Source organism: Sciurus vulgaris, assembly GCF_902686455.1.
Source record: "Sciurus vulgaris genome assembly, chromosome: 6".
NCBI classification, from domain to species: domain Eukaryota; kingdom Metazoa; phylum Chordata; class Mammalia; order Rodentia; family Sciuridae; genus Sciurus; species Sciurus vulgaris.
Window position 1 is genome coordinate 8,751,768 of NC_136466.1, and position 68,610 is coordinate 8,820,377.

Sequence of the window (68,610 nt, forward strand, 5' to 3'; positions counted from 1 at the left end):
ACAAGGGGCATCTGCTGCACTCAGCTCCCCCTGAATAGCAGCCATGTACTGACATGGCCCATCTTGATAAGCTCCACAGGGTGGCGGACACCCCTCTTCCCTGGAGATGCAGGAACTGAGGTTCAGAGAGGGCAGAGGCAGAGGCAGGCCTGGGCCTGGGTTTGTCTGTCTCAGCTGGACACAAGTCTCGTCCACCATGTTAGACTTTCGCCAGATGCTGGAGGAGGCGGCTGCGGGAGGGAGTGGCCTTACAGGTTCCCCCCAGGTGAGGCCGTGCCGCTCAGAGAGGGGCAGGCCCCAGAGCCCAATCCCAGGCCTCCTGGGGGCCCTGGGGAGGCTGAGCCTGTGCTGCTGGCTCCCCGGCCCTTCGGGTCCCCAGCCTTTGCAGGCAGTGGGAGGGCAGAGTGGAGTCTGGGCTCTGAGTCCGGGGAGCAAGCTTTGGCCCTGGGTGGGCCCGAGCGGGCAGAGCAGGAGGCTGAGTGTGGGCCCTGGGCACCGGGGTGATGCACTTCTTAACAGGCTGCTGGAAGCTTCTCCTGGGTGCTCATCCCAGCCACAGCCAGGTTCCGCTCCCACAGAGGGACGCCTGGGACACCTGTTCTTCCGTGTCCCCACGTGGGACAGAGCCAGCTTTCCAGGCCGGGAGCTGGGCAGGGTGGCCCAGCCCAGGGCACAGCCCGGCTCTTCTAGGCCCTCTGGGGGCTGGACCTGCCCCACGTCCCTCTGCCTTCTGTCCTCCCTCCCCCTTCCACTCCCCCTCTGCTGACAGGCCCTCAGCTCACCAGCAGAGTGGTGGACGGGCCACTACCCTCCCAGCTCCCTCCCCTCCCCTGTGACAAGGGACGCAGCAACACCCACTGAGGGGTTGCCCTGGGGCCAGTGAAATCACCGTGTGACATTTGCCCTGGAAACCAGTGGGTCCAGCCCTGGGGGACAGTCACAGACAGGAGGGGTCCTTCCGGGTGTTGTGGCCCCAAAGAGCAGGACGTAACTGCTGGGCTGTCTGTCTTGGCCTTTGCTCCCACAAAGGACAGCAGGACCTGCCTCCAATAGCCACCTCGAGGACGCGAGGGGACCGTGTCCTTTACAAGCCGTGAGCACTCACTGAGCCGTCCTCCTTTTATCCTGTGGAGGGCAGTTTGTCCTGCAGGACCCCAGGGACCAGGCAGCGAACTCCCCAGAGGTGGGCAAGAGGGTCAGGGTGCTGGCCTCGTGCACCCAGCGTTGGAGGAGAGAGGACCGGCCAGGCGGCCGGCCAGGCAGTGCTGAGCACGTCCGCGCCAGGAGAGAGAAGGCTGCCCAGTCCACCACTGGACGAGCCAGAGCCCTCCTGCCCCGGACGGGACCTGTCCTGGCAGCCAACTGCACGTTCCGGGGCCATCAGACTGGCTCTGAGGGCAAGGCCACCTCCTACCTGCGTGGCATGTAGCAGAGACTGGTTCAGGGTTTCGATCCCCGAGGTCAGAGAAGGCAGCCCTGGCCTTTCCTGGACTTCCTGCTTTGGTGTGGAGGGAGGTGTCCCTGAAGCTCCTCTTGACGCAGGAGCCTTCAGAGGTGAAAGGCCTAGATTCAGTCCATCCTAGTGTGCATGGACTGTCTGGGTGGCCACTACGGGCAGGTGGGGTGTGGCTGGAGAAGGGTCACTGGGGTCGTTCCCTGGAAGGGGGGTTCTTCCCTGTGCCCCCTGTCCCCCTGCTTCCCGACCCTGCCATGAGCTGAGCACCTCCCTTCCACTGGGCCCTTCCGCCATGATGTGTGGCCTCAGGTGGGGCCAGAGCAATGGGACTGGCCGTCCACACACTGAGACCTCTGAAACGGTAAGCCCCAAATAAAGTCTTCCTCCTCTAGGCTGTTCTTGTCAAGGATTTCGATCACACAACACCCAAGATGACTAGAACACTTTTTCAAAGGGTTACTAAGTTGGCATGGTGTAAGTTCAGAGCCGCTGGGGCTATTTCAGTCACCACAAAGGGACAGCCTGCCTAGAGCAATGTCAACCTAGAGGAAAGCAGAACCAAGAGACCAAGGTAGCTGCATGACGGCCTCCTGTGAACACCTGGATCCAGCCATTCCTGAAGCAACTCTTAGGGTGCATGTCAGTAAATTCTGTCCCCTCTTTTTTTCCCCTTTAAGTTGGGCTTTTCTTGAGTTGTTTCAGTTGCTAATTAATCTTAAGATTAATATGGTCATTTTTTTCCTTATTTAAAAAAAAAGTCCTGAGGATTAAATGGCATCTATTAAGAATGTTCCCTGACCTAGCAGAACAGGTGGCAGGTGGGGAGAGCTCCTTCAATGGGAGGAAGGAGCCTGACTTCTGGATGACCCTGTCCCCAGAGCGGGTCTTGGGGGAGGAGGGCAACATGCACCCCTGAGTGATTTGGCTTTGACTCTGGAGCAGCCGCCCCGGCCCCAGCTGCTCCACCTTGGGGGACCCTGGACAGTGAGCAGAGTGTTGTGAGGCTGCGGCCCGAGAGCGTGTGGACATTGTGGTTCCTGCTCAGCTCTCTCGTCCGTTGTTCCTAAAACTCGCTGTCACCAGGCTGGCTGTTCCAACGGCCGGGAGGCGAGGCCTGCGTGGCTCCTTCACGTTCCCCTCCCTGCCCACTCCTGATACGGCGGTGAGCCTCCACCCCACTAGCGCCTGAAGCCGCCCGCCCGCGCTCCCTGAGAACAGGCAGCCCCGCCTCCGCCCGCTAAGGCGATCTCGACTCGCCTGAGCCTGGGAACGCGGGCAGCTCTTCATTTTTTTGCAGAGGGGGAGGATTCTCCCCCTGAGGAACAAGCTGAAAAGTCACCCTTGCTCGTGAATGGACGTCATCTGGAAACACAGGGACGTCGCCCCACGTCACCACTCAGACAGCCCTGGCGGACACCTGCTTTTCTGCGGGGCTTTCTGACGCGCGGCCAGGTTTGGGCTGTTGGTTTTGCACGTCCGTGAGATCAGGCATGCGGGGCAGTCTTGATGTCCATCCTCCCCACACTTGAAGGTAAACACCAGCCTCATAAACTCCACCTTGCCGTCACCAGGTGCCGGACACCGCCTGGCACGTGGCCGGAGTGACCCTAACCATGCTTACGCCCACCCAAGGCCAGGAACTGCCATGATCCGGGGCAGATGAGCACAGGGGCTCAGGCTGGCTGCTCCCCAGCGGGTGACGCTGTCTCCTGCCTCCCTGCCAGATGTCCCTTGCTTTCCTCTGCCAGGTACGCACCTTCCTTGCTTCAGTGTTCCCTGGGAAAACTCGGAATTTGGACGGGGACAGCAATTGGATGTGGGCGAGCGAACATCCTGGGTCTGACCAACCCGAGCTGGTGTTTCTGTGGCATCAGGATTGGATTGGTTCAGGAAGGGACCATGATCCCCATTGGTCCCTGCAGCACTGACCAGGGGCAGGATGTGGGCTGGGCCTGCCATCTTGGGGACCTGTGGGAATGGCAGAGAGCTGGTCCTGATACAGCAGTTCAGATGCTTGATCCACCTGCACCTGAAGTGGGTTCTGCTACTAGACTTTGAAGTTACGTGAGTCTGTTATCCCCTTAATCCTTGCTGTTGGCTTTCGTCACTTGTGACCGAGAGTTTTGGTTGGTGGGGGTGGGGGTGGGAAACCATGCTTGTTGAACATGAGAGTTACTTAGTTTTTTACTATTACAAATAATGCTACAATGATCATCTTTACACACAGAATTTATCCTTGATTAAAATTATTTGCTTGCAATATTTTAGCACAAGTGATTTACTTGGCAAAGGCGTTAAAGGCTGGTGGTGATCTGGACCCCTCACCTCCACCCCAACACTACATGTGAGTGCTATTTTTAGAATTGAGTTCTGAAGACACTTCTTTTTTTCTTAAACAAGCCAAAGTTGTATTTGTTTCTCAAACAAGAAAATTGTTAATATAAAACATAAAAACACACAAAAATCAGAACACACAACACACAAAAACACAACAAAGACCAGTGCAAACCCTGCCCAACCCACTCCCCCAAGTCTTAAAACCTTTATTACAGTTCCTCAAAGATCAGACTGTATTGGAGAGGTCACAGTATTGGATCAGAGACACGTTCAGAAAGGTCTGTAGGCAGGTGGGGGGTGGGGGTGTGTATGCTTTATCACTCCAATATCAAAAATGATGCAAACGGGTCTCGGTGACCAGCCCCAGGTTTCTAGAATCCTACCACGTCTGCGAGTCCCCGTCCACTTTTAAAAGTGGCTTTAAAAAAGGATAAAAAGTGCACAGACACTTTCATAAGGCACAGACAGATTGTGGTACGAGCCATGTCATCAGGGACGTGGATGAGACCAGAGACAACTTCCAAAAAATGCCAAGAGGCCACATGTTCCTGAGCCGGTGTCCCCAGCGGGCTGGGACAGGGTCGAGCAGCAGGGGTTATTGCCTGTCCTTTGCCGCAGCCTGATACACCTCATTCTCATCTGGAACCACCCACCCTGGTTCTCCTGGGCCTTGGGACGACTTCAGGGGCCAGAAGGTAGCAGTGAGCCAGCTCCCCAGGTCTCCCCGGCAGGACCTGCGGGTGGCCACTGACTGGTGGGCCTCTGGGGCTCTGCCTAAGGCCACTGGCAGCAGCTCACTCACCACAGGTGCCCCAAATAACTAAGGAGGCAGCTCTGGTCCAGGAAGCGGGCTGCTGGGGGTTCCCTTAAGTGGACCTGAGACAACAGCATGGCCAGGAAAGCCCTAGGGTCCCCGATGCCCTGTCACTCTCAGCTCTACCTCTGGCGTCAGCGCAGGCATCTTCTCCGCTCTGTCCTCCCAGCACCCCACATCCCAGCACCCCATGTCCATGAGCACCCACCAGATGTGTCCAGTGGCTATGTGAGCATGTGCTGGGGAACCCGCGTCACCTCGTCCTGCACCCTTCAGTGAGCACCTACTGTGTGCAGCACAGGACCCGACACCGGAGCCACCACATGCAGGCTTGCCTCTGGCCTGCTCCTCCGCTGGGGCTCCTCCCAGGCTCTTGGGCCCGCTCTCAGCCCCGTGTCCAGGACAGCCTGTGCCGGGAGCGGGGCTGCAGCTGGAGCAGGAGCAGCTGCCCCCACGGGGCTGGAGCCCAGGAAGCCCCTGCGGGATGCCTGCGTGGGGCAGCCCGCTGTCCAGGGGCTCAAGCAAGAGGGGCCGGGTCACAGTAGAGGGCGTCTGCTGGGCCCCCGCTGCCCTGGCCGCTGCGACTCAGAGCACAGGTGGGCGGTGAGCCGGAGAACAGGGGTGGGGCCTGCTGGGGGGGTCACCAAGCCCAGGAGTCGGTGGGACAAGGCCAGGCCTGGGCCTCTCCACAGAGCTGCCCAGGGATGGAGTGGGCAGTGAGCACCGCAGCCTGAGGAGGAGGCCCATGTCCCTGCTGAGTGTGGGCGGCAGAGAGGCCCTGCAGATGAGGGTCCAGTGGACACCCCGGCCTGGAGGCCCAGCCCTGCTGCTCTATCAGGACCTCCATGCCCGCCTGCCGGCCGCGGCACCTCCCGGCCCCCAGGGGGCAGCTGCAGGCTCCAGCACCTTGCAGTTAAGATTGGCAGTGTTGCTCAGTGGTGCGCCTGTGGTCACCGGGACTCAGGTGTGACTCCGCAGGACACCGACGTGTCTCCCAGGGTGACCACAAGGAGGTGCCTCTGGCTCAGGGCCAAGGCACATGGTGGGTGTGAATAAGGACAGGGGCTCCCTCCCCCCCTTCCCCATAGTGCCGCAGGGCCATGCGCGTCCCTCTGAAGCACCAAGGCCACCCCAGCACACAGCCCGGAAGCGTCTGGCTTCAGACGTAAACACCCCTCTGCTGCCCGGGAACCAGGGAGGCTATTTATAGCGACGGCAGAGCAGGTTAGACAAGCTGCTCTCCCTTCCTCCCAGGTAACAGGTCACTAGGAGCACGCCTGGCCCATCCTGGGGCCCAGGCCCTCTGCCACTGGGTTCCTAGTGGCAGCTTTATGTGACCCCTGCTGGGACACCAGGGGACAGTGGGGAAGGGCAAGGGGCAGAAAGAGGAGCTGGTTTGTGGCCACTCAGACCACTGGGGTATGTGACCAAGTCTCAAATCTGGCAGGGGACGGGTTGCCTGGGGGCCACCGTCCCTGGTGACGAGTTTTCCCGCACAGGCCGTGCGAAGCTCCCATGCCAGCACAGGGGAAGCAGAAGGCCCTGCTGAGCCAACGCCAGGCCCTGGGGCCACCGGCACCTCAGATTCTTACCTTGGCTACGTGGGGCTCCAGAGTGGCTCAAAGATGCCGCTGCAAAATTTAAAAGGTGGCGTTTCCTGGACTCACTAAGGCAGTCGGCTACCAGGTTCTTGGCTGGGAGCGTCCCCTCGGACGACTCCTTTGTGAACGTGGAAGCTCCCTGGACGTTCTCCCTTGCCCTCTCTCTCGGCACGACAAGCACAGATCAGGAGTCGTGAGAAAGACAAGAGCCGCCCATGGCAAGGCGTCTCCAGCGCTCTCAATGCCGAGCTGGCCTTCCCTCAGCAGTGTCAGGTGCTGGACTTCCAACTAGGGACGCAGAGCCGAGGCCAGAGTGGAGCCAGCACAGGGGCAAGAAGGGGGAGTGGCCTGGGCCGGCCCTGAGCCCCAGTGAGGTCTGGTGTCTGCGAGGCAGGGCCAGGCCCCCCGGGAACGCCAGCAGGTCGGCCTGCGGGGGGTCCCAGTGCCCACGCTTTGGTCGATATCCCCATTATTAGTGGACTCACCCCTGAACGCCTAGTAGCCAGCAGGGGAGGACAAGCTGGGAATCAGGACAAGGACCGGCCATGAAGTCCTGGTTCCTCCTGCCCCTGCCCCTGGGGAGTGCCCATGGAGAGTGGCATTTCCAAGGCCAAGTCAGCGGCCAGCCTCTGAGCACTGACCCCAGGCAGACCCGCCCTGTCTCCCTGGAGAAGGAAGGCTGCCAGCGAGTCCAGTGCCACGCGCTGGCTCTGATGTGACCAGGGTGCAGGGGCAAGAGGAAGCCACGGCCCGGGGCGCCCCACCGCAGCACCCCTCCAGACGTGCCTCCGAGACAGAGCCCGAGGGAACACTGCCAGGCGCTCCTGACGCTGCCCGCCCACCTTCCCAGAGGAGCGGCTTCGGCTTCGGCTGTAAACAGCGAGTTATTTTTGCCTCCCCAGCAAATCTGCGTCTCTCCTCTACCGTCCTCGGAGTTCTGTGCAGTTCAGGCCTGGTACATTCAAAAGGGGCTGCGTCACATCCCCAGAAAGCGGAAGGTTTCAGCCGTGCTAAAATCTGAGCACCCGATTGCACATCCCTTAGCGTTAAATAAACTCCCAGGCAGGGCCTGCAGAGGACCCTGCCTGCTCCTGGCCTCCACCACGACCTCCCTCCCTCCCTCCCTCCCTCCCCCTTGCCCGCGCCCATCCATCCCCAGAAAGAAGCATTGCACAGTCAGAGCGCGCTGCTTCCAGGCTGAAAGCTCTGCCAGGCAGTTCCCGAGCTTGCTCTTGGGACGGCCTTTGCGGGCAAAGCACTTTTGAGCTGGAAGCAACACCCGCCTGTCCTGGCTGGGACCCCCGCGCCTCCGCGCCCTGCCCGCCACGGGAGAGTGCAGGCAAGAGCGGGCTGCTGCCCTCAGACTCCGCGGCCCTGGGGGCTGCCCAGCCCAGTGGGGCTGCCGGAAGGTGACGCGCTGGCCAGGGCTAGCGCTAGGGCCTGTAGATCTTGATGACGTCCTTGATGGGCCGCCGGCAGATGGGGCAGCAGGCCCGGGTCTGCCGCTTGAGCCGCAGGCCACAGCCGTGGCACAGGCACATGTGTCCACACGTGTAGATGACCGTGTCCACCTCGCCGTCGAAGCACACCGTGCACTCGCCGTTCCTGCTGCCCGCCAGCTCAGGCGGGGAGAGCCCTGGGGACACCGGGGGACTCAGCGGGGAGCTGGGGGCCGTCACTGCCGAAGAGGAGCACAGGACACCTGTCAGCCATGGGGCCGGCTCTCCAGGCAAGCCCGGGCAGCGCTTCCGGGCAGAGCCGCAGGGAACCCCCAGGAAGCCCCCTGGGCTTGCAGTCTGGATCTGGCCCCTGTTCCTCCCCTCCGGCCCACCAAGCGTCAAGAGGAAGGGCTGCCAGCATCGCCCTCCAGCCGCTGTATCTCCAGGGTCTGCCCCTCCCCAGGGAGCCCGGCGGGGGCAGGAGCGGGTGCAGAGAGGCAGCGCCTGCTCAGCCCGCGGCCCAGAAGCCAGGCAGCCCTGCTGGAGTCTGTGTCCTTACCCAGGGATGACTCTGACGAGGAGGACTGGTTGACACTGAAGGTCACGTCTGAATCACTGTCGTCCTGGGAGCCGCTGAAGGACCCCGAGGGAGTCGTGGTCGCAGGGCTGGACTGCAGGGTACCTGAGACCCAAAGAGCCGGCATGAGGGGTGGCGGGAGGTGACCCGCCCTGACAGTCTGTCTAAGGCAACGAGGGCTCTTCTCAGGGTCCTGCTGAGGACCCCGAGCACACGTGTGGGGACATCTGCCTCCAACCCACGGATTTCAGAAACAGCCCTGGGGTGTCCTTTGGGCACTACGACACCCTCACACACGTCCAGGTCAGGCCAGTAGGAGCTTCTGCTCCGTGATCCCAGTGGCCTCCAGGGCAGGGCTGGTAAATCAAGGCAGGCGCCTGGGGCCGAGCCTGGGACTCACTACAGCTGCTGGGTACAGGGTGTGTCCACTGGGAGGTGAGTCTGCACTGCTGGACCCACTGAGGCCAGGGCCGGACTGAGTGAAGCCAACGAGGGGTGGGGCAGGACCCTGATGACGCGCTTGCCACCCAGATCAGCTCTTCCCCCAGCCCCCTAAGTGCTCCCAGGCTTCCGAGGGGCGCGTGCCCCTCCCCTTCCGCTGAGGACGCCTGCAGGGGGTTTGCAGCCTGCAGTTAGGAGGGCCCTGACTTCCTCCCACACTCGCTGCAGATGAGGCAGCAGGCTACTCCCCGGGCTGCGGAGAGCTCCCTTCCCTCTAGTGACGAGGGAAGGGCAGAGAGTGCCGGGCCATGTTCTCCGTGGGGCAGGTTCCCGGCTGCCGGAGTCCCTTCCCTTCTACCCTCTCTGCCGGCCACTCAAGGCTCCTCTGATGCCCCGGAGGTCCTGGGGTGGGGCGAGGATTCCAAGCTGAGTTTTTGCAAAGTCTTAGCAGGAACCTGGGCAACTCATCTCAGACTGAAGTGATGTCTGATGCTCCTCAGAAAAAAATGACCCAACAATCACCCCAACAAATAGCCCGCCCCTCCCCCTCCCTCATCCAGGCGCCAGGGTTACTATTGCAACAGTTCAATGCGCTGCCCAGCCGGCACATGTCACACAGGCGCAGCTCCCTACACAGAAGGACTGAGGCTCAGCAGAGCTGGACATTCGTCCAACACCTTCATGGCTGACCTGCGAGGTGGCTCTGGGTCTACTGCTTAATTTCTCTGGGCTTCAACTCTCTGTCTTGGGGTAACGATACCAACTTCACAGGGTGGCCGGGAGAATAATGAAATGCCACTGTTTCTGCCGTGCCTTGGCCCTGACTGTGGAACCTGAGAGCCAAGCTGTCCCTAGGCAACCTTCCCTGACCACCACCTCACTCTGCCAAGCTGGAGATGCCCGGCCGCCGTCCTGGCGTGAGAGCCCCCTGCGTGGTGGGCCTCCTGTCTTCCTCGGGTGCCATTCTGCAACCCGGCCGGCTCGCTGGTTTGTGTCTGAGCATCGCACCAGGAAGCCAGGACCCGTTTGCAAACAAGATCCCTCCAGCCCCGGCTGCACTCTGTGGATGCCTCCTTCTTCCCTCTTCCGCGTCACTGAGACGAGCTCTTCCCTACACTTAATATGCTGTGTGGTTTTTAAAAACCCTGAAGTGATACATCCACAAGGACAGGGCGGTAAAACCCGTGCTGGCTCTTACCGACTGCATTCGGCCTGCCCAGCCCGGGACCGGTCACCGACTCAGGTCGGTGGTTTAGGACGCGTGGTCCAGGGACAAGTGGCGCCCCGGGGCCCTCGGTGCCCTCCCCAGCGCCACCCCCCTGGCGGGGCACTCACCGAGCAGGCGCAGCTGGCCGGCGGCGCCGCCGCGCACGGCGAAGAAGGCCCAGAGCGGCTGCGAGGTGTCCACGCACAGCAGGCGGCCGCGCGCGCGCCCGTTGACGCCCAGCAGCACGTCGCCGCCGGGCCGCAGCGTGAAGCTGAGCGCGTCGCCGCCGCTGGGCACCGGCCCGGCGCGCGCCACCACCCAGTACTCCTTGCGGTCCAGCAGCGCGTCGGGGTCGGCGGGCAGCTCGGCGGGCCGCAGCGCGCCGGGGTCGCACGAGGTGATGCCGAAGGCCAGCGCGCCGGGCGCCGCCAGCCCCGGGCGGCCCACCTCCACCAGCAGGCTCTCGCCCGGCCGCAGCGGGCGCTCCGAGAAGACCAGCGTGCGGCCGCCGTCGGGCCGCGGCGCGCAGGCCACCCTGCGGTCGGCCGAGAGGCTCACGTCGGGCCCGCGCGTCGCGTGGAAGCGCAGGTCGGCCTCCAGCAGCGCCGGTGAGGACGCGGGCCGCGGGCGGTCGCGGGGCCCGCACGGGATGGCGGCCGCGGCGTCGGCGGGCGGCGGGCGGCCCAGCGCCAGGTGGCCCAGCTTGGCCACCACCTGGCTGTTCTCCAGCTCGTTGTTGTCGAAGTTGGCCGCGTCGTGGCTGCTGGGCGGCAGGCAGGCGCTGAAGCGGGCCTGGCCCAGGCGCGCTGGCGACAGCGTGTCCGCGAAGGCGCTCTCTGCGGGGACAGAGGGGGTGGTGAGGCCGCCGGCCGCCCGCCGCCCCTTCCCTGGCTCCTGCGCCTGCCCTGGTTTCCCTGAGGAGCTGCCACCAGCGATGGTGTCCCTTCCCTGTCCCGTCCTGCCCTTTTTTCCTGCCTCCTTCCTTCTCTGCGTCTCCTCCTCCTCCTCTTCCTCCCTCTCTCCTCTCCGACCCTCCTCCTGTTCCCTCCTGTCCACCCTCTTTCCTCTCGCGAACCCTCCTCCTCTGCCCTTTTCTCTCTCTCCCTCTTCCTGTCCTTCCTTCCCCATCTCCTCTCCAGGGACCTTCATACACTTAGCATTCAGAGGACGTTTGAGCGTCCTGTGTTGTCTGCGTCCCCCACCAGAACACAAGCCCCAATGAAAAGAGCAATCCTCGAATTTGCCGCCTTAGCATGCGACATGGGACAGGCGCTAGTCTGAGCCCCGTTTGCTCATCATCTCATTTAGTCCTCACAGCAACACAGGCTCGCTGGGAAGGGCGCTGAGGCACAGGGGTTAGGGCCCGTGAGGAGGGCTGCAGCCGATCCCCTCCACCCGGCCTCCTGGCTCCTCCGGGCTCTGGGACACATGCTGCCTCTGCGTGAAGGTGGGCCTGGGCCAGGTCTCCCAGACGGAGGAGAGTAAGGGCTTCCCAGGAGATGGATGGACTCGTTCTATGGAAGTTTTTTAAAATGTCAGCTATAAAAATATTTTTGAAAAATTTTAATAGCATGAAAAAATGTTCTTGATACATTATAGTTAAATGAAAAAGCAAAATAAACTGTTTTCCACCAGTTCTCAGGGCTGCCCAGTGCCTGGCAAGAAGCTTGCATTATTAATAGTTTACTGAACTATTTACAGACACTGCCACACAGCATGACAAAGCAATCAGGGAGAGAAATGTCACGGAGTATATTCTGAAGATCTCTTAGTGATACTGCAACTATGATAAACAAAGTATTTTCTGATGCTTCTGAGACCAACCCCTTTAGCAGAGCTTTCGTTACGTGTTACCATGTTGCATCACTGAAAAAGAATTTCTTCCTCTCCAGTTTTCCAAATATACAATGAAATCATAACAATGAACATACTCTGACAGGTTCTGTGTGCCCCGGGCCCTGGGGGGAGTCTGACGTGTGTCCCAGATGCCTTCCACTTAAATGGGGTTCACACTTTCTCCCAGAAAATCAGGAGGTCTGCTAATAGGGCCTGAATCTGGCATGTCGGCAGTGGGCTGGCGGTGGCCCTGGCTTGCGGTGGTATGATCTCTGCTGCCCGTGGCCCCAGGGTGGCCCTTTCCCCACTGTGGGCTCCTGCCTGGGCTCGGGGGTGTACCTTGACTTAGAGGGTGCCTTCCCATGTTCGCCTGAGGGAAGAAGTGGGATTTCAATTTAGTTCTCCTAAAAAAAGTATATCTGTGTCTGTAGCTATGTCATTTTTATTTATGTACATAGGAAGCCAAGTTCTGGAAAGAAATGTAAGAAAATGTTAATCTAATGTTCTCTCAGGGGTGTGAGCTTTTGGAAGACCTTTCTTTAGATTTTTCTGCATTAGCCATTTTTTTCTACAGTAAACATGTCTATGGCAAATTTTTATCAGAAGAACACCCATATAGTCACTTTTAAAATTTTTGATGAAGTAGGAAAACACCTGTGATGTGACACTAAGTGAACCAGAGAGGATTCAAAGCGGAACACGGATCCGACTCTGATTTTGTGAGAAATGCACGCAGAAGATGCAGAGGGGAGACAGGAAGGAAATACATGGCACGAGGCCAGCCATCTCCGGGCAAGCTTCCCTTCTTTATGCTTTTCGGATTTTCTCAGCTATATGTCAATCTTCTAATCAAAAAAAGTACTAAAGAACAAGCAAGCACTCTCTCTGAAAAGCCGTTTTAGACAAGGGGCTGTTTCTGCGGCCTCCTGGGCCCTCCCCCAGGACCTCCTGCCCCCTTACACTGTCCTCTGCTCTTGGCACCTCTCTGCCTCTGCTCCCCACCCACGCCCCTCCTCCCTGCCCCCCGTGGCCTTAACAGGAGCCGGTGCCCCCAGAGCGGCCTCCCTCAGAGCACGGCCTGTGTCACGGGTAGCCTCGGGTTCAAGTCCTGCCCTTGGCCCTTCTCGCCTCTGTCACTGCACTTCAGCTCCTTAGCTTTGGATGGAGCAGCAGTGGTCACCTCTCTCTGACATCAAGGTGGTAAGACCACGCTTCTTAACAGAGCAAGGTGCTCAGGACATGGGTCCAACCGAACGCTGAAGCACTGGCCACGTGCCAGGTGCTGCTGGCCCCTGGGTGGACAGGGGTGAGCAAACAGGTGTGGCTCCTGGGTCCACGGAGGGCCCATGCAGCGGGAGAGGCAGACTCCAGTGAAGCCATCTTACATTCACAGAAAACTGTGATGAGTGTCACCAAAAGCCACTGTCCCATGTGGCTCTGAGAAGTGGGCACCGAGCGGTACAGTGAGTCACTCAAGGCCACACAGCCAGGGTGACAGGCTGGGTTCTCTGAGACTGCACAGGGGACTTGCTCGGAGTGGGACCTGGGAGGGGCTTCTCTGACAGCTGCCACCCAGAGCCCAGGAGGTGGAGGCTGGTCAAGAGTGGCCAAGCATTCCGGGCACAGGGAACAGCAGGCCTGAAGCACGAGGTCCCAGGAGCTTGGTGTTTGTGAGGCCAGGTCACAGCCTGTGACCGTGCCAAGGTGGGACCTGGTATATGGCGTCCCTCAGAAAAGGCTGCAGCCCCCCACGTCATCTCCATGCACGAAGCTCTGTGCCCGTGGGCACTGTCCCTGGTGGAGGTGGCCCCAGACATGCACAGGGCTGGTGGAGGCCTGGCGCATCCGATCTGCCTTTCCAAGGTGCCTATGGAGAACTTGCACCACAGGGGACATCTGGGGGCTCTCCAGCCTCTTACCGGCGACTTCCCAGGCCCTCTGCAGCTGGTGGACACGCACAGCCATTTTCTCTAGCGCCTACCAGATGCGCCCACCCATGCTGCTGATCCCCTCGGTCCCACCGCCACCCTCTGCCACTGTCAGATGGGCGCACTTCACGGGGGGGCATGAGGCTGTGAGAGGTGAAGAGTCACTCAGGTCTCACAGCCAGGGGTGACAGCAGGGGGACTCCACATGGCTGCGACCCTCGGTTCTCAGAGCTGCCCGGCAACTGGGCTCAGCCTCAGCCAAGCAGCCTTGTTGGGGTGGCCCCTGAAAGGAAGGGTCCCACAGGCACCCACTGAGCACTGCCCAGGGCCACCATGTCCAGCCAGGAACCGGGAGGCCCCCCGGAGCTGGGAAAGGCCTCCTCCAGGGCCTGGCCGTGGGCCTGGGATGGAGCCAGTTCTCCCTTTCTCTCTCAGCGACTGTGGCTGGAGGTGATGCAGAATTCACGTCCCACCTGTGAATTCTGAGAGACCACCTGTGGGTGAAGACGGGGAGAGGGCGGCAGATGAGCAGCCGGGGGGACCCGGCAGCGCCGTCCTGCCTCTCACCCTGGTCACCACCGGTGCAGTGAGGCGAGGACCCCAGGCAGAATAGACACGAGGCAAGGGCAGGAGGGGACTCCTGGGCGTTGGGATGGGCCCATCAAGTGGGTGATGGCTGCAGCTGGCACCGGGCAGCTGGAGGAGCAGCTGTGGGGTCCAGAGCTCCCTCTGGGCTGCCGGGACGGGCAGGGCAGGTGGAGGGCAGGCTTCGGCTCGGGCTGGGACGTGCACTTGGAAGCTGCCACGGGCAGCATGTGGTTTGTCCCCGAGGGTTCCCGTGTGGGATGCCTGGTCCCCAGTGTGGTGGTATTAAGAGGCGGTGGGGCTTTTGGGAGCGGGAGTCAGTGTGAGATCGTGGAGGGCGCTGCCCTTCATTCTGCAGTGAGTCAGCTCCCGAGGGAAGGGCAGCCCGATTCCAACGACCTCTGGGTTTTTCACCCAGATGGGGCGCCCCAGGGTCTGGCCCACAGTACAGCATTGTCTGCCACGGCCGGACCCTGGCAGGAGGACCCTGGGCAGGACACACAACTCCTGCAGGCAGGAACCACAGGAGGCCTAGGAATCCCCTCTGACTTCTGAGACTTAATTTTGGCTCAGGTTCTGGGGTGATTAAAGTGCACCCCATCCCATAGATGAGAGGCATTCCCAGAGCAGGGGTGCCAGGGAGTGCCCGGTTACGTCAGAGTCTCAGACAAACACATTCCCCCCACATGAGTGTGGTCCAAGGACTGCACGGAACATACTTGTACTAAAAATTTGTCATTGTTTATCTTAAATTCAAATTTAACTGGGTGTTTGGTATTTTTATTTGCTAAATTTGACAAAGGTCCATAGATGCTATTTTGGGGTCTTGGTTTCAGGCCTTATCTGGCAGGGTCTGAGAGAGGTGGGGGGGCGAAGGGTGCCAGGGCCTTTCTGGTCCCCAGTTTCACAGCGAGAATCTCTAAGGAACATGCCACCTTCTCGCTCCTTGTGACACAGAGGTGTGCACGGGGCTCCGGACACCAACTGCTCAGCGTGTCCATTTGATGCCCAGATACCACCCTGGGAAAGCCAAGTCCACCCAGGGAGTGGGTGATTTCTGAGGTTCTCAGGCTGGTTGGTCTTGCGCCTGAGGGTACCTGGCAGCAGGGGGTACTTGGTGCCCACCTAGCTTTCTTCCGATTTTGACCCTAACTTTGCCCTGATTACAAATCATTATTAACAAGAAAGAGAAAGGGCGGGGGGCAGGCAGGGAAATCCTGCAGGCATGGTCTCTTCACCCAGGTGTAACCAAGGCTAACCTGCTTTCCCCTGGGAAGGAAACAAACGTTTATGAGCCTCAATCACATGCCAGAAACTTCCCCTCAATCATCTCTTATAATCTTGGAGAGGAAAATGATTTTATTGCTCTTTCTGATTATAAAAGCCATATGAGCATTTTTTTTTAAGGTCAATGTTAGATAGAAGGAAGTGAAATTCTCCCATGAGCTCATGACCCAGAGAAGGAATTCCTTCTGCTCTCAATTCCCCCATATTTATTTGTGATCATGGTCCTGCAGCACCTGTGCCAGGCTCTTCCTATCAGTTAGGGCCCCTCAGGGACAACCTGCAGATAAGGAGCCCATGCTCATGCGTGCCATGCTGCAGACATGTGGACTCTGCCCCTCCCTTCCCTCCACGGGGCACAGGCCACTGCGGGGTTTGTGAAGGCCTACTGGGTAAGGAAGTGCTTCTGGGCGGTGGTGGCGGGTCTGGACTGCACCCAGGGCCCTGAGCATGCTAGGCACGCACTCTTCCACTGAGCCACATCCCCAGCCTTCGGAGACGCAAACAAATGGGGGGACAGAGCCTGTGCCTCCAGGTTCATTCAATCTCGTTGAGTCCTCAAAGGCTGCATCCAGTTCGTTTTTTGGAGATGCTAAGCCACACAAGGGGCTCGAGTTCCAGTGTGTTACCTGGAAACACAGGCTGTGGGCAGGGAGAGGGGTGCCGTGTGACTGCCTCCCTGGCCACAGGACCAAGGAGCTCCGACCCCCCGGGTGGTGTTAGCTGTGCATTTTCTGAGTTGAAATACCAAAGGCTTTCATGGCAAAGAGCAGCCAGGCACCTGGGGGGAATGACCAGGCAAGGCCCCAGCGTGTGGGGGAATTCACAATCAGATCTGCAGAGCCTGGAGTCTAGGCACATGCTCTTGGCCACTGGCAAATACATGGAGAGTCTCATTTCTTAGCTGTTAATTCTTTTCTTTTTGGGGATTGAACTTAAGGATGCTTAACCACTGAGCCAGAGCCCCAATCTTTTTGTATTTTATTTAGAGACAGGGTCTCACTGAGTCGCTTAGCGCCTCGCTAAGTTGCTGAGGCCAGACTTGAACTTGCCATCCTCCTGCCTCAGCCTCCCAAGCTGTCATCTCATATAATCCCACCAACAATCCCAGGAGGTGATGTCGTCATGAACCCATTTCAGAAGAAAAAAACTAAGGTCCAGAGAGCCTCTGTCACCTGGCCAAGGTCACAAAGCTCCCAGCGGGAGAGCCAGGACTAGAACAGAGGCCTCCGAGACTCCCCAGGCCCTGCCTGCTCTTAACCACTCAGAAGTCCCGTGGCCCTCTTCTCCTTCAAGATAGATGCTGAACAACCAGAAACCGCCCCAGCAGTCGGCTCTGCAAGCTGCGGATTCCGTACCGTGGATTACTTGGCCACCATGAACTCCTGAGGATGCAAGCAGCAACCGCAGGATGGATCTTAACGCTGCTGAGAGGAGCCCGTGCAGATTGCTGGCTCCCCAGCAGGAAGTCGAGTCACGGGCAAGACTGATCTATGGTCCAAGATGGGGACAGCGCTGCCCCAGGGGAAGGAGGGGCCGACTCAGGGCAGGTGGGACTTTCTGGGCTCAAGGACAGGTCTGTCCAAACCCAGCCACCTTTAGATGTGTGTACTGCATCACAGATAGGTTACACGCAGGGCCGTGTCCAGACCCCAGGATCCCTGCTCTCTCCGCTCCCCAGAGATCAAGGCTGTGAGGTTTCAGAGCAGTCTGTAGGGCCAAGGGCCCAGGTCTCCAAGGGAAAGACTGTAGGGCTGGGGAGGGGAACAGGGAGTGGCTGCTTAATGGTTATGGGTGCCCCTTTGGGGTAATCAAATGTCTTGGAATTAGAAACGATGCTTGCTAATTGAAGGTCACTCAATTGAACACATAAAAATGGTCGCTTTCCTACTCTGCGAGGGTGGGCCTGGGTCTGGGCCATCGACTGCTCACTGCCTGCCAGTGTGGTCCTAGAGCAATCGTCTCAGGGCGGAAGTGCGTCTGCTGGGTGACTGGATGAAAGATGGAGCGAGTGGACGGTCAGCAGGTGTGTGCGGAATGCGTGAAGAGCAGGAATGAATGCGCGGGAACGCGGGGGCCAGCAAGTGACCGAGGGCAAGAATGGATGAGAACAGTGGCTGGCTAGAGATGATGGACAGGTGAGCAAGCAAGTCAGGAGAGGAGGCAGGGAAGGGACCTGGCCCCCTGGTCCCGTGCCTGACTTGTCCCAGCCCTGGACACAGGGATTCGAGCTCTGCCCAAGCCTATTTCCTCACCGGTCAGTGGGATGGGGCTGGGGAGGGCGAAGGAGCTGAAGCCGGGCGCGCGCCACCTACCGAGCAGCTGCACCTCGTCGGTGATGCCGTAGACGTCGATGAGCGCCCACAGCGGGCCGCCCACGGCCACGCCGCAGTGGAACAGCACGGGCTCGCCGTCGTTGACGCTGTAGAAGACACGGCCGTGGCGGTCAGCCCAGTAGGCCAGCACGGTGTCGCGCAGCGCCAGGTTCTCGGGCAGCGCCTTGGCCCAGTAGCCGGGCCGCGTGACCAGGTCGGGGCAGGCGTACTTGGGGATGTCCTGGGCGCTCATGAGCGATGGGTCGTGCGCGGTGAAGCCGAAGCGCAGCGCGCCGCTCCAGCCCGGGCGCACGGCCACCAGGCGCAGCCGCACCTGCTCGTACAGCCGGATGGGCCGCTGCGTGAAGGTGACGCCGTTGCAGAAGCTGTTGCGCCGCGTGGCCCGGCGCGAGTGGCCGTCCAGCCGCACGTTCTTGCCCTTGGCCTGCGCGTGGAAGCGCGGCGCCTCACCCAGGACCGCGCGCCGCTCGGGGCCGGGGCCGCAGCACGGCCGAGTGGCCAGCATGCGCGCCGGGGGGCCGGGGTCTGCGGAGAGATGGGACGGGTGTTAGGCCACCGAGAGCCTTCCTCCGCCAGGCGGTTCCATTTTAAATGCTGTGTTAGGCGGTCCCTGACAAACTAGAGGGCTCCTGGCTGGACCCGAGGGCCACCACCCTCAATCTCGGCCACAGCTAAGTCAGTTCCACAAGAGGGGCAAACCTCCCTTCGAGTGTGTGTGCGTGCGTGTGTGTGTGTGTGAAGCACAACCACAGACTGCTGGCTCCAGGGAGCTGATCACGGCCGTCAGTCGTGGGGCAGAGTGGCTTCCCCACCACCCACCTCCTTCAGCTCTAGAAGCTTCTCCTGGGGCCTCCTCCGGGCTGTAGCCCAACTCCAAGGACAACAGGAGCCTGGACTCCTGGACAGGAGGGTATCTGGCTGCTTTTCTTTGTGATTTTTGTTCAGAAGGAAGTCAGCTGGCCACAGGGAGCTGTATTCTCTCGTGAATCCTGAGACAACCTTGCTCCCAGTGCTCTGGCACTTCCGGGGCGACAATGGCCACCCTGGTGCTGCTCTAGCTTGCTTCCCCATCAGTGAGAGGGGGCATTACTGCCTGCTGTGGTGGCCCCAGTCTGCAGTCCCAGCAGCTCAGGGGGCTAAGGAAGGAGGCTCACAAGTTCAAGGTCAGCCTCAGCAGCTTAGCCATGCCCTAAACAACTTAGTGAGACCCTGTCTCTAAATAAGATGTAAAAAGGGCTGGGGATGTGGCTCAGTTAGTGAGGCACCCCTGGGTACAATGCCTGGTACCAAAAAAGGGGGGCATTACTTAATTCACAGGGCTGCTGAAAGGCGGTGCGGATGAAGTCCCTCGATATTACTTGGTACAAAGTACGCGTGCACTAGCATGGATGGCCCGAGGGTGTACGGGGTTCCAAAGCAAATTCTTGCCAGGGTTCTGGGACTTTCCCTCCCTTACCCACAGAAAAAGAAGGCCTTCTTTGTGAGCAGGTGGCTTTTCTGGAATGCATGCCTTTGGGGTTTCCTTTCTAAGGAAATCCTGCTCTGAAGGACCCTGGGGAAACCCGGGTGGTCTCCTTTCAAAGGATCTGGCCACTGATCAGGAAAACAGGTGACCTGCACTGTGTGGGTGTCGTGGGGCCGTTCCTGGGCAGGCGCGGGCAGCGAGCGTGCTGTTCATCTCTGCTGCCCTCTCCCTGGAGCAGCGGAGACCACATTCAGGGCCAGGTTCTTACAGGTCACAGGGGGCGCGAAAAAGAATGGGAGAGTGGCAGCTGAGACAGGCGGCGGGGAGCACTGTTAGGGAGCCTCAGGGGCTGAGGGGGCGGGTTCAGTTAGCCCTGCACCAGCAGGAGCTTGGGAAGGGGGATGGCAGGCCTGCAGGCCACATCCCCTCCCAGCCCAGGGAGAAGGAAGCCCCAGCGCTGAGGCGGAACTGGGAGGCTGGGAGGCCCTCTCACACAAAGGCCACTGGCCCAGGGACGACGAGGTCCAGGGTCAAAGTCGGCGTCATTGAATAGACCCGGAGGGCTGGTGTGTGCTAGGCACCGCGGACGTCCCCACTCCAGTGGGACACCTTACGGAGAAGGATGCAGCCAGGGGAGGGACAGGGTGGGCATAACCCAGGGGCCCAGGAGAGCCTCCCTGCAGGTGGCGTATGACCAGGGGCCTAAGGGAGGCCAAGGAGCAGCCGCCAGGGCCTGGGGAGGAGCCCTCCAGGCAGGGGGAGGTGTGTGCCAAGGCCTCGAGGGGGCTGTGCTGGTGGCCAGGCAGGCGGCAGAGCGGAGGTGAGGCCAGAGCGGGCGCGCTGGGAGGAAGTGGGGCACCTGGCTGCACTGTTTTTCTTTGTTTTTTGGGGGGTACCAGGGATTGAACCCAGGGGCACTCAGCCACGAGGCCACATCCCAGTCCCTTTTATTTTATATAAAGACAGGGTCTCACTGAGTTGCTTAGGGCCTCACTGAACTCTCCATCCTCCTGCCTCGGCCTCCCAAGCTGCTGGCATCCCAGGCCCGGGCCGCTGGGCCTGGCAGTGTGTCCTTCTTCACCGCTGTACCCTCTAATGAGAGGAAGCACTGAAGGTCCAGAGCGGGGACCCGACGTGACTGCCTAGGCCACCAAGTGTAGAGTGGGTTCTTGGGCAGCAGGTGGGCAGGGAGGCCAGGGCTCCCACAGGCAAGTGGACCATTCTGAGGCAGGATGGCCGGCAGGGGGCGGCTGTTGGTTTGAAGGTAGCAGAGATGTGGAGGTCGCGATTCGTTCTCCCAGAGAAATTAAAAACAGTTCACTTGATCTAGATGCTTAAATTACAGTCAGTAAATAAAACAGTAAAGACGACCTTGTGCTGTCATGCCCTTGAGGGGCAAGCCGAGTGGGTAAGGAAGGGTCGGGGGTGGCAGGGCCGGGCAGGGGACAGCAGGGGAGGGCAGAGGGAGGCAGGGGGTAGCAGGGAGGGCAGGGGTGGGTCCCGGAGACCAGGAGCTTCATTTCCTCTGCCCAGCAAAGGCCTGGTGCCCTATGGGCACTGGGAAATGCCAGCTGCTGCCCGGTGGTGGTCAGGCCTGGCGTGACTGGGAGCCACTCCCCCAGCGAGCCCTGGTGGGTGGGGTCCTGGGCCAACCACAGGAGGGACTGCCCAGGCTCCTGGTCCACCGGGGTCAGGAAGAGCCCTTCTCTGGAGGGGCCTCCCTGCTGAAGGGAGGCTGGTTGGAGGCCACTTCTGCTCAGGAGGGAAAGGCCGGGGCTGGCCCAGCATCCCCCCAGCCTCGGCCTCACGGAGGGTCCCGTTTCCTGTCTGTGCCTGAGCCATGGGGGCACTAGATGCTCCGCCTGCCCAGTGCCGCCCCTCCTTTCCAGGCACAACGTCCAGCGAGGCGGGGATAACTTTGCAGAAAATGTAGTGTGACCTGGGTCTGGCCAGTCCGGTGACGGCAGACCTTCAGCCCAGGAGCCTCTGGCTTAGAGGCAGCGTGAGCTGCTTCTGACACCTGCAGCCAAGGGTGTGTGACGGACGAGAGTCACTGTGCATTCAGGTGACTCCCAAGGGCCACACACGCTGGACAAGCACTTCCTCACTTAACCCCTGTAGTAACCCTACAGGGGATGACGGTGATCATCCTTATCATGTAGACCAAGAAATGGGAATTTCAGAGAGGTTGAGTCACTTGCCCAAGGTCACACAGCTGCTTAGCTAAGGACAGAGCCGCGTAGTCCTAACGGTTTGTAGGACTTCCAGATCTTCCTGCCTCTTTCTGCCCTCCAGGAACCAACACAGGAGAGGCCCAAGGGCTGGGCAGAGGCTGCCCAGGGAGGCCCTTCACCACCAGCAGGTGTGCCTGGTCCTGGCCAGCACAGCAGCACAGCACGCAAATGTTCGCCCCCTGGTCCCTCAGCCCCTCACCCAACCTCCCTGCAGGCCACACAGGTCCTGGCCGCAGGGTGGTGCCAGTCTCCCCACAGCGCCATTTGGCTATGTGGTGCCAGAGGGGTGGATGCAGGGCACTTTGGGCATCAGCTTCTGGGGCAGCGGGCCTGGAGGGGACCCTGGACTCTCCCGGGCTGGAGGGTGGGCTGTGTGCCCAGCCAGCTCTGGAAGGTGCACAGGGGCACCCAGGGCCAGGGTGGGGAAGCTGGGATTATGGGGAGGGCCAGGGGATGGTGGACGTGGCAGGTGCCCAGGCTGGGCAGCCACTTTGCAGGGGTGGGGCCAGTGCCGCAGACGCCCTGGCGGGGCCCTGGATGCCAGACCACAGGGCTCAGCGTGGGCAAGAGGGGCGGCAGCAAGGGCCTCCAGAAGGTCCAGGCCAGGCCAGGGAGGGGCAGACCCGGCGCCTCAGGAGAAGAGGGGGGACAACACCAGGCAGGTGGCGGTCCCCAGCGGCCACAGGCAGGGGCAGTGCAGACGGCCAGGCCTGCGTCCTCCACGGCCTTGCACCAGCCACGCTTCTGGCTGTGGCGTCCTCCGGTGCCAACGGGCCGAGGCCGCTCCCTGCCAAGTGCTGCAGGGAGGCGTCCGTCACAGCAGAGATCACACCCTGCGCTCCAGGCCGCGCTTTCCATCCGAGGAGCCTCGCAGAGGTTCCTGACCAGCAGGCAGGTGACCTCAACCACCCGGGTGGCCAAGGGACGTTCCCCGCCAAGCCCACTGTGGGCCAGGCGCCACAGCGGCGGAGCCTGACGGCAGACCGCCCGGCCTCGGGAGGGAGGACTCTCTGCCCGCTGGGCCAGAGCTGCGGGATGAAGACGCCCGAGGACGCCCACCGCGCACTGCCCATCGCGGACCCAGAGGTTCAAATAAAAGTGCGCCGAGCGCCCTCCCGGCCGGGCCCTCCCGCGTCGCCGGGTTCAGGGAAGGCGGTCCCACGAGGAACGGAGGAACGTGCAGCTGGGCTCGGGGCCATCCAGGGGCGGAGGCGTCCCCAGGAAGCCTGACCTGCATCACGCAGGTTGCCACGGAAACAGGACACCCGCGACAGAGCACAGAAGACAGTCTCCCCGCCGGCACCACGAGGACGGTGGTCCGTCAACTCAGTCCTGGTCCCGCGGGAGCCGCGGCCGTCGGCCGGGAACAGGCCAGGGAAGGGGTCACCCCGCTCCAGCCCCACCCGTCAGGTGCCCTCGCTTAGTCAAAGGGACGGGCCCCTGGCCCCAGGGGGCCCGGTGGGTGGTGGGGCGGCGTGGGTGCTGGGGAGGGGCTGCCAGGTCGGCCCCGCCAGGTGGTCCTGAAGGCACGTCACCAGGACGGCTCGGGCTCGGGCTGCGCTCGGCTGCTGTGAGGTGGGGCCCTCGAGAAGCCACCGCCCGCCCAGAGCTGCAGCCTTCCCATCTCTGGGTGCAGCGAGGCCTCATGCCCGTCTTAGGCTGCGCCCGGGAGCCTGGCACCGTCCACGTCCAGTGACCGTCCCTTCCCTTGGCCAGCGTGGGAGCAGCGGGCAACCCCACCTCCATCTCTCCAGGGTCCTTCCTGTCTAGATTTCACTTTGGGAGGACCAAGCCCTAAACCTGGGGTGTTGTCTACGTGCTGCGGAACCTCAAGGCGCGTGCTTAACTTCTCTGGGTCTCACGCCAACCTAGAAGACTGGCGAAGGTCACCTCCACCCGCAGGATCACTTGAGGCTGATGCGGGGCCGACCATCACCTATACAGGGGCAGCACACACGAGCTGCTCAATAAACTCCGGTCCCTTCCTTCAACCACCCGCCCAGGAACGGCTGCTCTCGGTCGGAGATGCCTGGCTGGGGGCTGGGGAGACACCCTGAAAGGCTTCTCCAGTGGGGGCTCTTGACCTTGGCCAGACGCCCCCAAGCCTTGGTTGCCCCCGCTGTGGTCCAAGGGAAGGCCCATCTCAAGTCGCCCCAGCTGCCACCTGGGTAGCCCCGCGCCGATGTCCACGCTGCTGCCAGGAGCGCAGGAAGCAGAGCGTGGCTCCTCTGGCCGGCCCCAGGCTTCCCGTGAGCGGCCGGCCCTCGCCTGGCTGAGGTTTCCAGCAGACCGACCCCTGCAGAGGGAATCGGCAGCCGGGCGGGCCCCTTTGCCTCTGCGCGCCATGTCCCTGGCCGGTGTTCTCTGCGCTCCCACTGTGCGCAGCCCAGGCCGCCTGCCTTCCCGAGGCCTGCGGGGTGCTGCGTCCCTCCTCCCTGGTGCCCCTCCCCAGGGCAGCTGGGCATGGCCTTTGGATTGAGGCGGGTGGGGGTGTCGTGGGCCTGGTCAGGAGCCAAGAAGGCCCATGGGGCCTCTCCCGCAGAAAAGTCCCGCCAGGTCGCGGCCTGGTGCTCAGCCGCAGGGCCTCCTGGGCCCAGGGGCATCCATCCTCGGGCTGTAGACCTGGCCGGGAGACCGGTGGCTCCAGCGATATCTGTCCATCCAGAGCACTGGGCAGCGGGGAGCAGGGCGTGCGTGTGTGTGGTGTATTCTAGAGGAAACGGCCCGGCCTCTTGCCGCGCCGAGAGGGCGAGGAAGAGGGTGTCCCCCGGCGGCAGGAGGCCCCGTCCGTTGGCGGGCTCGCAGTGGGCTAGAAAAAGAACAGCTAGCCCGCCCTCACCTCTGCCCACGGGCACAGTGACGCGGGCTCGCTGGGACTTTGTTCTCTGCCCCAGAGGCCAGGTCACCAGCACCCTGGGTGGAAGAGGGCCAGCCCACACTGGAACTCCCCCCGCTGGCCTTGGCAAACAAAGCCTGTCAACGGCTGTCAACAGGAGGCCCCAGGGAGGTCGCCGGAGGTCACCCGCGTGGGGCTGGGCGAGGGAAGCCTGAGGACCAGGCCCGGGTGGCAGCACTCTTGCTGGGTGGGGGGGCTGGGGCCCCTGTCGCCCCTCCAAACTGTCCCCCACGAGGCTCGGCCGGGGCCGGGATTCCCAGGCCAGTGGTGCCCTCGGCAGCCCCGGCCCAGGCCTCTTTCTGATCAGCGAACCCAGGGATCTCAGCCTTGGGGCACCAGCTGCCAGGCTGGGGGCCGGGTGCTGTGAGTGGTGGTAGGAGCGTGCCCCTCGCTTCCTCCTGCCTCTGACACAGCTCCCTTGTGCCAGGGCCGTGCCTGCTGCAAGGGGCATGTGCCAAGGAATTACACTGGGTCCTTGCCCCTAGAGCCCAGACAGGGTGGTGGGAACGGACACACCAGTGGGGACGGCACAGGGGACAGAGGAACTGCTCAGCAGACTGAGGAAGACGGGCTGGGAGGGGGACGGGAGTGCACTTGGGGCAGGGCAGACAGGCAGGAGCAGGGACGATGGAGCTGAATCAGGGCTGCATCACGAAGGGTCTTAAAGACCAGGTTGCGGAGGTTAAAGTGCTCAGGAAGGCTCTGGGGTCCTCTGAAGGGCCTAACGCTGGGAAGAAACCCCTGTGGATCCAGCTCTCTGAAAATGAGGTTCAAACCACGGGCCTTCCTTTCTTCCCCGCCTGTCAAGATGATCCAGCGTGGCCAGAGCGAGCAAAGCATTCCAGGTTTTGAACGTCATTTCCAACGGCTGGCATGGTCCTGCCCTGGCCCTGCCCTGGGCACCTGCTTCTCCTCCAGGCAGCCCTGGCAGCTGCCTGCTGATAAGCTGGCTGCATCTGCCAGGCCTGCCAGCTTCCCTTGTCCTGGCCTGGGGACCCGGCCCGCGTGGGGCCCGGAGCCCTGCCCGGGACCTCGGCCCAGGTGACAACCTGCGGCCCCGTGGGCAGCCGGGGCTTCTGGGGTGAGAGGTGCAGGCTGGAGAGGGCAGGAGGCGAAGCACAGCGAGGCCTGGCAGCCCGGCCACCTCTGGCCAGGAGGGCGGCGGTGCCCGGCTGGCCTGGGAGGAAGCGGTGGGGGCGGGTGGTGGACGTCATCCATCAGCTTGTCTAGAGACGCTCAGAGGCCACCGTCGCGGAACTTGGGAGGAACAATAAGCCAAGCGTCTAAAAAAGGAAAGCGGGTGACTGATTCTGGGGGATGGAGTCGCACAGGTGCCTGGCGTCCCTGAAGCCTGGACACGAAGTGGAGGGGCGCAGACCCGCAGGAGGCCACGGCCCCCTGTTCTTCGGGCTGCATGAGAACAGCAGTCAGCACGTCTGCCTGCTATCCAGCACGCCGCCCACAGAAGCGAGGATCAGAGAGGCCCGGAGAGCTGCCTGAGGCTGCACAGCAGGAGCTGGGGGAGCTGGCTCCCCAGCTAGGACAGAGAAGGCTACCGTGGGAAGCGGGAAAGGCCTGTGGCAGGGAGGGAATGAACGAGGGCCAGGCACACAGCAGGCCAGCTCATGTCTGCTCTGTGGCCCTGCAGTCCCCTGGGAAGTGACTTGGCTGAGTCCTCTCTGCCCTCCCCACCATGCGAGGCTTTCTCCAAACACCAGAAGGGCGGCGAGCATGGGTGTGGGGTGAGGGGCCTGCAGCCACCACAGGGACAGCCGCTGCCGCCCAGAGGTGAGCGGGAGAGCCGGTAACCGGTGCCCCACAGCCCGACCTGCCGTGACCCGGGCACGCTGGGGCCTGTGAACCCACTTCACAGAAGAGGACCTCGGGCCCAGGGAGGAAGAGGGCTGGCCCAGGGCCAGGGCGCAGGCAGACGGCAGGGAGCGCGACGCCATGGCGTCCCGCAGCTTCCCTGGACCCGTTGGGTCCTCATTCCCACCCCCGCCCCGTCCCCATCAGTTCTGGGAGCACAGGTTCCTGGCCTCTAAGGAAGGAGGGGGACAGCTGCTCACGCAGTCCCCACCTGTGCTGGACCCAGATGGCCCCATGAGGCAGGGAAGCACCACCATTATCTCATTTCAGGACGAGGGAAGGGAGGGCTCAGAGAGGGAAAGCGGCTTGCCTAGGATCACACAGCCCAGAGATGGTAGGGCTGCGACTGGCCCTCAGGAAGCCTCCAAAGCCAGCGCTTCCCTCCGCCTCTCCTGGGGCTCTAGCCAAAGGCCTGATCTGCCTTTGCTTGGGTCCCTTGCCCTGGTCCTCGGTGCCCTGGTCCACCACATGGGAGAGGGACGAGCTGGCGAGCGCCTTCTGGTCCTGGGAACAGAAGCCCTGGTGCCCTCTGGCATCATGTTCTGCGCCAAATTCCGGACAGGGAAACCCCACTCTGCCATCTCCTGCCCTTGACCGGCCGGAACCTTGAGGGAAGGAAGCTGCCTGAGGACTGAAGGTCTCCGCGCCGCAGTGGAAAGTTACCCAGCAGACCCGGCTTCGGAGCCGCCAGGCCGGAGCGTGTCCACCGGCTCGTAAATCCGTCATCCTCGGGGCACGGGGGGAAAGCACCCCAAGAGCTGTCACCGTGGTCCAGAGGAGGCCTCCAGCAGAGCCCTGGGCATCCTGCCCGTGCAGCGCCCGGCCCCCGCCACCCCAGGCCACTGGCTGGGGATCCCACCAGCCAGGGCCGAGGCCGGGCGGCCCTGGGCTCCAGCTCAGGACTCCAAGGAGAAGGAGTGGGGGCTGGGGCTGCCCTGCTGGCCACAGCTCAGTCCCAGCTGCTGAGGCAGGAGATCGGGAGAAGCCAGGCCCTTGGCCGGGGCTGGTGGTCCCGCTGTCCTTGCCTCCATGTCCCCACCTTTAAGAGGGACCCGACCCCTCACCATGGGGAGGCAGGAGGGCCGCGCGGCGAAGGACTGGGGGGCTTGGCAGAGGAGCCCAGAGGCACCGCCCACAAGACCCCAGGTCAAGAGGCCCCCAACAGCCCCAGGGACGCACAGGCCAAGCCCAGCCCAGTCGAACACCAGGGCCCCTCCTGCGACAGGTGCCCCCTGCCTTCCATCCCAGACGCCCCCCAGTTAGGGGTCCTTCCGTGACTGAAGCAGAGTCCACCTCCACGCGAGGCCCCACTTCTCATGTCTGCAGGCCGCTGCCACCTGTCCCTGCAGAGCCTGCAAGCAGCCCGTGGCCTCCGGCGGGCCCCAGGCCATATCCCCGGGGATTCCTGGCTCCCTTGGGGTGACATTTCGGCCCTCCCTGACACCTGGTCAGGGTGCTGGCCATTTGCACACCTGGGGGAGCCTCAGAGAGTCCTATCGCCAGCTCCTGGGCCAGGGTCACCATGCCATGCCCAGAGGGGTCACGAGAGACAGCCAAGCACAGACAGGGAGCAAACCAGAAGTCAGCCTGCCAGGATCTATGACACCCAGATTCCTGCCGAACACCTCGAAGGCTTCAGGGTAAGGGGGACACGCCTCCCAGCTCCCTCCAGCGGGAACCACGATGGACTGCTGGGCTTTGTGCCCCTGGGTAGGTTACTTGCCCTCTCTGTGCTTGTTTCACCAGTTAGATGGCCGGAGGGTAAGCAGCTACCTCAGAGGGCCCATCCTGAGGGCCGAGTGCAGCACCTGCCTAGGACCGTGTCTGGCAGGGACACGGCTGTGGGACAAGTTCCTGGTTATTACTGCTCTGCTGTGTCCCTCAGGAGCGCCTGAGCCTGGGCTGCTCACCCAGGAAGACGCGGTCCTCACGGGCGCTTCTCTGCCAGACGCCGCGTAGCTGCCACCTTGCCCGCGTTCTGCAGAGCGGAGGCCCCCAGGCCAGGTCACCTGCCTACTAAGGGGCAGGGCCAAGCACGGCCCAGGAAACCCAGGACCCCACCTGGCAGGCGATGCAAGGGGCAGGCAGGACACTGCCCCTGCCTCCGGAGAAGGACCGAGGCCCTCGCCCTGCCCCTGCCTGGCAGATGACGGGGCTGTAGAAGGCACCGTCAGGCAGGGGCTTCTGGCTGGAAATCGGTGTCCAGGAGGGGCCCAGGCCACCGTGGGTGCTGCTGTGGGCACAGGTGCCTGGGAGGCCTCCCAACTCGGCGCCCAGGTTCCTTAAAGTCAGCGGGCAAGGCTGGAGGCCACCTGTCAGCCAGTCCTGTCCAGGGCCCCCGGGGGCAGGGCTGAGGCCTCCTTCTCCAGTGGCAAGACAGCGGTGATGAGCCCGTCCTGCCTGCTGTCCAGAGGCACTGGCCCTGCTCTATTCAAGCCTCGGCCGCCAACTGCAGGGACGACCCCTGCTTCCTGCTGTCCTGGGAGGAACCGGGGCCAGGGTCCCACCCGGGAGGGGGCAAAGCTGAGACCAGAGTCCAGGCCCAGCAGCTGCATTTGGGCCCAGGCTGCCCTCCCGCCACGGCGGCCCGTGGCCTTTCACCTCAGCACCGGCCCAGAAGCAACTCGCACTGATGCACCGCGCCCGCTGGCCGTAGAGAAAACCCTCGCCACTCGAGCCACTCAGCACTTCCCTCCACGCCACTGAGACCTCCTACCGCTGGTCGTGACCCCCAGTGGGGAGACTTGCAGGTGACGGAGCTGCCATGGGGGCAGGGCCTGCGCTTCCCCGGATGTGGCCCACGGAGTGCCCCATCCCGCGAGTGCACTGTGTCTTCCAGGGGCAGCCAGCAGCTGCCCATGCCACCCCGGCCGGCACCCCCAGTAGCAGGCACATGGCCCAAGAAATCAGTGGCCTCAGGGTGACAAACCACAGAAGACCCTAGAGCAGGTAGAAGAAGACCTCAGGGGGGACAGGCAGACACTCAGCTGGACTTCCCTTCAGACCCTGCTCCCCAGAAAGCCTTCCCTGAGTCCCGCAGTGGGGACGGGAGGAGAGCCCTCCTTCCCCGGGCTGCAGACGGCACGGGACCCGTGCAGGGACAGACCCACTCCCTCTTCCACCTGCGGGTCCCACACGCACCCCCCGCCCACCTCAGCACCCTCTCAGGGTCACAGGTACCTTGGCCGCTCAGGCCCCTGACCGTGGGGTGACAGCCGGGAGGGTTCGAGGGCTGTTCCAGGAAATCAGGGCTGCTGGGCCCTGGTAGCGTCACCGCCCCGCTCAGAGAGAGCCACACAGTCCCAGCCCAGAGAAGGGGCTGGGCAAGGTGTCTGGGCAGGCGCCAGGGTGCCATCCTCTGGAGGTGGTGCGGCACCCGTCCGTCTAAACCAGGAAGCTGGTGCCCCCTCATGCCAGGGCATGGAGGATGGAGTGTGGGCACGGACCTGGCCCCACAGGGTGGCAGAGGGCAGGCCAGCAGCCTCCCTCAGCCCAAGGGTGCAAGGCACCGGCCAGAGCTGATGGAGGAGGTGGTGGCCTGGCCAGCCAGGACCAACCTAATGGCTATGCCCAACTCGCATTTGGATGTAGCCCCTCTCTAACCAGAAGGCTCAGTGAGCCCCCCAGGTGCCAGACAGGGGTGGGAAGGTGCTGGCAGAGGAAGGGGGAGGGGCTCCCAGCAGCCGCGCCTCCAGCTGCTTACACCCCAGCCTCCCTGACAGGCCCTGGGTAAAGGCTGAAGGGGCTGCAGGGGGTAGGCACGTGAGTCACACAGGCCTGTCTTCTGGTTCTCATGTTGCCACTGCCCGTGTGACCTGGGGCCGAGGGCCCAGCTCTGTGCCATGGCCTCCTCGTCTGTGGGCTGGGGGACAGCCGCACCTCACTCTGCGGTAGTGGGCAGCCTAAGAGCTGAGCAGATTCCAGGTACCGGGTGGACCCCTGCACACTCTGCACGCAGGGCGTGTGTCTGAATGTGGCACTGCTCTCTGCCTCCCTGCCGTCCGTCACAAAGGGACTTCCCTTTCTTTGGCATTTCCTCCTCACGCACGGCAGCACACGGCGTGCATGGTGGGATGCCCAGTAAATGTCATCTAAACTGTGGGTTGGAAGGACACACTGCATGTCCCAGAAGAATGCAGGACTTTGGAGCTAAATGAAGCTGGATGCCAATCCTGCCTTGCCAGCTGTGTGGGTTTGGACAGGTCGTTTTATCTCTGAGCCTTGATCTCTCATCCACAAAACAGGGACGATAAACCTACACTGCAGGGCTGTCGGAGAATGAAAGTCACTCGTTCGTTCAACATCTACTTACTGAACACCTACTATGTCCTGGCCCCAGCTCCAGGACCTCAACACACCGCGGTGGACAAAACAGTCCAAAATCTACCTGGGGAGATGGACAATGAGCAGCGAGTCACCACACAGACAGCACGTCGCATGGTGACACACACTAAGAACCATAAAGCTGAGTGGTGGTCGGGGGGGGCGGCGACAGGCCAGCACAGCGGCAGGACCCACCCCAGTGCAGAGACCTGCAGGGAGCAATGGGGAGCTGAGTGCAGGTCTGGGGGAAGAATGTTCCAGAAGAGGGATGGGCAACTGCAGGAGCCTTAAGGAGACGTGTGCTTGGCGTGCAAATGAAGCCAAATATGCAGGAAGGCTGGCATGGGATCCAGGTGCTCGGCAAATGCCAGCTCTCTATTTCGAGTCCCATAGAACCAACCCCACGCATGTGTCCTTCCCTGAGAACGAAGTCCAGGCTTCTCCAGGGCAAGACTGAGCAAATGTTCCTCGGTGGAAGACGCAGGCAGCAGCCGAGGCCCCCAAGGCTCTGCCTGTGCAGGCTCCGTGCTCTGGGGCTGGCAGGCAGGGGTAGGAGATGATCCCGGCAGGGGCTGTCCCCGAGAACCCAGGAGAGCACGGCGATAGTGCAGGGTGGCCACCTGAACGCGCAGACACCCGAGGTGTCCAGGAGGCAGAGTGCGGGCTGTCAGGAGAGGCTTCCCAGAAAAGCAGCCCCCTGAGCTGCGCTGTGGATGGTGAGCTAGACCAGAAGGGCTATCCCAGGCATGGGGGCCTCACCTGCCGAGCACAGAGGCACCCAAATAGTGTGACGCGTGCAAGAGACTAGTTATAGATCTGAGAACAAGACACAGACCTTCATAGTCTTGGCACCTGCCACTTCACGTGGCTCAGGAATCCCAGGTCTGTCCCCTCAAACTCCGCACAAGCCTCAAGTCCCACAGGAGACTAGAAATCTCCACTTGAACCCTGTATGAGTACCCAAACCTGAACCCAGCCACCGAGCACACCTGGCACAGTGTGGCGGGAGGGGTGGGAGTGCTGACTTCACAGGTCTCCAGCGGTATGCGGCTGCTCAGTGTGTCCGTCCATTTGCTCGCTCCAAGGCTGACCCACAAGTGGCAAATGGCTTATTCAGTAGAACAGCATCAACGTTTCTTAAGAAACTGCATGAAGGGGCCCAGCACCAGTGCCTCTGCCCAGGGCCTGTGGTTAGGAGGACCTCAGCTACTCTCTGCTAGTACCCTCGTGCCTGTGGAAGGAGTGTGTGTGGGGGCGCTCCCTGTCCCTGGAAGAGCATGCACAGAGGAAACAGGCCAGCAAGTGGCTGGGGTTCCTCCTCTGCTGCTGACCAGCTGGTGCCTCCACTTCTCCAAGAACTGGAAGGTTCCTGGGCAGTTGCCTGGAAGTTGCCCGAAGGCTGGCTCCATCTCAGAGGAGTTAGTTCCACTTCCATAAGCTGGCCTCCTGACCTGGGGACTTAGCCCCTCCATTTCTATCCCCTCCAAGGAAGATACATTGTTTTCTGATAGCTGCACCTAAGGGCCAAAAGGGAGGGCTGAAGGGCGATGCCCGAGCAGAGGTGGGGAGGTGGGTTCTTCTCCTCACCCAGCGCTGACTTCCTCACTGAGTGAGCCTAGATACGCTCACTGCCCACCTGCGCCCTCCACCGTCCACACAGCCTCATCTTTTCCCAAAGGATGCTATAAATGCCCAGCTTTAAGCCCAAAGACTTCTGAAGACAGAGGCTTGGGGGAGGGCAGACAGATAACCGGCCCCATCCAGATTCTCCCAAGCCTGTGTGACCCAGGCAGAGTCATTTCTCCTCGGAGCTTCGGTTTTTTTCATTTGTGCAGTTGGGGTGCACGTCTTTATGGTCAAGTTTATCTGCATACCATGCTCAGGTATGCAAAGTGCTGACACAGAGCCTCCCGGAGCCGCTGATCTGTTCCCCACAATTACCAGGCTTTTACCGATAAGGTCCCCTCTGCCATTGCCCCCTGGATCCCCTTACTCTGGTCCGGAAATTTTTAGGGTGATTCTAAGTAGGGGGCGATGCGCTCTACAGCAGCGACTCCCGTGGGGCTGAAGAGCCCCCAGTTGAGCGGACACCAGAGGGTGGCGCAGCCGGGGCGCGCGTGGGAGCGCAGCCGAGGCGAGGCGGCATGTGCGCGGGGGCGCTGGCCGTCTGCAAACTGAGGGACCCTCGCGCACACCTCCCCCACTCTCAGCAGCTGCGGTCTCTGCACAGCCCGCGGCTTCTGGCCGTCGGAAGCCGGGGCGAGCTGGGCTCCAGATCCACCCCCCACCCCCGGTCGCCCCAGGCTCCTTCATCAGCGCCCTCGGGCTGGAACAAAGGCGAGGGGGAGCGCGACATCGCCACAGCGGCCCTTTCACGCATCTGGCCCAAGCCGGGGAGAACGAGGACGGGGGTCCCCAAGGTAACGAGGACGCGGTACCCGCTCTCCCGGAGCGCGAAGCCCAGCCTCTGGGCGCGCGCGCAGAGCCGGGCTCCGGGGGGCGCCGGAGACCCAGCCCGGTGCACGCCGAGGGCTCCGAGGGGCGCGGGGTGGCTCCCCGGGAGTCACCCAGTGGGTGCCCGGGGGAGAGAAGCCCGGCGCCCGCCTCCCGGGCAGGGCTCCCGGCGTACCTGGCAAGGTCCTGTGCACCGTGTTGCCCATCGCGGCTCCGGGGCGAGGTCGGCGGCTGCGCGCTCGCGCCGAGGCTACTCCCGCGGCGGGTCGGGGGCCGGGCCTGGGGCCGGGCTCCAGGGCATCGCGCTGCACCCGCGAGCCGGTGGCGGCAGCTGGGCGGGCGCCGGAGGGCGGCGGCGGCGGCGGCGGGAGGAGGAGGCGGAGCCACCGGCCGGCCCGCGGCCCCGCCCCCGCCGCCCCCACCGCCCCCGCGCAGGGCGGGGCCGCGGCCGCCGCGTCTTTTGAAAGTTTGACCCGCGGCGGGAGAGGCGCGCGGAGCCGCCCGCCCAGGCCGGGAAGGCGCGCGGGGCAGCCGAGCGCCCGCGGGCGCCAGGGTCGTGGGCCTGCTGCCCTTTCCCATGTGTGCCAGCGCTTCGAGAAGCCTACTGTGCGCCTCCTCCAGCCAGGCCCGGCCCGGGGAGCGCCGCGCGGGGTGCTGGAATTGGGTGGGTGGGGAGGGCGGGGACTCCTTGCCTGGGATGGTGCCAAAGGCTTGAAGGCGGGCCAAGTCGGGTTGGGGACTTTCCTATTCCCTCGGCCACAAGGCCAGCCGTGGGAGAAGCCTAGGCGGTGACCAACGATCAGGAGGAGGGGACCCATGTGCAGTAATTCACTCAGTCACTCGTTCATTAAAATATTTACCGAGCACGTCCTGTGTGCCCAGTGCCAAGCTGGGCCCTGTAGATACAGAGGGTGGACAGGGCTGCTAGTGGCGAGGACAGAAATGACAAGCAATTAAGATCCTTAACACAGTGGCCCAAGCGGGAAGGAACATCAAGCAAGACGGAGTAATGAGAATCCGCTGTTTGGGTGGGTGGGGAGAACCTGGGGGCACTAAGCTCCATCTGGCCCCAGGAACTGCTTGTGGGAAGAGGCGAGGGCTCCTGCAGAGGGGGCGACAGGATTCCTTCCCCGTCATCCACTCACTCACCCCAAGGTCTTCTCGGAGTCCCTCTGTGCCGGCCCTTGTCCCTCCCCCCACCCTTACAGAGGGAAACACAAGCTCGGAGACCCGGTGGGGAGGTGCAGCCACCTGTCCAAGATGACCCGGTTGCAGACCAGCGGGTTTTGGTGCTCGCTCTAGTTTCCAGCGCTTGCCTCCCTGAAGCCCTTGTGAGAAGTCATTGCCTCCACTACACAGGTAGGGAAGTTGAGGCTCCGGAGTGCCAGAGACCTGGCGGCAGGTAGGAGGTTGCGCCCGCCTGCGTTGGGCTGTGAATGAAGGGCCGGGGCAGGAGAGAGGCCCTGCTTTGGCTGCTCTGGTGCCCTCTGCCCGTGGCACAGGACCCATGCCAGAGCGCTCCTTCTTCCAGGCTGCCGAGAGCCTCCAGCTCCCGAAGCCACGCCCAGATGCTTGGTGGTTCTGAACAGAGGTGGTCTGGCATGGAGTGCAGGGGCTCTTGGTCACTGAGTTTTAACCCCAGGTTCCTGGCTGGGGAAGGGAGGGGAGCGCCCTGCACCTGCAGTCCTTGTGAGTCGCAGCTGCAGAGGTGGGGACCTCACAGGGGCTCGGGTGGATTTCCCTAGCTGGAGGCTTGCAAAGCAGAGGGACCTGGCAATGGCAGCAAGCAGCCAAGCTGTGCAGGCCACTGTGCTCACCCTGGCCCAGGTCCCCGACCGTCCTCTCGGGTGGAGACCCTGTGTCCCGTGGGTGCCTGGCACGCTGACTGGAGAGGACCGCGGTGTAGACTCTAGATCCTCTGAGTGAGACTAGCTCTGGAGACAGCTGTTCCTCCATTGTGGGTGACGCTGGCGTCAAAACCACGTAGAACAGGACTCGGGTCCAGTTGTTTCCTGGACCTCGGAAGTAGACAAAGCAGTCTTCCCAAGTGAGCATTTATACCAGAGCCATTTAGTATGGAGCTGTGGTACGGCAACGGGCAGGGGCTCCGGCCATCCCCTCCCCTCTTCCAGTGTGCGTGACCCAGCACGACCCTGCGTCTTCTCGGGCTGATGGGACCGTCCCCCGACTTTGTTTGGCTTGCCTCGCATTTGGGCACACACGTGGTTGCTCACATCCCCAAGTCCCTCTGCCCTTTGTCCTGTCTCTAATCACAGGTCAGGGCCACAGCTGTACTTTTCTGCCCTCTGCATTGCCAGACAGCAGTGCTGGACACAGGCTCATTCTTTTGTGAATGTCTGGGGCCCGCCCAGCTGAACCCCCTCAACAGACATTCGAGGTGCATTGCTCTGAACAGGGAGAACACAAGAAGGAAAGAAGGAAGAGATGGAGGGAAAGAAGGGCAGGGAGAAGGGAGAGGAGGAGGATGACTGGAGGACATGAGCTTCAGAGGCCGGCAGCCCTGCCTGCACCCTGGGTGATCAAGAGCGGTGCACGATGCAGGGACGCATTAGCAGAAGTACAGTCTTTAGAACAAAGGAGGGGCCTGATGTTGCGGTGTATGCAGACAAGACCATTCTAGAAGCCGCTGTGGCTCTGAGTCGCACACCTGAGGAGGAGGACGGAGCTGCTGCACGAGGGTGGGGCAGAGGGCTTGGAGACAAGGTGTCCCTGGTGCAGGAGGCAAGCCAGCGGGAGCCGTGGGCTTCCGGGCCGGGTTGCGTGGAGACCTTCCCACACGCACCTCCCGGAAACGTGCCTCCCAGGCCAGGGAGCCTGAGGGCCGTGGCCGCTGGAACCGTGGGAGTGGACTGTGGCTGGAGGTTCAGAGTCCTGTGTGCCTCTGGCCCCTGAGCGGCTGCAGAGGATCCCACCCTCATCTTCGACGTGCGAGCGCCAAGCTGCCCTCCCAGGACACAGGCCCTCCGTTGCTGGGACCCTGCAGCCCAGTGCCAAGCAAGTGGCCCAGTGGTCAGCTTGACACTGTCCACACGTACCATGTGGCCTGGCACCCAGGCCAAGCAGCAGGCAGTAAGAAGGGGCGGGGCCGCCCTGGGGCCTGGGACCTGCTCTCCAGGAGCCCGGGTCTCAGTGTGTCCCCTGAACCTCTCTCCTCCCGGGTATTTCAGTCACGTCCGCCAAAGGACAGCTTCTACCTTCCCATGTCCAATCAGCACACAGCCCCAGGGTGGTGGGCTCCTGCCTGAGGCAGGATTCGAACGGGTGTGTCCTGCCCGGCTCTGGACTCTGCTCTCCTGGGCAGGGAAGGCGGCTGCGGGCCAGAGCACTGGGGTTGGAGAGGAATGGGCGCTGGGTCCAGAACCAGCTGCCAGGAGGGCAGGGACCTGGGCCTGGGGGCCAGGGTGGGGATGGGCCTCCGTGGGCCTGGGCACAGCCTGCAGCCACGCGGCGCCTGGGCTTGGCCTTCACGCGGCGCCCCCTGTCCCCAGTCCTGCCCGCACAGACTGTGCCCCTCTGCTGGCACCAGTCCCGTGGGGGCCGCCAGGGCCTGGGAGGGGCTGCCAGTTTGGATGTGAGTGTCGGGAGCCTCCGGGCACAGCGGGCAGAGGAGGGCTGCTGGGCTCCCTGGCACCACGCCTCTGGGCAGGTGCACCCCACAAAATGTGGGCTCGCTGAGCTGGGGCAGCTGAAGATGCCTGGGCGAGGTGGACCCTTCCTCCAGGTGCCTCCGGGGTGTTGGCCCCGACTTCCGGCTGGAGACGTCCGCCAGGCCTGGTGGTAGAGTCGCCGCTGCAGGAAGTCTGCTCCTCCACAGAGGCGGCCTGGGCCCCGTCCCCCGGCCGGCAGGGCTTCCTCTGCAAAGCCAGTCTTTTTCATTCTCCGGTCACGAGGTGCCAGCCATGCACAGGCACCAGGCTGTGCCTGCGCGTCCTCGCCCCACTCCTGCAGCGTGGTCATTAGCACGCAGAGGAGACCGAAGCTCCGAGAGGAAGGGGCTGCCAAGTTCATGTGGTCTGGAGAAGGTGGAACTCAGGGGCTGTCTCTTTACAGAGGAGGAAACAGGCTCAGGTGATGAAACCACTTGCTTAAGTGGCACAGTGATGAGCAGAGGAGCCCGAGGTCCAACTTTGACTTCAAGCTGACGCTCACGCTGCACTGCCCTCCATGAGCAAACCACCTTTACGGGGTACAGAATCTGGCAGCGATGTACCTGGCAGCCAAGGCAAAAAGGGAAAGACGCTGCACGCCTTGGTCCTCTTTGTCGTGTTTGCCTACAGAAGCACACTTGCTCCTGAGGTCAGTTCCAAGGGGAGCTCACCAAGGGCCCAAGAGGCCTGAGTGGACAGACTCTTCCTGAGTTTCTCAAAGACACGTCAATCAAGTCCAGAGGCAGGGGTCCCAGGGGACCTCTGAAAAGGTCATGGGCTGGCGTTTTCCTGAAACCCAGTGGAGGCAGCTCTGCCAGAGGCTGGGGTCACGGCGCCCAGAGTCCACTTTCTCATAACACAGGCAGAGCTTCTGTGCTCTGAAGCACACGGTGGGCAGCAGTCGGAAGCCTGTGGCAGGAGCGGAGCGGAGGCTTATCATGGCCCGAGAGCTGCCTTCTCTGTGCATCCTCAGCGGTGGCTGTGGCATGGCAGGAGGGGACACGGGCTGAGCACTAGGTGCCTCCTCAGCCCTCCGGATGCACTGACCTGCGGGAGCACTGAGTCCTGTCAGTGTGCCCATCTTGTGGATGTGTGAAGCCCAGAAGGGCAAGGAGCTGGCCCTTGGCTTAACTGAGCTGCCACCTACCCTCACGGCGACTCTGAGTGGAAGAGGGTTAGGAGCTGCTTCTCGGCCCCATGATGTGTTCCCACGTTTAATCCTCTCCTCCGCCTTCCCGGTAGGGGCTGTTATCATTTCCATTCCACACTGCATGCTGGGCCGCCCAGAGAAGCAAAGCAACTTGTCCAAGGCCACACAGCCAAGCATGGCAGGACCAGACTGCAACTTGGTCCACCTGACCTGAGACCAGGCTCTCCTCCTCTTGGCCTCTCAGGAGGCTGAGCGTTTGCAAAAGGCCTGGTGCATCCTAGCTGGAGCAATAGAGGGCAGGTGTGTGCTGACTCAGCTCAGAGCTCAGCACCCAGCCCTGGCGCGGCCCTGGGATCGCACACTCTACCTCGCTGACTTCCTGGAGCTGTGCAGTCTGCCCCAGGGGACGCGGACTTTTAGCGAAAAACAGAAATAGTAGCTCACAGGGCACTTCAGAACCGAGGCTCAAATTCTAACTGGACCACTTACTAACTGGGTGACCATGGGCAGCTCTTGTCTTTCCTGTGCCTCAGTGTCTGCATCTGTGAATGGAGCTGATGAGTCCATATCTAGCTGTGTGGCCTTGAGCCTGTTACTTGGCTTCTCTGTGCCTCACTCCTTTCATGTGGACAATGGGCTAATAAAGGCACTAGCCTCACAGGGTCGTTGTGAGGGTTAAATGAGATAATAGGTGCGAGGGCTTAGAAGAGCACCCAGCCCTGGGAGGAGTGCCATGCAAGCTCGCCACACTTGCTCGTCACTGTTAATGATTGATTCTGGGGTGGGTGACTTCTGGAGGCAGGGGGTGGCATGGGGACGGGGGGCCCTGTGGGGGAGCTTGCCTCTGTTGGTCCCGAGCGCCGGGTGTCTTCGTGTTTCGGGGCCGAGCTGCGGGGACTCGGGTGGACACCTCCTGCTCCTCTCCTGCATGAGACTTGGGCCAATGACGGCCCCACCGGGCGCTGGGGCCTCGTGGCAGGTCAGCCTCTGGTGCGGCCCTTTCCCGCCAGCCAGGGGCAGAGAGGCCCCTGCCCCCGCTTGCCCCTGCCAGGCCCCACCGCTCTGCCACCTGGTCCCTTAGCTGGGTGACAGCCAGGAAGGCTCTCTGGGACGTTCTGATGCTGGGGCCCCGCCTGCTCTGGGCCAGGCCGAGTGAGTGGCAGGACCTGGGACCACGGGTGGGCGGCCAGGACGGCCCATCTGCCCCGGGCCTGGCTGCTGGTTGCCAGTGTCCTCAGCAGAGGGAGGAGGGCAGGGCTGGGGTCCTGAGCTGGGGGCTGGGGGCTGGGTAGGGCCACCTTCCTCCCCGCCAGGGACGCTGCCCACAACCACCCGCTGGGCAGGCCTGCCTCCTGGGAGCGCCTCTGGGCTCACAATCCTTCTGTCCCCCTGTCTTCCTGGGACTCCCAGAGCCCATTTCCCCAGGAGACACGAGCTCAGAGAGGTGCAGGTTCGCCCTTGGTCACACACAGCCTGGAAGTGCAGACTCGGGCCTGCCCGGGGGACTCCACGGCTGGATCCACACCTCACGACTCCTAAGCTGCAGAAGGAAGAGGCGCCTCAGGCCCAGAGGAAGGAGCCCACAGGGGAGGCTGAGCCTCCCCAGGAGCCAGCAGCATCCTCCATCCACCAGCCAAGAGCAGGGCCCCCAGAGCTCGCTGAGCCGCCTGGCTGGGTCACGGGCCTTTCTGTGCCTTGGGGTCTGTGTGTGGGGACAGCCGAGAGGGCCTGGGGTCCCTGAGGGAGCCACTGCCACGTCTGTGCTGGCACCTGGCGCTTGGTGCTGGTCAGGGGCCCGCGCAGTGGCGCTCTGGCCTCGCTGTCCAGGATGCAGGGTCGGCATCAGGTGAGAAGCTCCAACGCCCGACGCTTTAAAACCAGAACAAGCCAGTGCAGAGCGTGCGCAGAAACCAGGAGGACAGCGCAGGACAGCCGCGGTGGGTGTCCAGGTCCTCGGCTGCGGCCACCGTCCCTCTTTACTGCCTGTTGGTCATTAGTAAAGACTGTGTGACAAGGGTACGTGAGACTCCTCCGTGGGGAGGTGTCAACACATGGCTCCCGAAGACGCAGTCTCCACGGCCAGGTGCGCCTGCCACCCTGCCCTCAGCCTGCCATGGGGCTGGGCGTCCCTGAGCTGGCACCACGGGGCGGGGCTGACCTGCATGCTCCCTGCACTACCCACGGACCAGGCTGCACGCTGGGCAGTGATGGGCAGGGGAGCGGGCACGGGGAGGGTCCAGACAGGTGCATCTTGGAGCCGGGGCCACCCAAGAAGACCCTCTGGGAGCACTCTGGGTGGGGCCACCTCTGTGATCTTGCTGTGTCCAAATGCCGCCTGGACCCTCCCCTCTCAATGGTTTTTAAAAAATTGGTTCACCTGAAAAATACTCAGAAAACAGTAAAGCATTATTAAGAGGCATCCAGGAGGCCGAAGTAAGCAGGGCGTATGCTGCTCATGTTGTAAAGAAGTCGATGCTCTCAAGCTGGTCAACAGATTTAGTGCACAGAACCCTGATAAAATCCTAACGGGTGTGTGTGTGTGTGTGTGTGTGTGTGTGTGTGTGTGTGTGTAAACAACTTGGAAAACAGATTCCAGTTTTTTAAAAACTATATGTAGCAACACAAGGATACAGAAGAGCCAATTTTTGAAGAAGACTGAAGAGGAGAATTTGCTGGCCTGGGTGCCAGCTCCTATCACAACACTACGGTCACTAAGTGTGGCATTGGTGTGAGGATATACTCCAGGGGACCTGTGGGGTAGTAAGGACAAGTGTGTCACTGCCAAGCAATGGGGGAAGGCCACCTCACCTTTTTAGTGACGGGTCCTGGGAAATACACATAAAAGAAACTAAGCCGGATCCCTACCTCACGCCATTGGCAACATTGATTTTAGAGAGTGATAGATCTAAATGTCAAGGGGAAAATGTAAAACTTATAGAAAGTAACACAAGGGAACACCTCCGTGCCTGTCAAAAGACATCAATGAGAGAGCGAAGGGGCAGATTATAAAGCGGGGAAGCATCACACACACACCCCACCAAGAGCTTACTCTATTCCAAAATAAGCAGGACTACAAATAGATACCGAAAAGATGAACAACTCAATATAAAACATGGGCAAAAACCAGTCACCCCACAATAAGAACATCTCAGTGACATAAATATATGAAAAGGTGCTGAATCTCATCAGTAATTGCAGAAATGAAAACTGGTCACAGTGAGATAACCAGGGCAGATGGATAAATGGAAAATGTTGACAATAGCAAGAGTTGATGAGGACACGGAGCATCAGGGCCTCTGCTCCATGGTGGTGGGTATAAGGTGGCAGAGCCACTTTGGAAAATGGCCTGGCAGCATCTGTTTTTTGTTAGACCTACTTCTGTGCCCTGGGTCCAGCAACTCCCCTCCCAGGTAGACACCCAACGGAAGCACGTTCGTACATTCGTACGTGAACTCAGGCACCTGTTGACAAAGTCTCATAGCAGTAACTAGCCCCAAACTGGGGACAGCCCAAGTGTCCATCCACAGGAGAATGGACCCATTCACTGGAGATCCTCACAGAGCGGGAAGCTAGCGAAGAGGAAGGACAAGGTTCTGCTGCTCACGCAACGTGGACCAAGAAGCCGGGCGTGAGAGGACGTGGGCTATAGGACGTCATTTATAAGATGCTCAAAGATGGGCGTGGGGGTGGCAAAGCAGCATGGGAAGCAGGAGGGGCATCAGGTACCTCAGGCGGGTTCTGGTTTGCAGCGCAGGGCGCACTCTCTGCCCCTTTTGGCTTTCATGTGCATTTCAGCCACACGATGGCTTCTCCCTGGGGTTGGGTGGGGAGGGTCAGCCTTGCCGCTCAGCCTGTGCGCTGGACTTAAAAGCCCCAGCTTCTGGGGTTCCGCCAGGTTCGCATCCAAGCCCACGTTCAGCGAGCAGCCCATGGACCGCATCCTGTGCGACCCTTCAGGCCCAGAATGTGTGTGCGGCGTGTGCAGTTTTCAAAGCTGTCTCAGGGGCTGTGGGGCCCCAGGGACCTTGACTGTGAAAATAGGCAAGAAGGCCCCAGGGGGGCAGCGCCGGCCAAGGCCCAGGAGCCAAGCCGTGCGGGAAGGTCGCGGGCTGGGGTGGCCGAGAGGGGCCTGCTGGCAGGGGAGCTCAGGGGACCCTGCGCCCCGGAGCAGAGCAGGAGACCCGGAGGGGAATGAGCTGGCAGGAAGGAAGGGCAGAGGCTGCAGAAGAAGAAAGCAAAGGAAGGGGCGTCCCAGGTCCCCAGGCGGGGGCTCCTGAGAAGCCCCTGCAGGGCAACCCTGGCTCTGCAGCTGCCTCCCCACGGACCACTGCCCGGCCCCACCACGGCTGCTGTCCCAGCACCACGGGCCTGAGTTCCTAGGGGCAGTGCACGAGCCCCCTGGTCTGGTCTCCTTGCCCTGGTCAGGGACTTTGAACCCAGAACCGTGGCTGCTTATTCGTGGTGAGTGAGCCCAGTGAGTGAAGTGGCACCAGGCAGATGGGTGGCAGGACAGGGCTGGCTGGCCGGAGGCGGGAGGAGGCACCTGCCCTCGTGCCCCAAGCTTCCGCGTGCCAGCGGAAGCACCTCTCCTCCTCCTGGCCTGGCATGGGCACCGGCCAAAGGCAGCGGGCCATGAGGGCCCTGTGCCCACCTGAACCTGGGAGACCCCGGGACAATGGGTCTGCTCCCAGTGCCCCTCCCAGGTCGGGCACCTGCGCCCGCAGCCTCTCAGAGGCTCCAACGGGCTGCTCTTTGTCCTCAGAGCCCAGCCCAAGGTCACATGGGGGAGGTGGCCAGGCTCTGGGGGCGTCAGACTCCTACCCCAGGCCTGGCGGGCGAGGGAGCTGGCCACAGGCTGCACCAAGCAGGGGCCGGGGGAGGGGCCCACCCTCCCGGCCAGGTCCCCAACCGTCCCTCGGCTCGGAGGGAGACGTGGGCTGTGCTGCTGTGGGTCCCGTCTCATGGAGACAGACTGAGGTTCCTCCTATTTTTAGCCACCAAGCTGCACGTCCGTGCGTCTCCCCCACCAGGAGCAGAAGCGCTGAGAGCAGCCCCTCGCGCCAGCCCCGTCAGCCTTTGAATAAAGCAGTTGCACTCGGCACCCCGCGGCGCGCTCCCTTAACCTCACACACGGCGCCCTTCTCGCCAGCGTGTTGGTCGCTGGCTGGCTCACTAGGTGAGTCACTGTTTGGGGTGCCAGGGTCAGAGGGAGAGATGGGCAGGTTGCCGAGTGTGGGGGGCCCCTGTGCTCAACCCTGCATGAGAGACTGGGGTTCTCTTGACCAGGCCCGCCCAGGGGAGGGACAGGGATCATAGTGAGCCTTCGCTCACAGCGGCTCGGTCCCCAACCGCACGCCCTGGTCCCACCGCTCCAGGGCATCCTCGCACACGGGATGGAAGTCTGCTCTGACTGAGCCAGCCCTCTGGCTCCTGCAGACCCCTCCTCTCTGGCCTGTGCTCACTGTGGTCTGACCACAGCAGCCTCCTGCCCCTTAACCATGCTGGACTTCACCCAACCTCAGGACCTTTGCATGTGCTGCCCCCTGCCTGGAATGCCCTGCCCCCAGACCTCCCAAGGGGCTTCATCTTATTGCTCAACCGTCACCTCCTCTGAGAGACCCCAACCCTGACCACCCTGGTTGAATAGCCCCAACTCTGTCCCTTCTCCCTCGGCCTCGAGGGATCTCAGGTTCCTTGGTTACCGCCCCTCTTTCCACTCGAAGGCAACAGCATGAGGGAGGCACATGGCCCTCTGTGCCCACCAGTGTCACCTCCAGAGCCTGCGTGGCACCGAGTCCCTGCTGGACAGCAGTGGCGGGAAGCTTGAGTGGTTCCACCCACGCAGACGTGTGGCCCCGGCCCACGACCCTGAGAGCGGCCCTGACGAGCAGCTGCCTGAGCTTGTCCAAGCCAGGGTGTCACAGGGCATCCCTGTCACCACGAGGCCTGGGGCGAAGGTCGTGGGTGGGGCCGACCCAGAGAATCGCGGCTGCGGGGGAAGGCGCCCCAGTCCTGGGGCCTCGGCTGCACCAGGACTTTCCCTCCTGTCGCCCCCGGGACCCTGCCCCTGGGACCCTCCCCCGGGACCCTGCCCCCGGGACCCTGCCCTCGAGACCCTGCCCGAGCAAAGCAGGGGCGCTTCCCTCCTGGCTCTGAACCCATGACGTTGACCTTGTAAACCTCCCGATCCGGACGCAGCTCAACCTGAGGCCGGCGACAACCCCCGACCACCATCCTGGCACCTGCTGGTGAGGTCCCCGGCCTCCACTGCTTCGAGCCCCGCACACGCAGGCTGCTCCTTCGGGTCAACCCCCCACCTTGCCTGGAGAGCCCTGGGCCGCCTCCCTCCCGCTTTGGCCCCGGGGCCTCTTGCTCCACCTGCCACACCTGCCACGGGCTCCAATCGGGATTCATGAGATGGCGGAGGGAACGACCGAACCCAAGGGCACAGCCCTCCTCTGCAGAATGAGGAGGGTGGGCGCACGATAGCACGGCCCAGCAAGATGGCGGTGAGAACAAGGGGAGCAGACACATCTTATGTGCCAGGGCCTAGCACATAGTGGGTGTGCAGGAACGGACAAGCATCATCGTCAGCACCCGCACAGCACAGTGTGCGGGGAGGCACCGCACACCATCAGTTCCCTCTGGCCCTGCTGCAGCCCACGGCGATCGCCACACCCCTCCCGTGTCCAGTGCCAGGCCAGTCTTCTCTGGAATGGGCGGGTCCCCTGCTGGACTCTCTGATCCAGTGCCTTCATTTGACCAAACACAACTTCTTAGCGCAGAGCTAAAATCTTCTTCAAGGAGTTCCCTCCAACTGGTCCTGATTCTGCATGATTAAGGACAAGCATTCCAGTGGGGATTCTGTCTCCTGTCCCTCCCAAGGTGGCTACAGGAGTCTTTCAGTCTTCCATCCATCCATCCATCCAACGATCTATCCATCCATCCATGCACACATGCATGCGTGCATCCACCCATCCATCATCCGCCCATCATCCATCTGCCCACCATCCATCCTGTCCATCCATCCATTCATCTATCATTCATCATCCATCTGTCTGTCATTCATCTGTCCATCCATTCATCCATGATCCAAAATCTATCCATCCATCATCCATTCATCCATCCATCCACCCACCTACCCATCTAGTCTGACTGTCCATCCATCCATCCACCCACCTACCCATCTAGTCTGACTGTCCATCCATCCATCCACCCACCTACCCATCTAGTCTGTCCACCCATCCGTCATCCATCCATTTATCCTTCCTTCCTTTCAACAGATCGATGCCTTGGGTCTGTTCTCAGCTCTGCATTACAGAATCACCAAGATTCGTGCGCGTGCCAGGAAGCCTACATTCCAGCGATTTCTAAAGCAGGAGAAGCCGCCTTCCTTGCCTCCTCCTCCATGCCCTGCCCCTGACATCTTCCCTTCGCCCGGCATTCCCAGCCACCGGGCTGCCTTGCAGGTCCTTGTCCCCTCTAAGCCATCTCCCCACTCAAAGCTTCCCCCATGCCAGCCCAGGGCTTTGGTGTCACCTCTTAGTCTGACCAGGTTCATTTCCTCGCTTAGTCTCCGGATTAAACGTCGTTCCCCCAGAGGGAACTGCCTCGCTGAAACCCCGGCTCCTCCATTACACTTCCCTTGTGGATTTACCGCTGTGTTCCTAGTGTTTTCTCTGGGTCATGCCGGTCTCTTCTGTAAGTTCATGGAGGTCCTGAGGGTGGGGTCCCGCCGCTGTGTTCTTGGGTGGGGCCTGAGCTAGGCCTGGGCCTGGCAGTGTGCACCTTCCAGGCGAATTTGTTGAATGACTGAGGCAACATTCAGTCAAAGCTCAGCCGAGAGGAACAGTCAGGAGCAAGAACTGCTTACGATACAGACGCCACCGCCTCTCCAGCCTACGCCGGGCAGCAGATGGGAACCAGCTGCGCAGGTGGAAGGACCCACCATGGGGATGCTGGCTGAGGATCCGACGTGTGCATTGGCCGGGACACGAGGTGTGGAGAGAGGGAACGGAGGCTGTGCCCTGCCCCGGGCCTGTGGCGAGGATGTGGGTGACTAGTGTCCACACTTGGGTCAACCTGGGAGAGCTTTGTCTTGGATCTAGGAGGCGGGTTAGAGAGCAGGATGGGTGTCCAGTTCTTGTCCCGCCCGCTGTGTGACTGGGCAGGCTGGAGCTCCTCTTTCCCCGGTGGCGGGGGCGGGTACTAGCACCTCCCTGGGGGGCACACAGGCAAGATGCCGGCTCCGGCTGCAACCCTCCCGGGCCTCTGGCTTGTTCAGAGGGCATGGTCACAGTGACACACGTGACCGAGTTTCCCTCTCCACCCTGGCTAGGAAGCCGAGGTCCATTCCGTGGCCTGGCCGCCATGAACGTCCAGGACATCCGTGGTGGCGAAGGGACTTTATTTGTGGCTCCATTTATGACCAACTTCGCCTGGTGTCTTCTCTCATTCCACTTCAAGGTATGTAGCTTGCTCTAGTTCACGTGTTCTTGGAAACCACCTTCAGTCTTCTCGGTGAGTTATCCAGTGTCCTGTGGGAGTCGTCTGTGTGTGGCTGATTTTGTCTCCTTAATGAAGCTGCAGGACCCTAGGGGTAGGGGTACCTGAGAGGCATTTCAGGTCCTGCCCTGAGCCCGCAGGTAAGTAGCACGTGCTCAGCTGAGGACAGGCAAGTGTTCCATTTGAGCTTGACCAGCAGAGGAGGCGTCTGGCCCTGGGCGCTGTGCTTTCTCAACGGTCCATAAAACTAAAAAGGACGGATTGTGGGAAAGGTCAGTGACCAGAGTTCAAATTCCCTGTTTCCAGACACCAGAGAACACAGGGTGGCTGAGGGGCAGACAGTCAGGGGGAGACCCTGCTAGCCCCAGAGCCGCCTCCCTCGTTGGCCGACATGAAGAACCAAGCTCCATTTGATTCTTGGTAGTGGCAGAGACTCCAGGAACTCACGAGCTCCCTCAAAAACTGTGTCTTCCTTTTTTCCCAAACATTTGGGACACAGACCATGATTGCCTGTCTGTTTCTGTTGACTGTGTCAAGAAACTGGTAGGTATCTGGGCAGTGGGTCATGGGTGAAAATTCTGCGTGCCACTTCCATGCCGGGCCCACTGAAACCTCTCACACTTCTTCCTCTGTGCCCCGGCTGAATGGAGAGGACTTTGAAGCTCTGGGAAGGAGCCCGAGTCCCTGAATGACTGCGTGGAGCATGGACTGCAACCCGCCAAGCTCCGGGGCGGATGATGTGAGCCACACGGTCAGGTGTTGCTCTGTTAAGGGAGGTAGAAGTTGCTCATCAGCAACCTTGCTAATGAACGCAATCAGACCCACTATGTTCCAGAAACCATGACAGGCAATTTATACAGCTTGTTCCATTTGAGCTGATATCAATCCTAAAAGGCAGGCCCGGCATTTGGTCCACTTTTCACCTGAGAAGGTTGTGGGTCAGAGTCTCGTCCACGGATCAATGGGGAACGGCACACTTGAATCTCCTTTCCTCTGATGCTTGCTTTAACTGATCTATTTTTGGTCTCATGTCATCAGCCCACATAGAAGGACATTAAAGAAACAGATGTAGGAAATAAAAATTTTCTCACCAGCACCTAGAGTTATTGTTTACTACATCATTAAAAAAAATTCCTCCAGGGAGAGCCTGGAAGCGATTTTATCTCAGGCCTACTACCAGGAAAACAGCTGCTTTGGTCAACTGGTGCATTTTTATTCCCAAAGGACAGCGAAGGACAGCACCGGTGTGTTTGCTTTGCTTCTTTGCTTTGGCTGCTAGGAAACCCAAGGCAACATTTGGGTCCTGCGCTAGCCATGGTACAGAATCACTGGAATCTGCGTTTGTGTGCTTTTGGACAAACCTTAATTCTGAGTCCGATTACCAGCCCTGGTTTTCCCTCAGGGCTGAATTTCTGTTTGATTTGGTTTGTTTATACAGCATTTTGCATTTCTTCATGCATTCATGGAAGGACCTCAAATACTCTGGAATCAGGCAAAGGACAAAGGAACATGTGACTGGCTCAGTGTTCCCAGCTCTTTGGCAGCAGGGTTAGGATTCAAGCTCACAGCTGGCTGCAGAAGCCGGACCTGTCCACTCTGCCGGGGACTGCCACCTGGGCTGTGGCCCTCCAGCAGCCAGGCCCTGTGCAAGACCTCGGATGAAGCCTGCTGTCCTGGACGCCAGGCTCTGGTGCGTGGCCGCAGCTGGGCACATGGGGATAAGCCAGAGATGAGCTGCCGCAGCCGCAGCCTGCACGGCCCTGCCCCACGTTCGGTATAGTCCACCAGTATCTTCAAAATGACTTTTTTTTGAATTGCTGCCACTATTTGAGATTAAGTTTCATATTTTAAAATTGTCCTTATTTCTTATTTTCTCATGAAAAACCAGACAATGTAGCAACTCCAGGCCTCCCGTCTGTTGGGGAGGGAGCTACACAGGAAAGAGGGCACCGTTGCTACCCTCTTCTGATGGGCACACCCCGAGCGGCATGCTGGTCCCGGCCTGGCTGCTCTCTTACCAGTCACTCTGTCTTCCCCTGCGGGCCTTGGAGGCCCAGCCTGGTGACTCAGCGGGGACCCTGACCCCATTACCTTCCATTCTCTGGTCACTTCCTGTGGTCCTGCTGCCGTTGGCCTGGCTCCTGCTGTGGATTGGTGAGTGACAGGTCAGGGGAGGGGTTGGTGGGGCACCGTGTGCTCTGAAGATCTGGGGGCTCACGTGGACCCTGGGGCAGAACCCTGTGCTGTCCCACAACCCAGGTCCCCAGGCCACCTTTTCCCTTCGAGGGCCCCTCCCGTGCCATGGCGGGGCTTCCCCAGTCGACGTCCAGGGGAGAAAGAGGCCACAGCCCTGGACAGCCAGTCACACAGGCCTCCCCCACGCCCCTCCCCGAGCCTCCCCAGGCCCACGTTCAATGGCTGCGGGGCAGCGGGAGGGATGTGTAGCTCTGGCATGTTTCTCTGGAGGGTTGTGAAGTGCGTTAAGACGTGCGCTGGTGGGCGTGGGAGCGGCCCCTCTGGTGGGAGAAGTAACGGGAAGGCGCTGGGGAGGAGGCGAGGAGAGGCGGACAGGCGGGCACTCAGAAAGCCTAGGAAACCGCGCTGGGCTCCCGATTCCCAGCATTTCTCTCGCGGGCCCTGGAGGGAGGTTTTGGGGGTTTCCGCTGAGGCCTGCAGTGTAGCCGCTCTCGGGAGCAGGTGACCCGCTGTGGGAACCCCTGGAGCCGCCGGGCTGCGGGGCCAGGCTGCCAGCACCCTCGCTGTCCCCTCCTGAGCCAGGTCCTTGTCTTCTCCCAGGAGCCGGCATGAGGCAGGGCTGGCTGCTTCCCAAGTCCACCTGTCCCAGCGGCCTGGGCGGGAGAGGCCCACTCCTGCCTAGGAGGCTGTGGGCCCGAGCCCGAGTGGCGAGAGGCGGGTCGCCCTGGGACGCCCTGGGACGCCCGCAGGGAGAGGCCGAGGGCAGCGGCAGGAGGTGCCTGCTGCCCAGGGAGGGGGCGAGCCCCACTTTCACCACTGGGGATGGAGAATCAGCACGTGAGGGTTCCCAGAGGACACGGCCAGGGGCCTGCAGGGCCCTCCTGACCACTGCTGTCCCCTTCCTGCCGCTGCTGTTTCTGCGCAGGGCTCCGAGCACCTTGGGGAGGCGGCTCCACTCGGCCGGGATGCGCCACGGCAGGGACTAGGCAGGCGCACCTGCTCCTCCCTCCTGGTGAGGGCCGAAGCGGGAGGCAGGAGGCGGACCAGCAGGTGGTGTCCACCCAAGGACCTGGACTTGGCCTCATGCGAGAACCTTACGCAGAACTGCAGAGGCTCAGTCGGCCCAGAGGCAGTTCTAGAAACCAGGGGAGCATCCGAGCAGCAGGGCGCCCGCTGGCCCGTGACTGGCTGAAGGAAGTCACGTGCCCAGATCCTGGAGAAGGCCTGTCCACCTGCTGGCCGGGTCCACCTGCTGGCCCGCTCCGCAGCCGGGGAGCTGGGAGGTCATTTTATTTGGTGCAGCAGGTTCAGAGTTGTGTCTTAGGACTGCTTACTAAGAACAGGGCAGCGGGAATCGTTCCTTCCTTTCCGGTGGTGCTGCGGGTGCACACTGGGGCCTCCTGTGCGCCAGGCCAGGGCTGTGCCCCTGAGCTGCACCCAGCTCCAGGCAGGCGTCCCGGCCATCTGCCTGCCCTTCCCACGGCTCTCCCTTCTGAGTTCTCATTCAGCAACCCGTTCAGTGTCCCCAGTTCCCCTCCCTCCACCGGAGGCCAGCGTCCACCTGGCTCTGGGCTGGATCCACTGCCTTAAGGCCTATGCCCTGGGTGACCGAGACCCACCCAGGCTCAGCGACTCTCTGGAGTCTGCTGGGAAGGCCGGGCGGACACACTGGCTGCCTCCCTGGGTATGTTTCGGATGCACAAGGATCTCCCTGACAGATGTTGGAAACCATCTGGCCGCCACGGGGGAAGCAGGGTAAGGACGAAGCTGAGACAAGACAAGGACGCCTGGACACGCAGCTGGAGCCCGGCCCGGCCTCACCTGCTGCCCGCATTTTGACTTAGCCCTGTGGATCCACCAAGCTGCTCTCCTGATGGTCAGCTTGAGTGGGCAGGGGGCTCAGGCCTGAGTCTGAGGGCCGGCTCCAGGTCTGGAAGCCACTCCCCTCTCTGAACCCTTCTCCCCACCTAGGAGACGATGACCACCTCCCTGCTCCCCAGGGCTGTCCAGAGACACGTGACGTGTTGTCTTCTCTGACACAGAGCTTGGCACCTCGTGTGGCCCCAGAACGACGTGCTCAATGCCCCCTGCCCCCGGCGTCTGGCTTGCTGGAGGAGCCCCAGACCTTGTCCCGGGGCCCAGGGCATCGTGGCTGTTGGGACCAGAGCAGGGAGGTTCTGACCATGGTCCCCAGGGCTGCCGTCCTGGGAGTCTGGTCATGGTGCCTGGGCCGACTCCGGGACCCACGTGGGTAGGCCAAGCAGCCCAGAGTAGGTTTTTCTATTTCAAGCCCAGGGAAGAGGACAGCTTGACCTGCCCTCGTGGACAGACACCCCCAGGAGCTCTGGCCCCGTGGCAGCGGGCGGCTCCTCCAGGAGGCCGGGCCAGCCCGTGAGGCCCGATGCTCAGGAGGCCTCACAAAAGCAGCTGGGCAGAGCCCAACACTGTGGCCAGGGCTCCCCTCTCCTCCCGGGGCCCCTCCTCAGCCGGGCTGGCAGGCGCCCTCTTTCCCGGGCATCCCACATCCCTGCCTTTGGCAGATTCCTTCCCAGGTGGGACCTTTCCCCAGGCGCCCTCCTGCATCTGATTTTAAAGACCTTGTGGACGCATTGTTTACCTGCCAGGAAGTCCACCCTTGGGAGCGTGGGATTCGCCAGCTTTCCTTGTAGCCGGAGGTTTGCTGTTGTCGCTGCTGTGGTCTGGGAGTAAGCCTGCCCAGCTCCCGTGTTCCCGCAGGAACGTCTGGAGGACAGCCTGGCCCAGCCGGCCACCCTAGTGTGAGTGACTGGGGAGGAGCCGTGGGCGGGGGACATGGCTGGAGGAGGGCGCTGGCCTGTAGCCCCTTCCCTGCTCTCTGCTTCCTGGCTTCACGGGCAGAGGGCTTTCCTCCCCCACACCCTTCCTGCATGATGCCGGCCTCACCGTGGTCACCTGGCTGACCACGGACACAACCTCTGAAACCAAGAGCCACAGTGCACTCCTCCTCCCCAATTGTTCTTGTCAGGCATTTTGGTCTCTGTGATGAAGAGCTGACCAGCACAATCGCCACGATGGACTTCAGAGCGTTTTCAGTCTGTCCTAAGGAACCCTGTGGGTCGTAGCCGTGATCCTTGGCCACTGACTTCCTTACCCAGCATGACGTTTGGTAGGCTTGCTCAGCTGCAGTGTGTGCAACACTTCCTTTTCATGGCTGAGTAATATTCCAGTGTTTGGAGAGACCATGTTCTGTTTATCACCCTGCAGCTGGTGGACATTTAGGTCTCGCTCTGTGGCTGTGTTGAATGAAGCTGCTCTGAGCCTTCAGCCAGGTCTTTCTGGATGTTCACCTTTACCTCTCGGGCGTAGACCTAGGAGTGGGTGGGATCCTGCGGCAGCTCTTTGTCTGACTGAGGAAGTGACATGCTGTTTTCTACAGCAGAGCGCCGACTGACATGCCCGCTGGTGGTGTCTGAAGGCCCAGCTTCTGCCTCTTTTTGGTGAGAGCCGTCCCAGGAGGTGTGGGGTGGAATCTCGCAGCGGTTGCCATTGGCAGCCTGGCTTGTCCCAGTTTCCGTAGGACCTCGCTGGGCGATGGCCCCATTTAGACCTGCCGACATGCGCCTGTATTCCACGCTCGGCCTGGATCCTGTTTCATCGCCCTGTTGCTGGACGTGTGGATTTGCTCCCGTCTTGGGCTACAGTGATCACCTCCAGGCAGGGAGGGGTCCTGAGGGGCTCTGCCTGCGGCTCTGGGAGGGTGTCGGTGGGACCACCAGGCCTGGCTGCGTCTCCTCGGGAGCAGAGATGGGCTTTCCTCCCAGGTTCTGCCCCCGACGTGCTGTGTGACCGTGGGGCAAGTCATGGACCAGCCGCCTTGCCTCCTACCTGGTGACTCTGGTCAACTCTGGCCACCGTCTCCTGGTGGCGGCTGAACTACGAATATTTCCTTGGCACCCTCATTGCAGTTCATCGGCTGTGGCTTCCGGGCCTCGTCCGCCTCTCCCAGGAGTCTTGAAACGGGCAGAGCTGGAGTTCTGTCTAAGCACGTGTTCAGAGAGGGCAAGGGATCACCTCACAGACGCTCAGCAAGTAGATCGACGCCATCAGCCCCAGCCAGGCTTCGCCCGGGTTCTGCAGCCTCTCCACAGGTGACCTGGGCAGCGGCGTCATGGCTCAACTCAGCGATCCCTCCGTAAAGACAGGCTGCTACCTTCTGAGAAGCTGCTGGCCCCCCAGCCCCTCTCTCTGCCCTTTCCTGCCCACTCCGAGCACCCTGGGACTCATGGCCAATAGGAGGCTCTTTGCAGAGGCCACAGCCCCGGTAGCTCCTGCTGGATTCTGGCAGGGCCCCTGCACCCTGCCTGGCCAGCCCTGGGAGGTTCGAGCTTGCTGCAGTTGGCAGGCCTGGCTCCTCGACACCCTGGAGTCTGTGGGGTCCCTGATTGATGAGGGGAACTCCCTGCGGGTGACGAAGGGGTGGCCTTGGCACGCTGTCTGAGGCTGTGATGGAATGCCTGGGACTGGGTAACTTGTAAAGAAGAGAAGTTTGTTCCCGCTGTTCTGGAGGCTGGGAAATCCAGGATGAGGGGCTGTGTCTGGCGAGGGCCTCCTGACACATCATAACATGGTGGTGGCAGCACGCAGCGAGAGCAGAGGAGAGGGCCAAGGGAGCCAGAGGCCGAAGGGCACCCAAGCGCACCTTACCCAGGACCCACCCAGGGTGATGGCATGGACCCTCTCCTGAGGGCTGAGCTCTCGTGACCTAATGGCCCCCTCAAGGCCCCACCCAGCACCACAGCCCAGCTGCAGGGCAGTTAGCCTCCAGCATGAGGCCTGAGTGGCGCCCCACCCACGGGGAGGACGCAGCGTGAGGGGCAGCCGGTGGCCGGCCGCCCTCCCGCCCTCTCCTGGGCCCAGCGGAAGGCGCCTATTGTTCTCTGCCTCCTCCTTTGCCCCTGAAGGATCTGGCTGCAGAGCTGGAGGATCCGGCCAGCCGTGAACCTGTCATCTTGGCCAATGGAGATAAACAGGACTGAGAAGCAGCGGCTCCATCCCCGAGTGAGAAGCTGCCCCAGGCCTGGGCAGGCTGTGCACAGTGTGCCCCATGTGCCACATGCTCCTGGGCACCAGTGTGCACTCAGCTCGACACAAGCAGAGCACACCACAGCCGCACGAGAAGAGCCCATGGCCTCCACACCCAACACGCAACCTCTGTGCCTCACGCCTGGCTGGCACCCCCGCTCCCAGCTGGGCACAGCCCAGCCACGTCCCACCAAGGCTTGGCGTGGGCTGAGAAGTCACGTCTGAGAGCCGGGCGGCTGCTGGTGCGCGCAGAAGCCTGTGGGGACGTGGCTGACCTGTGCGTTCCTGGGGGCACGTGTACCAGCCGCCTGCGCGGCTGTCGAGAGCCCAGGTTAGGGTGCTGGCACAAGGCCTGTGGTCAGAGGAAAGACCAGTACTAGGGGCCACGCAGCGGCTCCTTCACGGCAGAAGCCGCCTGCCCCTAAGTCCCGCTGCCACTTTTCCATTCACTCAGATGCCAGAGAGGGAGGTGGCAGGACTAGCCAGCCGCCTCCCAGGCCCCTGCCCGCCCCTGACTCTGTCGGCCACTCTCTGAGGGCCTGACGAAAAGTATGTGGCGCCTATTTTATAGACAAGGACGTTGGAGCCACAGAGGAGGCTGGTGGCTTGCTGGCTACAAAGCTCACACGCTGTCAAGCGGAGTTGGAACCTGGTTATGCAGCCAGGTGTTTCTGAGGCTCCGCGCCCTGCGGCGTGGGTTGGCCCCAGAGGAGGAGGCGCTGTGGTCTCCATGGGGCTCGTCCCCAGGAGTCACGTGGAGTCTCGTCCCCACTGTGGGTGTCAAGCGGATGGAGATTCAGTCGACCAGTGGGGCCTTCGGGAGGTGGTCAGGTTAGGCGAGGTCAGCAGGGTGGGCCCCATGAGTCCCGGTGGCTTCCTGAGAAGGGACCAGAGGACACACACACACACACACACACACACACTGCTGTCTGTGGCCTCGTGACGTCCCGCTGCCCCTCGGGACTCTACCCAGGAGCAGGCCGACACAGGACACAGGCCCTCCATCTTGGAGGACTGAGCCAAACTCCCCTCTTTCTGTCTCCCCCCGCAGGCTGTGGTCTCATGTCGTCGTCACCACCAACAAACGCACTGATCTGCCAACCACGAGGCTGGCCGCGTCGGACAGACCATAGACTTTCAGATGCAAACTCACCAGTCCAGAGCCCGTCCAACCGCATCTCCGACCAGCTCTCACGCTCAGAGCCATTAGCCAGCCCCTGGCACATCCCACAGGGGCCAGGGACCATACAATGAGGGTCACCCCAGGCCCCAGAATCCACCGACTACTCAAGCCAGCCAACCCTAGGCCTGCTCCCCTGCTGCCTGTCCTTTCCGGTGGCAGCTAGAATACAGTCTCTGGCCACATTCCCTTCCTCTCCTGCCTCCTGACCACACGTGGTGCCACCCGGATGGCTGGGCAGGATGTGGCGGCCCCTCATGGGAAACTGTGGGTGGACACCTGTCTTTCCAGTAGCAACTGTCCCCTGGTCTGCCGGCCTGGCCATAGCAAAGTGAAATGAAGCCCCCGTTTTAAGACTGCCATAGTGGATTTCCTGTGAAGTGACCCGGTGGCACTGGGCTCCTTTTGCAGGGCTGAAGTGGGGTGGCTTCTGCTTCTCTATCTTGTCTTCCTGCTCACCACAGCCTGGCCTCTGTGTCCCTGCGCCTGCCCGTGTGCCCAACGCTGTGGGCCTCTGACTGCCGTGGGCCTCCTCCCCAGACCAGGCCTCTGGTGGGCAGGCCCTCAGCAAGTCGAGCCTCAGGGCCACCTCCCAGCTATCCCTGAAGTGGATGGGGACTCTCGGGCCCATTTTACAAAGAGGGAAGAAAAGGCCCAGCCGAGGGGCGGCCAGGAGGGAGGTGGCTGGGGCGATGGCGACTGTGCTTCAGGGTTCTGTTTTCGGCCTGCTCGCTGCAGGGCCAGGTTTGCCTGGGCCATTCTAAAAATGCTGAGAGTGAGAGGCCAGCTGGGCCCCATGGAGGAGGCAGGACAACAGACTGGGCTGGGGCACTGGGGTGTCGTGCACCCCAAACCTCTGAAATAAAGGTGGAAAGAAGACAATTTATAAAGAGAAGAGAATCCTAAGGCAGTAACACTTGCCCTGCTTCCCCTCTCTGTCTCTCTCTCTCTCTCTCTGTCTCTCTCTTTCTCTGTCTCTCTCTTTCTCTGTCTCTCTCTCTCTCTGTCTCTCTGTCTCTCTCTCTGTCTCTGTCTGTCTCTGACTCTCTCTCTGTCTCTCTCTGTCTCTCTCTGTCTCTGTCTCTATCTCTCTCCCTCTCTGATGATTGCCCAAAGCAATGGTGGTGAAGAGGTGTAGCCAGATTCGGGGTTCCCTACTGTAGCCATTCTGGCCCCTGTTTTCCTTAGATTTCCCCCAGAGGACAGATGCCCACGGTGGGCCCCAGGCTGTTGGGCAGTGGCCTCCTTGGTTTCTGCACTTGGGTGTCCCGGGGACTGCATGGACACAGGTAGCAACGTGCACGCAGAGGCAGGTGGACGGGTTTTCCCCCCAAACCTCCTCTGTGAGATCTTCCCGGCCACCCTGTGTAACGTGGCCAGGGTCCTAGCGTGCCGCTCCCCTCGCTGGCTCTGTGCCAGGGCAGGCTCCAGGCCCAGCAGACCCTGAAGGATCGGCTCACCCCTTGCCTTTCTCCCAAATACGCTCAAGGGCCCCGAGGGCAGCAACCTTGGTCTATTCTGTTCACCAGCTGGGCCCGCACAGCACCTGCCCAGAGAGGGCTGCAGTGGACTGATGGGTGACTGGCCGGACCAGGAGGTCAAGATAAGGCAGGAGAGGCGTTCACATTCTAGAACACCAGAGGTGGAGCTTCCTCTGGGACTGTAGCATCTCAGTCCCTCACTTGTAAATGGGGAAACTGAGGACCAGGCGCTCTGAGTGTCCGTGTTGAGACCAGATCACAGAACTCTTCTCCTAGTCCCAGACTCTCCCCCTCCCCTCTCCCTCCCCCTCCCCCTCTACTAGGGACATAGCCAAGGCCTCGAGCATGCTAAGCAAGTGCTCTGTGACTGAGCTACACCCCCAGCCCCCTCTCTTATTTTCTGAGAACATGGCTGCAAAGACCTGCTGGCCTTGGGAAGACACTGAGGCAGCGTGTGGTAGAGTGTGTGTGGGTGGGTGGAAGATCAGAGAGGCTCATTGATTTACCCCACATCACACAGTGAGAGGCGCCGAGCTGGGATGGGAGCCTAGGGCTGTTTGGTTCCTGGTTGTGCTTTGCCTGCAGAACCCTCCATAGGCTGCAGAATGGTGCTCACATCAAAGGATGTGAGCTGGACCTAAAATCGCATTTTTCCGAGATTCTGCTTTCAGTCTGCACTTCCTCCCTGGCCGGAGCCTTACCCAGGTCTGGCTAACGGATGCCAGGCTGCTCACCTTCAGCTTCTGCCCTGCAATCTGGGCCGGGCAACTTCAGAACCTCCTGGGCATGCATAGGCAGCAGGGTCTGTCCACTGTCCAGCCAGGATCAGGTCAGGCAGGCAGGTTTTATTGTTTTCTTCTTTTAACTTTCAGTGGATAAAGTGCGCTTATGGACAACCCCACAGAAAACTGGAGCAAAGAACTTGAGCAGTCAATCCACAAAATGAGACACCCAATGGCTAACTACGTTAGTAAACGTGGTTGAAACTTCCATCAGGTGTCATGTGATACCATCGAATCGGTGAACTCGGGGCTCGACACATTCAGGGTTTGTAACCAGTGTAAAAACTGTGGTCTGCAAACTTTGAATCTAACTTCGGTAGATCTTGAAAATGGGGTGGGGAGGCCAAGTGAGGCTCCCAAGGAATCAGCTTCTAGAGGGAGACCCCAGACGGCTCTTGTTATGTCACAGGAATGGGCCAGGGCAACAAGGTTGCCCTACCTGTCAATCATAGTCAGAAATCAGATTGTGATGAGAATACGCTTTTGTTTTTTTTCAATTGTCAGCAACTGCTTCACATTCGACCCAGTAAGTTTTACGCTTGGACGTAATTGGATGAATACACAAAAGTGCGTGTAGAACAATATTCATAGCAGCACGAACTTTTAATAGTAAAGACTTGAAGCACCTAGACACCAAACACAGAGAGCTTGATCATCCCCAGGTGCGACACTGAGAAGCTCCCTAAAGGCTGAGAGATGGGGCGTGTTGACGCTGTGGGCTTCCTGGGAGAATGAAAGGAGCTTTGCAACTTTAGTAGCTAAGTGCACTAAATTTATCTGAATCGAGCCAGGCCCCTTTCACACACACACACAAAGTAGCAGGTTATAAATCTACACACAAAAATCAATAGCTTTCCTATATACCAAAAAATTAATCTGCTGAGAAAGAAATTAGGAAAACACTTCCATTCAGTATATACACACATATATACGAATGTATGTGTATATATACATATGTATATGTATACATATATGAATAGATCTAAATCTAACCAAGGAGGTGAAAGACCTCTTCCAAGAAAACTATAGAACATTGAAGAAAGAAATGGAAGAAGACCTCAGAAAATGGAAATACTTCCTATGTTCATGGATAGGCAGAATTAATATTATTGAAATTGCCATACTACCAAAAACAATATGAAGATTCAATGCAGTCCCCGTCAAAATATCATGATAGTCTTCATAGAACCAGAAAAGACTGCTCCAAAATTCCTTTGGAAGAATAAAAATCCCAGAATAGCCAAGACAATTTTAATCCAAAAAAGCAATGCTGGGGAATCACAATACCTGACTTCAAACCACACTCCAGAACCATAGTAACGAAACTGCACGGTACTGGCACAAAAGCAGACGCACCGACTCGTGGTGCAGAGACAAGCCTGCGCAAATACAGTCATCTGATCCTTGACAAAGTTGCCAAACACATATATTGGAGGAAAGACAGTCTTTTTTTTTTTTTTTTTAATAACTTTATTTTATTTATTTAGTTTCTTTATGTGGTTCTGGGAATCAAATCCAGGGCCTCACGCATGCTACGTAAGTGCTCTTCCACTGAGCCACGACCCCCGCCCAAGACAGTCTTTTAACAACTGGTGCTGGGACAGCTTGCTATCCATATGTAGAAGAATGAAACTAGACCCTATTTGTCAACCTTCCCCAAACATCAACTCAAAATGGACCAAAGTCCTGGGAATTAGACCAGGAACCAGGCAATTCCCAGAAGAAAGCATAGGGTCAACGCTCCAGCTTTTAGGCACAAAGACTTTCTCAATAGGACCCCTAAAGCTCAGGAAACAAGGCCAAGAATCAACAAACGGCATGGCATCCAATTGAAAAGCTTCTGTACGGCAAAGGAAACAACCAGGAAAGTGAAGAGAAAACCTACAGAACGGGAGAAAATCATCGCTCGCTACTGACAGAGGATAAATATCTAGAAATTATAAAGAGCTCAAAAAACTTACACCCCAAAATCAAATAACCCTGTTAATAAATGGGTAGTGAACTACAGACACTTCTCAATAGAAGAAATACACATAGCCAACAAATACAGGGAAGAATCTTCAACATCATTAGCAACTGAGGAAATGCAAATCAACCACACTGAGATTTCATCTCGCACCCGTCAGAATGGCAGCCACCAAGAACACAAATAATAACAAGGGCTGGAGAGGATGTGGGGAAAAGGAACACTTCACAGTGTGGGTGGGACTGTGAATTAGCACAACCACCTTGGAAATCAGCCGCAGGGTCCTCAAAAGATGGGAATGGAGCCCCCATGGGGCCAGCTCTCCCGCTCCTCGGTATGTATCACAAGTCACACCCAGGATCCTGAATCGTCTACCCTTGGCCTGTATCTGCAAACTCAGGTGATCTGAAAAGAAAACCTCAATTGTTTTTGGTAGGGCAGTGAAATCATGGCCCCAGGAAGAAAGGAGAGATGGGAAGAGACCATAAGAAAGGAAGATAAGGATGAATAAGAGCAAGACAGGAATCGAGGGAAAGGCAAATCGTGGGTTGGCATTCCGTCCTTGGTCAGGGGTACACGTGCTTCTCGGTGCTTATGTCCCCTAACTGTGCACTTTTTAAGGTGTTTAGAGCACGGGAGAATTTGATGCACAAAGAGATGATAGGGTCAAGTTTGCAACAAGGTGTGAGCGTTTGGGGACAACTCATTTATTAAATGCATAAGGATTAAAACTCAGCAACTTAATCATGAGTAGGTTAAATGTTTTGAGGAATATTAAAGTATCAGAAATAATTGGAAATAAAAAGTGTATGTTGGCCCACGTATGAACTGTAGTGAGGTTCATTTGCATGTACATTCTCTTGGAATTGAAGAAACTATCAATAGATGGAAAAGATGAAGAAAACCAGTAGCTAGGAAGGGTGCAAAGAAGGGCCAGGCTTCACACCGAGCAGGCAGAGCAGGGGACCCAGGCAGCGTGTCCTGGCTGGACGTAGCTGACACAGGGTCCTTGTGAATGTACTGCTACAGTGTGTCCTTGCTGGGTGTAAGCCGTTGCTGGATATCAGTTTGATGGACGAGGGTCTGAACTCGCAGGCCACTCTCTGAGCCCACCCACCACCAGGCTTCCTGGTCTACACGTAGAACAGGCACGCACCAAGTCGGTTCTTATTTGCAAACTTATTTTGTGTAGACTGCAAAGTCACTGTGAACGCTGAACGAACGTGTCTAGAGCCCTGCTCCCGGGGACGCCTGGCGAGGGTCCTGTGGCGTCTGGTGGCAACATGCTTGTCAGCCGTCCACCGCTAACACTGGACTCAGCCAGCCGCACGGCGACTCAAGCCCAAGTCTGCTCCCCAGCCTGTGCTCTCTCCACGGGGCCTGCGGTAGCGTCTACACAGAGGAGCGCAGGACAGCCAGATCACCAAAAAGGCACAAAACAGGCAGCACAAGGGTGTTTAAAATAAAAAAGGCACTTGTTTACAGAATGGTACGCAGACTTGCTCTGTGTGTCCCCAGAAGGGCAGCTGTCCTGCTTTGGGGGTTGCAGATGACTCTTAGCCAGCAGGCGGATTCACAAATGGTGACGGTGACTGTCAAAAATGCTGAGGGTGACGTTGTGGGGACAAAACCATCAGCACTGGACATGACTCAGTGCCACTCAGCAGGAGGTCAGTTAGACTGTGACCCTCGGCCTCACACCACTAACCCTGGGGCCAGATGATCTTTGTGGCCAGGGCTGCCACTAGGCTCCAGGGTGTTGCCCGGCCTCCCTGACGGCTGCCCTCCAGATGCCAGCATGCCTGGCCCTGCCATCTCCAGCCCCCACCAGATGAGCGCCACGCTGCGGAACTAAGAGCCCCGGACGGGATGCTGTGCTCACTCACAACGCGACGGAGACCACGCGGAGGATTTCCCTGACGTTGTACGTAGAAAAAGAAAGAGGCAGTAAGGCTGGGCGAGCGGGCTGCCTTTTGTACACCTGGGCATGCGTGCCTCCCGCGAGCTTCCGCCTTCCTGCTGGGCGGGCCTGGCCAGGACTCGGCACAGCCTCGTTCTTCCAGCGTCCACTGGGGACACGGGTGGAGGCCCTGAGCACTTCCTGCCTGGACGGGATCCTGCTTAGCTGGGGCCGGCATTTCTCCCCAAAGGCAGGACTCTGGTCCCTGCTCTCAGCCCCTCACCAGGGTTACCCTCAGTGGGTCAAGGTCCCTGGCCCCATGCCATGCGTCCCGGCTCCCCAGCTGAGCCCTTCCCCAGGCAAGGGGACGGTTCCCCAGGACATTGAGCTCCTCATTGTGTCCTGTCCTGTCTTCTGTGGCTTGTGTAGGAATCAATCAAGATGGAGGGACCCAGTGGACAGCTTGAACGTGCTAAAGGCTAAGAAGTTGGGGGAAGCTAGGCATGCCCTTAAGGGGACAGTCAGACCCTGGACCCTCCTTTTCCTTTCTCTTTGCTTCCTGGCCACCATGGACTCCTACCATGATCTACCAGCTGCCATAGGCCCAAAGTCACAAGGCCCACCAACAGTGGACTGAAAACTCTGGAACTGCAAGCCAAAGCAAACCTTTTCCTTTATTAAGTTGATTACCTCAGGCATTTTGTCACAGGGACAGAGAGCTGACTAACACTGTCCAGTCTGGATACCCTCCAACTGCCTGTCAGATGTGGAGGACTCTGGAGTTAACAAACCTGCCTGCAAATCCTGCGTTGGGCATTTATGACCTGTGTGGCTTTGGGCACGTCCCTGTCCTTTCCTGAGCCCCACTCTCCTCATCTGTAAAATAGAGTCGTCAAAGATACGGAAAGTGTCAAGCGAGCCAGTGTGGCTAAAGCCTCTGGTGTCCAGCACATGCTAGGTCCTCACTCCATCGTAGCTTATGGGGTTTCCATTTGGAGAGGCAAAAGGTTGGGGAGTTAAATAGTTAAATAGCCCCTGCACTGCACCCTTTATAATGCTTAAAAGAACAGTTTTTAGTTTTGTGTATTTTACCAAAATCAGCCAGCCCACCGCTCCTGCCTTCCTCTCCCTCTTCCAGAACGCTCTATGCTCTGGCCTACCCAAGTTAAAAGCTCAGACTGGCCTCCTCTTCCACCTCCAGGTTCTCCTCTAGAAACTTCCTGACCTTGAAGCTGAAACATCTTGTTTTTCCCTCTTCTTGGAAGGCCTGGCCCCCCAGAGGCCTTCCACAGGGTAGGGCAGGCCAGGGAGGGACCGGAGGAGACAGGGCTGACCGTCCCCCAATGTTTTAAGCCTTGTGATGAGGCCCGCAGCCTCGGAGGGGAGGACCCCACCCAGCCCGGGAGTCTGGAAGGAGTTCCTTGCCTCTCTGGAGGGGTGGGTGTCAGCGGCCAAGCCTGAGCTGGTAAACTCCCCTCCGCACCAAACACCCTCTGTCCACAAGCCTCCCAATGCCAACAGTGATTTGCTATCCAGTCTCCCCACCCAATACCTCTTCCTTTTCTCGGACTTCCACGCCCAGGAGGAGCACGTCTGTCCGCTTAGCTGCCCAAACCAGAAACTCAGAGCCCACAACCCACTTCCCACCTCCCTGCAGATTCTCAGGGCCCCAGAATTCTCTGCCCAAACCGCCAGGGCCTGCCCAGAGGACACGTCCCTCTGAGGGCAGAGGGTCCTGTGGAGGTGGGTGCCACCTTATGCCTGGGTGGCAGACCACGGCCACTGTGTGCCGTGGGGAGGAGCCTGGCTTAGGAGGGGACGTGCAGGCAGGTCCACTACGTGGGGACAGGCTTGGGGGTGCGAAGAGAAGAGGGCCCAGCCCAGGCAGCAGCCTCTGCTTCCCTACCCCTTAGCTGCCTGTCCTTCCGGAGCAGAAACCAGGGCCTGGTCCTTCTCCTGCCCTCCCAAGAGCAGCCTGAAGCCACTCCTGTGTCCCTCCCTGGGGCTCCCGAGCCTCCGCTGCCCCTCTCCTCGCGGTGCCCTCCTGGGCATGGAGCAGACCTCCAGCCAGCGGGGCCTAGGGCTTGGCCACTGCCACCAGGGGTTTCCTGCCACCAAGGCGGCTGCACCAGCTGCCCCAGTGGCCCACCAAGGCAAGGCCCGGGCCTCCACTTCCTCCTGGGACCCCGTGGCTCTTGGCCATCCAGGCCTCCCTCTGTCCTCCTCAACATCTTTCCTGCGTCCCTCTCTCAGCCTTTGCCCGGCAGCCCTCCCACCCCGCTCTCCCTGCTGACTGTCCGGGGTCCCCTCCTGCTCTCTGGACGAGGTACAGACTCCTTGCATGACCTGGTCAGCCTCCCCCTGCCCCGCGGGCTACGCTCTAGCTAACAGCCAGTTTCTCCTCCAGGGCCAGCTGGCCGGGCTGAGTTCCTGCCCCGGTCACTCCTCCACCTGGAAGCCCTCCTCTGGCTTTGATTGCCTGGGCAGACTCTCCCTCATGCACACCCATCAAGACCTGCCAAAGGGACCCCTCATCCGGCCCCCGGACCATGATACCAGGAGGCAGCGCACGGGCGGCAGCCTGGGCGACTGAGAGGAGAAGCAGCTCCTGCCGCAGCGGGTCCTGGGTGCAGGGGGTGGTGAGGTTCACATCAGCGTGATGGAGGGGACGCCCCCTCCGCCATGACAACGGCCCAGGAAGCCAGGACCACACGGCATGACCGCCTCTGCAGAGGGTGTGCGGGGTGCGGCCCCCACGAAGTAGGGACGTCTAACCCAGCGTGGGAGAAGCAGGACGGAAACTGGGGGATGCAAGAACCCCTGCTGTGCAGAGCCCCCGAAAGTCGAGAAAACAATGTGTTCAGCATGGACGGAAGGACGTGGGGACGGAGGCGTCCCAAAATGCTAGGGCGTGATCTCTGAGGGACGCGAGTCTTTGGAGGGTTGTATTCTTTTAATTAATCAATTTTCACTGACTTATATGTTCTATATTTTTTCCTATAATGAGTGTGGTGGGTCACATTGTGTCCTCAAAGAGAGGTCGAGTCCTAACTCCTGGGGCCTGTGAACGGGGTCTTACGAGGCAGATTATTTCTCAGACATCATCCAGCTGAGGTCGTCCTTATTCAGGTGGGCCTACTCCAGCGAGACCACTGTCCTTAGAAGAAGAGACACGGGGGACGCGTGGAACCCGAGAGGCAGAGTTCGGGTGCTGGGACAAGCCACGGCCAAGGGCCTCCAGCAGTGCCGGAGCGAAGGGAGGCGCCCGGGGATTCTCTGGACGCCTCCCGAGCCTCAGCAGGACCGGGGGGAACACGCTCCTGCTGACTGAAGCCTTCCAGGGTCGTCACTGGCTACAGCAGCCACAGGAAACTAACACGAGTGAGTCTTTCTTGTGCACGCGACGGGGCCAAAAGTTTAAAAGACAGGCAAAGAGGAGGAGGAGGAGGAAGATGAGGACAGGGAGGGACGAGGGTGGGGTGAGGGGCCGAGCCCATCGGAGTTCACAGATGCTTCCAAGCCTGGTTAGGCGGAACAGCAGCAGGCCAGCTCCCTGGAGGGTGGGAAGTGTCTGCTCAGAGCTCGGCCCAGGTGGGCAGGGAGTGTTGTTGAATGAATAATGGTCTCCGGCCTGGGGAGTCATCCTCTTCTGTCCATCTCCCCACCCATCTCTCCCCATTCGGGAAGGTGCTCTGGGCAGAGCAGTGCAGCTCTGGGGCTGGTGCCCGTGACCCTGCAGGTGCACAGGGACCACGTGACTGCATGGGCGGGCAGGGGGCCGTCGCTGCTCAAGACCAACATCTCCATCGCCCCCGCCTCACTGGGGCCTGCGTGACCACCTGCCCTCGGCTTCACAACCAGCTGCTTGCCCTTTGTGCCCAAGCCGCCCCTCGTCACAAGTCAGACCTCCTTGCCGCTCCCGCACAATCGACCTGGAACACAGGTCGGACCTCACCATGCTCCCGCGTGAAGGGGCTCCCGGCGCCTGTCAGGCATTCAAGATGGGGTCTACTCGGGCCACTCGGGGTCCCCAGGCCCAGCACCCACAGCCCCTGCACCCTCCTGCAGCGTGGGGCCTCCGGGCCTCAAGCCAGGCCTCTGGGCAGTGCAGGGGCCGAGGGGGCGATGGGCAGAACATGAGCGGCTCAGCTCCTTCCAGGAAGGGCAGCCGGGCCCTCTGGGAGGCCTCCGGGCTGTCTTCCTCAGCTGGACGAGGACTCTCCGTCAGGCAGGGAAAAGACGGCACATGCCTTCTGCCCCCTGCTGACCTTGGCAGCCTGAAGAAAGGCAGGAAGCGGCCCCGGGGCTGCTGATGAGCTTCAGACCTCTTCCCCGGGCCTGGCAGGGGACCCGGGGAGAGCGCCTTCCGTAGATGCTTGGCCTTCCTTTGCCTTCTTCCTCTTCCTTCTCCAGGAGCTGGGGTGCCCTCGGTGGGCGCGGGCGGAGGAAGCCCGCTGGCTGCCGTCCGCGTTGGTTTGCGTAAACAGCTCTTTTTCCTGATGAGGTCAGTTTCGGCAAGGTTTTCGGGACACCTTGGTGTGGCCAGGGCTTTCTTCTAAGGAGCAGCGAGTCCAGTCAAGGTAACTGAGGTCAGTGGAAGCTGGGGGACACGGTGGGTCCCAGGGAGCCCCAGACCCCGGGGCTGCCTGTCCATCTCAGCCCCTCGGCTGCCCCGCCGTCCTTTCTCTGATGTGCTTTGGAGATCAGCTCCCTCTTTGCTCTCAGGGTCCCCAAATGGCTGCCCCCCAAATGGCAGCCTTTGCCCCCAAACCTCATGGATCTCCAGACCCAGGCAACTCATCTGCTCTCTCCATATTCAGGAGCAAGATCTGCTGCACGACCCCACAGCGCACCCCCGAGCCCTGCTGTCTGGCCCCTGGCCCGAGGTCTTTATGTGAGTTTCCTCATTCAATTCTCGAAATGACTCTACAAGGCAAGATTCCCTATTATCTTCGCTTATGAGGACATTTAGAAGCTCAGGCTGCTTAGGTAACCTGGCTAGTCTCGCATAGCCGATTCACAGGGAAGCTGGAATTCAGTCCAGGACCTGAGCCCTGAAGTGTTTGGGCCTGGTTCAGCTTTCAGCTTCGTTCCCTTGGAACCAAGATGTCCCTTCCCAGCCCGGTCAGTGGTGCTCATGAGGATGGTGGGTGAGGCGTCACATACCACCCCAGGGCTGTGGAAGGAACAAGGAACGGGCTCTGCCCGAGCTCCGGGGCAGGGATTCCTGCCTGATGCATCTGGCTCCTGGCACACAGTAGGTGCTCAGTAAACATTCGTAAACGTTTGCTGAAAAAAAGAATTTCAAGCAGCTTGGTCTTGTTCCTGCCACACAAGAGGAGGGGGAGGTGGATGTGACCTTCTTGGGGCCACCTGTGACCACCCGTCTCACCGTCCCAGAAAAGGACACCTCTTACTCTTGTTTGGGCTTGGTGGGAAGACCACTCCCAGGCCTGGTCACTGGGTTGACCCCGAGCACCTGCCGGGGAGCTCTGCCCAGGTCACCCCACAGGCAGTGGCCAGCCATCAAAGGCGCAGGCTGCGCGCACCGTGGAGGACACGGGCACTGATTAGACGGGCCGCGCCTGTGTTTCCGCAGAGCCTCCGGTGGCTGCGCGAGGCTCGCCCAGCGCTGCTGGACACCAACCCTCTTTCCCAAAGGTTCTCAGGACACGAGCAGGAAGCACAGCACACGTGAGCCGGTGAGAGGGTCTCAGGTCCCCAGGATGTGCCGTCACCGGGCACCGGCCCTCCAGCTCCCGGGCTCCTTTTGAAGGGCTAAGCAGGGCTTCCTAGGGGAGGCAGTGAGACCCTCCCTGGGCTCGTCCCCACGGCCCCAGCCTCCTCCATGCCGTCCCCCCAGGTCCCTGGCCCCTGCAGTTCTCATCTGAGCCGCCGGTGGTCCCCGGGCTGCAGCTCCTCTCCCTTTCACGCTGTGGTTATGGTTACAGAGCGGCGACCGGCAGGAGATTCAGCTTGCAAAGAGTGGTGGCGGATGGCGCTCGCTCATTCTCACCTCCTCAAGGGAGTCGGAGGTCACGCCCCCCACCAGGATGTGGAAGTGAATGGAAATCAGCATCCTGTCCCCAAACGGGTTTCTTTGGTGGCAGGAGGTGGCTCGAGGTAGCTCAGGACCTAATGTTCTCAAAAGCCCCTCTGGTTTCCTCTCAGATGCCTGACACGTGGTATATATGGTCTTCTAGAACTTTCCGGGCCAGGTTTTTGGGCTTATCCTTTCCTTGTTTTGTAATGGAGGTCATTTAGTACTATTAAAAATTAAACTTATTTTTGTCTTTGGGTGAGTTTGTCCTTAACCATTTGCATCAAGCAAAAATGAGGGAAGTCTGAGGGTCCCGTCCCCTCCCTCCCCTTGGCTACCCACTGTTGGCCTGCAGTCCAGCCTGTTTCCCCAGACCCTCCCCCGCTGCCAGCGCGGTTCCTTTAGCTTCCCTTGGGCGCTGCTGGGCAGCACCGGCAGAGGAGGGGTGGTCGGGCCTGGCTTCCTTGGCTCCCAGCAACCTCTGGGCCCTGGCGGGTCCTCCCTGCCCTTCTCTCACGGCAGGCCTTAGAGCCCTTTCTGCTTCTAGCACGTTGCAAACAGTGGCTGCAGGGACCTGTCCTCGGGTGACCTGAGGTCCTGCTCCAGCTGTCTCTGCGTCCTGCCCCCAGGAAGTCTCCATGCCCTGGTTCTTTGGGGTGTTTGTGATGGGACTTGGGGTAAAGAGGATCTCTGGGGCTTGGAGGAAACAGAGGGCAGAGGACAGACTGCGGGAAAAGTGGGCACAAACCAGGCATTCCCTTGGCGGCCTGGGAGACACGAGGCACCGCGCCCCTCCTCCAGGAAGCCCTGTCCAGGGTGGGCCTTGGAGTTGCCCCCTTTCAGAGGGTTCAAATGTCTTGGGGTCTGACTGGGACTCGCACTCTAATCTGGGACTGGGCATTACATGATGCCTGTTTCCAGGGGCAGTGGGTGGGTGCAGGACAGGCAGCCCTTGCAGGGTCAGGGAGGCTGAGGGGCCTGGAAGGCTTCCCGGAGGAGGAAAGGCTTCATACCACCCACTCGCAATCACTCACCTCCACCAGATTCTTCTCACATTGGGCAAATTGATGCCCAGTGAGGGTTTCTGGACCCTCTCTGCAGGCTCTCCCCAGTCCCGTGGTGACGTCCACAAATGCCACCTGCTACGCATGCCATTTTGCTTCCTGCAGGAGCTCTGTCTGATGCAGAGGGACATGCCTCACTCTGCCCAGCACCCCAGCCTCGCACCTCCCCACCTGAAAGGCAGCTGTAGGGCAGCAGGAACATCTTCCAAGACCCCCAGGGGACCCCTGAAACTGAAGAAAGCACCAAACCCTAAAGCTGTGACTTTTTTCCTACACAAGTGTATCAATGGTAAAGCTTAATTTACAAACAATAAGATATGTAGAACAATAATTAGTAATAACAGAACAATTATAGCAGTGTACTGCGCTAGAAGTTATTTAAAACTTGTGCGATCATTTCTAGAATTTTCCTTGCGCATCTCCAGAGTGCATTGACTGGGAGCTGACGCGGCAGCCACAGACCCGGTGAGTGGAGAGCTGCCTCCCAGGCCTCCAGGTGGTTCCTCGCTCCGCTCAGAACCCCAGGCTCTGAGCC

General features: G+C 60.5%; 1 protein-coding gene and 2 long non-coding RNA genes across 5 annotated transcripts; 2 read left to right on the plus strand and 1 right to left on the minus strand.

Annotated features, from left to right (window-relative positions):
- Window positions 1-7,327: 7,327 nt before the first annotated feature.
- NEURL1B (neuralized E3 ubiquitin protein ligase 1B) lies at window positions 7,328-33,444 on the minus strand. 3 transcript variants are annotated; one of them, XM_079145401.1, is made up of 6 exons: window positions 33,258-33,444; window positions 18,051-18,366; window positions 17,821-17,927; window positions 10,001-10,708; window positions 8,207-8,329; window positions 7,328-7,886 (listed from the first exon to the last, which is right to left on the minus strand). In XM_079145401.1, the coding sequence occupies exons 1-6, from the start codon at window positions 33,286-33,288 to the stop codon at window positions 7,642-7,644; spliced, it is 1,530 nt and encodes a 509-aa protein (XP_079001527.1). In that variant the 5' UTR covers window positions 33,289-33,444; the 3' UTR covers window positions 7,328-7,641. The 3 variants fall into 3 exon arrangements, with proteins under 3 accessions (XP_079001527.1, XP_079001526.1, XP_079001528.1); XM_079145400.1 differs by having other exon boundaries at window positions 17,821-18,366; XM_079145402.1 differs by lacking the exon at window positions 10,001-10,708 and having other exon boundaries at window positions 17,821-18,366.
- An 8,345-nt stretch (window positions 33,445-41,789) lies between these two features.
- LOC306664154 lies at window positions 41,790-43,746 on the plus strand. Its single transcript, XR_013764664.1, has 3 exons — window positions 41,790-42,361; window positions 42,895-43,076; window positions 43,624-43,746. It is a non-coding gene; the product is annotated as an uncharacterized lncRNA (long non-coding RNA).
- Window positions 43,747-44,687: 941 nt separating this feature from the next.
- On the plus strand, window positions 44,688-46,877 carry LOC306664170. The gene is made up of 5 exons (XR_013764667.1): window positions 44,688-44,785; window positions 45,184-45,369; window positions 45,696-45,898; window positions 46,367-46,545; window positions 46,712-46,877. It is a non-coding gene; the product is annotated as an uncharacterized lncRNA (long non-coding RNA).
- The last annotated feature ends 21,733 nt before the right edge of the window (window positions 46,878-68,610 follow it).

Coding starts and splice junctions, on each gene's coding strand:
- NEURL1B (XM_079145400.1), bottom strand. CDS start 33,288: ATGGGCAACACGGTGCACAGGACCTTGCCAG. Junction 18,367..33,257: donor GGTGCACAGGACCTTGCCAG/GTACGCCGGGAG, acceptor ATCTCTCCGCAG/ACCCCGGCCCCCCGGCGCGC. Junction 10,709..17,820: donor CGACGAGGTGCAGCTGCTCG/GTAGGTGGCGCG, acceptor CTGTCCCCGCAG/AGAGCGCCTTCGCGGACACG.